This window comes from Osmia lignaria, unplaced genomic scaffold, assembly GCF_051020975.1.
Source record: "Osmia lignaria lignaria isolate PbOS001 unplaced genomic scaffold, iyOsmLign1 scaffold0002, whole genome shotgun sequence".
In the NCBI taxonomy this organism is placed as follows: domain Eukaryota; kingdom Metazoa; phylum Arthropoda; class Insecta; order Hymenoptera; family Megachilidae; genus Osmia; species Osmia lignaria.
Genome location: NW_027478159.1, coordinates 3,909,600 through 3,981,688, shown reverse-complemented (window position 1 = coordinate 3,981,688; position 72,089 = coordinate 3,909,600).

Here is a 72,089-nt window from a genome sequence, read left to right as displayed (position 1 = left end):
TTAACATTTTGCCATAGCTCGCTTCGTTTCCGAGATATTTGCAGATTTATCTCAAGGGAAGGGGCCTGACGGACGTATTTCGAGATATTTCTTCTTCTTGTTGTTCTTCTTCTGCACAGCTAAGCTGGAAGTGGCATTTGCGGCTAGCACTAGTGCAGAGTTATCTCAAAGAAAGGGGCCACGGTGTTTCTGTATCTCTATTATGTTGGTGCGGCTTCGGAACTTTTAAATATCTCGATGTATCTCGAAAACTACGCTTCTGATCAAAAAATATCATAGAACATAAATTGTAGGAAACATAATTCTCTACAAAAAAGGTCTCTGAACATTTTGCCATAGCTCGCTTCGTTTCCGAGATATTTGCAGATATATCTCAAGGGAAGGGGCCTGACGGACATATTTCGAGATATTTCTTCTTCTTGTTGTTCTTCTTCTGCACAGCTAAGCTGGAGGTGGCATTTACAGCTCGCAATAGTGCAGAGTTATCTCAAAGAAAGGGGCCACGGTGTTTCTGTATCTCTATTATGTTGGTGCGGCTTCGGAACTTTTAAATATCTTGATATATCTCGAGAACTACGCATCTGATCAAAAAATATCATGGAAGATAAAAAGTAGGAAACTTAATTCTCTACAAAAAAGTCTCTTAACATTTTGCCATGGCTCGCTTCGTTTCCGAGATATTTGCAGATTTATCTCAAGGGAAGGGGCCTGACGGACATATTTCGAGATATTTCTTCTTCTTGTTGTTCTTCTTCTGCACAGCTAAGCTGGAAGTGGCATTTACAGCTCGCAATAGTGCAGAGTTATCTCAAAGAAAGGGGCCACGGTGTTTCTGTATCTCTATTATGTTGGTGCGGCTTCGGAACTTTTAAATATCTTGATATATCTCGAGAACTACGCATCTGATCAAAAAATATCATAGAAGATAAAAAGTAGGAAACTTAATTCTCTACAAAAAAGGTCTCTTAACATTTTGCCATAGCTCGCTTCGTTTCCGAGATATTTGCAGATTTATCTCAAGGGAAGGGGCCTGACGGACATATTTCGAGATATTTCTTCTTCTTGTTGTTCTTCTTCTGCACAGCTAAGCTGGAAGTGGCATTTGCGGCTAGCACTAGTGCAGAGTTATCTCAAAGAAAGGGGCCACGGTGTTTCTGTATCTCTATTATGTTGGTGCGGCTTCGGAACTTTTAAATATCTCGATGTATCTCGAAAACTACGCTTCTGATCAAAAAATATCATAGAACATAAATTGTAGGAAACATAATTCTCTACAAAAAAGGTCTCTGAACATTTTGCCATAGCTCGCTTCGTTTCCGAGATATTTGCAGATATATCTCAAGGGAAGGGGCCTGACGGACATATTTCGAGATATTTCTTCTTCTTGTTGTTCTTCTTCTGCACAGCTAAGCTGGAGGTGGCATTTACAGCTCGCAATAGTGCAGAGTTATCTCAAAGAAAGGGGCCACGGTGTTTCTGTATCTCTATTATGTTGGTGCGGCTTCGGAACTTTTAAATATCTTGATATATCTCGAGAACTACGCATCTGATCAAAAAATATCATGCAAGATAAAAAGTAGGAAACTTAATTCTCTACAAAAAAGTCTGTTAACATTTTGCCATAGCTCGCTTCGTTTCCGAGATATTTGCAGATTTATCTCAAGGGAAGGGGCCTGACGGACATATTTCGAGATATTTCTTCTTCTTGTTGTTCTTCTTCTGCACAGCTAAGCTGGAAGTGGCATTTGCGGCTCGCACTAGTGCAGAGTTATCTCAAAGAAAGGGGCCACGGTGTTTCTGTATCTCTATTATGTTGGTGCGGCTTCGGAACTTTTAAATATCTCGATGTATCTCGAAAACTACGCTTCTGATCAAAAAATATCATAGAACATAAATTGTAGGAAACATAATTCTCTACAAAAAGGGTCTCTTAACATTTTGCCATAGCTCGCTTCGTTTCCGAGATATTTGCAGATATATCTCAAGGGAAGGGGCCTGACGGACATATTTCGAGATATTTCTTCTTCTTGTTGTTCTTCTTCTGCACAGCTAAGCTGGAAGTGGCATTTACAGCTCGCAATAGTGCAGAGTTATCTCAAAGAAAGGGGCCACGGTGTTTCTGTATCTCTATTATGTTGGTGCGGCTTCGGAACTTTTAAATATCTTGATATATCTCGAGAACTACGCATCTGATCAAAAAATATCATAGAAGATAAAAAGTAGGAAACTTAATTCTCTACAAAAAAGGTCTCTTAACATTTTGCCATAGCTCGCTTCGTTTCCGAGATATTTGCAGATTTATCTCAAGGGAAGGGGCCTGACGGACATATTTCGAGATATTTCTTCTTCTTGTTGTTCTTCTTCTGCACAGCTAAGCTGGAAGTGGCATTTGCGGCTAGCACTAGTGCAGAGTTATCTCAAAGAAAGGGGCCACGGTGTTTCTGTATCTCTATTATGTTGGTGCGGCTTCGGAACTTTTAAATATCTCGAGTATCTCGAAAACTACGTTTCTGATCAAAAAATATCATACAACATAAATTGTAGGAAACATAATTCTCTACAAAAAAGGTCTCTTAACATTTTGCCATAGCTCGCTTCGTTTCCGAGATATTTGCAGATATATCTCAAGGGAAGGGGCCTGACGGACATATTTCGAGATATTTCTTCTTCTTGTTGTTCTTCTTCTGCACAGCTAAGCTGGAAGTGGCATTTGCGGCTCGCACTAGTGCAGAGTTATCTCAAAGAAAGGGGCCACGGTGTTTCTGTATCTCTATTATGTTGGTGCGGCTTCGGAACTTTTAAATATCTCGATGTATCTCGAAAACTACGCTTCTGATCAAAAAATATCATAGAAGATAAAAAGTAGGAAACTTAATTCTCTACAAAAAAGGTCTCTTAACATTTTGCCATAGCTCGCTTCGTTTCCGAGATATTTGCAGATTTATCTCAAGGGAAGGGGCCTGACGGACATATTTCGAGATATTTCTTCTTCTTGTTGTTCTTCTTCTGCACAGCTAAGCTGGAAGTGGCATTTGCGGCTAGCACTAGTGCAGAGTTATCTCAAAGAAAGGGGCCACGGTGTTTCTGTATCTCTATTATGTTGGTGCGGCTTCGGAACTTTTAAATATCTCGATGTATCTCGAAAACTACGCTTCTGATCAAAAAATATCATAGAACATAAATTGTAGGAAACATAATTCTCTACAAAAAAGGTCTCTGAACATTTTGCCATAGCTCGCTTCGTTTCCGAGATATTTGCAGATATATCTCAAGGGAAGGGGCCTGACGGACATATTTCGAGATATTTCTTCTTCTTGTTGTTCTTCTTCTGCACAGCTAAGCTGGAAGTGGCATTTGCGGCTCGCACTAGTGCAGAGTTATCTCAAAGAAAGGGGCCACGGTGTTTCTGTATCTCTATTATGTTGGTGCGGCTTCGGAACTTTTAAATATCTCGATGTATCGCGAAAACTACGCTTCTGATCAAAAAATATCATAGAACATAAATTGTAGGAAACATAATTCTCTACAAAAAAGGTCTCTCAACATTTTGCCATAGCTCGCTTCGTTTCCGAGATATTTGCAGATATATCTCAAGGGAAGGGGCCTGACGGACATATTTCGAGATATTTCTTCTTCTTGTTGTTCTTCTTCTGCACAGCTAAGCTGGAAGTGGCATTTACAGCTCGCAATAGTGCAGAGTTATCTCAAAGAAAGGGGCCACGGTGTTTCTGTATCTCTATTATGTTGGTGCGGCTTCGAAACTTTTAAATATCTTGATATATCTCGAGAACTACGCATCTGATCAAAAAATATCATAGAAGATAAAAAGTAGCAAACTTAATTCTCTACAAAAAAGGTCTCTTAACATTTTGCCATACCTCACTTCGTTTCCGAGATATTTGCAGATATATCTCAAGGGAAGGGGCCTGACGGACATATTTCGAGATATTTCTTCTTCTTGTTGTTCTTCTTCTGCACAGCTAAGCTGGAAGTGGCATTTACAGCTCGCAATAGTGCAGAGTTATCTCAAAGAAAGGGGCCACGGTGTTTCTGTATCTCTATTATGTTGGTGCGGCTTCGGAACTTTTAAATATCTTGATATATCTCGAGAACTACGCATCTGATCAAAAAATATCATAGAAGATAAAAAGTAGGAAACTTAATTCTCTACAAAAAAGGTCTCTTAACATTTTGCCATACCTCGCTTCGTTTCCGAGATATTTGCAGATTTATCTCAAGGGAAGGGGCCTGACGGACATATTTCGAGATATTTCTTCTTCTTGTTGTTCTTCTTCTGCACAGCTAAGCTGGAAGTGGCATTTGCGGCTAGCACTAGTGCAGAGTTATCTCAAAGAAAGGGGCCACGGTGTTTCTGTATCTCTATTATGTTGGTGCGGCTTCGGAACTTTTAAATATCTCGATGTATCTCGAAAACTACGCTTCTGATCAAAAAATATCATAGAAGATAAAAAGTAGGAAACTTAATTCTCTACAAAAAAGGTCTCTTAACATTTTGCCATAGCTCGCTTCGTTTCCGAGATATTTGCAGATTTATCTCAAGGGAAGGGGCCTGACGGACATATTTCGAGATATTTCTTCTTCTTGTTGTTCTTCTTCTGCACAGCTAAGCTGGAAGTGGCATTTGCGGCTAGCACTAGTGCAGAGTTATCTCAAAGAAAGGGGCCACGGTGTTTCTGTATCTCTATTATGTTGGTGCGGCTTCGGAACTTTTAAATATCTCGATGTATCTCGAAAACTACGCTTCTGATCAAAAAATATCATAGAATATAAATTGTAGGAAACATAATTCTCTACAAAAAAGGTCTCTCAACATTTTGCCATAGCTCGCTTCGTTTCCGAGATATGTGCAGATATATCTCAAGGGAAGGGGCCTGACGGACATATTTCGAGATATTTCTTCTTCTTGTTGTTCTTCTTCTGCACAGCTAAGCTGGAAGTGGCATTTACAGCTCGCAATAGTGCAGAGTTATCTCAAAGAAAGGGGCCACGGTGTTTCTGTATCTCTATTATGTTGGTGCGGCTTCGGAACTTTTAAATATCTTGATATATCTCGAGAACTACGCATCTGATCAAAAAATATCATAGAAGATAAAAAGTAGGAAACTTAATTCTCTACAAAAAAGGTCTCTTAACATTTTGCCATAGCTCGCTTCGTTTCCGAGATATTTGCAGATATATCTCAAGGGAAGGGGCCTGACGGACATATTTCGAGATATTTCTTCTTCTTGTTGTTCTTCTTCTGCACAGCTAAGCTGGAAGTGGCATTTGCGGCTCGCACTAGTGCAGAGTTATCTCAAAGAAAGGGGCCACGGTGTTTCTGTATCCCTATTATGTTGGTGCGGCTTCTGAACTTTTAAATATCTCGATATATCTCGAAAACTACGCTTCTGACCAAAAAATATCATGGAACATAAATTGTAGGAAACATAATTCTCTACAAAAAACGTCTCTTAACATTTTGCCATAGCTCGCTTCGTTTCCGAGATATTTGCAGATTCAGCTCAAAGGAACTGGCCTGACGGACATATTTCGAGATATTTCTTCTTCTTGTTGTTCTTCTTCTGCACAGCTAAGCTGGAAGTGGCATTTGCGGCTCGCACTAGTGCAGAGTTATCTCAAAGAAAGGGGCCACGGTGTTTCTGTATCTCTATTATGTTGGTGCGGCTTCGGAACTTTTAAATATCTTGATATATCTCGAGAACTACGCATCTGATCAAAAAATATCATAGAACATAAAAAGTAGGAAACTTAATTCTCTACAAAAAAGGTCTCTTCACATTTTGCCATAGCTCGCTTCGTTTCCGAGATATTTGCAGATTTATCTCAAGGGAAGGGGCCTGACGGACATATTTCGAGATATTTCTTCTTCTTGTTGTTCTTCTTCTGCACAGCTAAGCTGGAAGTGGCATTTGCGGCTCGCACTAGTGCAGAGTTATCTCAAAGAAAGGGGCCACGGTGTTTCTGTATCTCTATTATGTTGGTGCGGCTTCGGAACTTTTAAATATCTCGATATATCTCGAAAACTACGCTTCTGATCAAAAAATATCATAGAACATAAATTGTAGGAAACAGAATTCTCTACAAAAAAGGTCTCTTAACATTTTGCCATAGCTCGCTTCGTTTCCGAGATATTTGCAGATATATCTCAAGGGAAGGGGCCTGACGGACATATTTCGAGATATTTCTTCTTCTTGTTGTTCTTCTTCTGCACAGCTAAGCTGGAAGTGGCATTTGCGGCTCGCAATAGTGCAGAGTTATCTCAAAGAAAGGGGCCACGGTGTTTCTGTATCTCTATTATGTTGGTGCGGCTTCGGAACTTTTAAATATCTTGATATATCTCGAGAACTACGCATCTGATCAAAAAATATCATGCAAGATAAAAAGTAGGAAACTTAATTCTCTACAAAAAAGTCTCTTAACATTTTGCCATAGCTCGCTTCGTTTCCGAGATATTTGCAGATTTATCTCAAGGGAAGGGGCCTGACGGACATATTTCGAGATATTTCTTCTTCTTGTTGTTCTTCTTCTGCACAGCTAAGCTGGAAGTGGCATTTGCGGCTCGCACTAGTGCAGAGTTATCTCAAAGAAAGGGGCCACGGTGTTTCTGTATCTCTATTATGTTGGTGCGGCTTCGGAACTTTTAAATATCTCGATGTATCTCGAAAACTACGCTTCTGATCAAAAAATATCATAGAACATAAATTGTAGGAAACATAATTCTCTACAAAAAAGGTCTCTTAACATTTTGCCATAGCTCGCTTCGTTTCCGAGATATTTGCAGATATATCTCAAGGGAAGGGGCCTGACGGACATATTTCGAGATATTTCTTCTTCTTGTTGTTCTTCTTCTGCACAGCTAAGCTGGAAGTGGCATTTACAGCTCGCAATAGTGCAGAGTTATCTCAAAGAAAGGGGCCACGGTGTTTCTGTATCTCTATTATGTTGGTGCGGCTTCGGAACTTTTAAATATCTTGATATATCTCGAGAACTACGCATCTGATCAAAAAATATCATAGAAGATAAAAAGTAGGAAACTTAATTCTCTACAAAAAAGGTCTCTTAACATTTTGCCATAGCTCGCTTCGTTTCCGAGATATTTGCAGATTTATCTCAAGGGAAGGGGCCTGACGGACATATTTCGAGATATTTCTTCTTCTTGTTGTTCTTCTTCTGCACAGCTAACTGGAAGTGGCATTTGCGGCTAGCACTAGTGCAGAGTTATCTCAAAGAAAGGGGCCACGGTGTTTCTGTATCTCTATTATGTTGGTGCGGCTTCGGAACTTTTAAATATCTCGAGTATCTCGAAAACTACGTTTCTGATCAAAAAATATCATACAACATAAATTGTAGGAAACATAATTCTCTACAAAAAAGGTCTCTTAACATTTTGCCATAGCTCGCTTCGTTTCCGAGATATTTGCAGATATATCTCAAGGGAAGGGGCCTGACGGACATATTTCGAGATATTTCTTCTTCTTGTTGTTCTTCTTCTGCACAGCTAAGCTGGAAGTGGCATTTGCGGCTCGCACTAGTGCAGAGTTATCTCAAAGAAAGGGGCCACGGTGTTTCTGTATCTCTATTATGTTGGTGCGGCTTCGGAACTTTTAAATATCTCGATGTATCTCGAAAACTACGCTTCTGATCAAAAAATATCATAGAACATAAATTGTAGGAAACATAATTCTCTACAAAAAAGGTCTCTTAACATTTTGCCATAGCTCGCTTCGTTTCCGAGATATTTGCAGATATATCTCAAGGGAAGGGGCCTGACGGACATATTTCGAGATATTTCTTCTTCTTGTTGTTCTTCTTCTGCACAGCTAAGCTGGAAGTGGCATTTACAGCTCGCAATAGTGCAGAGTTATCTCAAAGAAAGGGGCCACGGTGTTTCTGTATCTCTATTATGTTGGTGCGGCTTCGGAACTTTTAAATATCTTGATATATCTCGAGAACTACGCATCTGATCAAAAAATATCATAGAAGATAAAAAGTAGCAAACTTAATTCTCTACAAAAAAGGTCTCTTAACATTTTGCCATAGCTCACTTGGTTTCCGAGATATTTGCAGATTTATCTCAAGGGAAGGGGCCTGACGGACATATTTCGAGATATTTCTTCTTCTTGTTGTTCTTCTTCTGCACAGCTAAGCTGGAAGTGGCATTTGCGGCTAGCACTAGTGCAGAGTTATCTCAAAGAAAGGGGCCACGGTGTTTCTGTATCTCTATTATGTTGGTGCGGCTTCGGAACTTTTAAATATCTCGAGTATCTCGAAAACTACGTTTCTGATCAAAAAATATCATAGAACATAAATTGTAGGAAACATAATTCTCTACAAAAAAGGTCTCTTAACATTTTGCCATAGCTCGCTTCGTTTCCGAGATATTTGCAGATATATCTCAAGGGAAGGGGCCTGACGGACATATTTCGAGATATTTCTTCTTCTTGTTGTTCTTCTTCTGCACAGCTAAGCTGGAAGTGGCATTTACAGCTCGCAATAGTGCAGAGTTATCTCAAAGAAAGGGGCCACGGTGTTTCTGTATCTCTATTATGTTGGTGCGGCTTCGGAACTTTTAAATATCTTGATATATCTCGAGAACTACGCATCTGATCAAAAAATATCATAGAAGATAAAAAGTAGGAAACTTAATTCTCTACAAAAAAGGTCTCTTAACATTTTGCCATACCTCGCTTCGTTTCCGAGATATTTGCAGATTTATCTCAAGGGAAGGGGCCTGACGGACATATTTCGAGATATTTCTTCTTCTTGTTGTTCTTCTTCTGCACAGCTAAGCTGGAAGTGGCATTTGCGGCTCGCACTAGTGCAGAGTTATCTCAAAGAAAGGGGCCACGGTGTTTCTGTATCCCTATTATGTTGTTGCGGCTTCTGAACTTTTAAATATCTCGATATATCTCGAAAACTACGCTTCTGACCAAAAAATATCATGGAACATAAATTGTAGGAAACATAATTCTCTACAAAAAACGTCTCTTAACATTTTGCCATAGCTCGCTTCGTTTCCGAGATATTTGCAGATTCAGCTCAAAGGAACTGGCCTGACGGGCATATTTCGAGATATTTCTTCTTCTTGTTGTTCTTCTTCTGCACAGCTAAGCTGGAAGTGGCATTTGCGGCTCGCACTAGTGCAGAGTTATCTCAAAGAAAGGGGCCACGGTGTTTCTGTATCTCTATTATGTTGGTGCGGCTTCGGAACTTTTAAATATCTCGATGTATCTCGAAAACTACGCTTCTGATCAAAAAATATCATAGAACATAAATTGTAGGAAACATAATTCTCTACAAAAAAGGTCTCTGAACATTTTGCCATAGCTCGCTTCGTTTCCGAGATATTTGCAGATATATCTCAAGGGAAGGGGCCTGACGGACATATTTCGAGATATTTCTTCTTCTTGTTGTTCTTCTTCTGCACAGCTAAGCTGGAGGTGGCATTTACAGCTCGCAATAGTGCAGAGTTATCTCAAAGAAAGGGGCCACGGTGTTTCTGTATCTCTATTATGTTGGTGCGGCTTCGGAACTTTTAAATATCTTGATATATCTCGAGAACTACGCATCTGATCAAAAAATATCATGGAAGATAAAAAGTAGGAAACTTAATTCTCTACAAAAAAGTCTGTTAACATTTTGCCATAGCTCGCTTCGTTTCCGAGATATTTGCAGATTTATCTCAAGGGAAGGGGCCTGACGGACATATTTCGAGATATTTCTTCTTCTTGTTGTTCTTCTTCTGCACAGCTAAGCTGGAAGTGGCATTTACAGCTCGCAATAGTGCAGAGTTATCTCAAAGAAAGGGGCCACGGTGTTTCTGTATCTCTATTATGTTGGTGCGGCTTCGGAACTTTTAAATATCTTGATATATCTCGAGAACTACGCATCTGATCAAAAAATATCATAGAAGATAAAAAGTAGGAAACTTAATTCTCTACAAAAAAGGTCTCTTAACATTTTGCCATAGCTCGCTTCGTTTCCGAGATATTTGCAGATTTATCTCAAGGGAAGGGGCCTGACGGACATATTTCGAGATATTTCTTCTTCTTGTTGTTCTTCTTCTGCACAGCTAAGCTGGAAGTGGCATTTGCGGCTCGCACTAGTGCAGAGTTATCTCAAAGAAAGGGGCCACGGTGTTTCTGTATCTCTATTATGTTGGTGCGGCTTCGGAACTTTTAAATATCTTGATATATCTCGAGAACTACGCATCTGATCAAAAAATATCATAGAAGATAAAAAGTAGGAAACTTAATTCTCTACAAAAAAGGTCTCTCAACATTTTGCCATAGCTCGCTTCGTTTCCGAGATATTTGCAGATTTATCTCAAGGGAAGGGGCCTGACGGACATATTTCGAGATATTTCTTCTTCTTGTTGTTCTTCTTCTGCACAGCTAAGCTGGAAGTGGCATTTGCGGCTAGCACTAGTGCAGAGTTATCTCAAAGAAAGGGGCCTCGGTGTTTCTGTATCTCTATTATGTTGGTGCGGCTTCGGAACTTTTAAATATCTCGATGTATCTCGAGAACTACGCTTCTGATCAAGAAATATCATAGAGCATAAATTGTAGGAAACATAATTCTCTACAAAAAAGGTCTCTTAACATTTTGCCATAGCTCGCTTCGTTTCCGAGATATTTGCAGATATATCTCAAGGGAAGGGGCCTGACGGACATATTTCGAGATATTTCTTCTTCTTGTTGTTCTTCTTCTGCACAGCTAAGCTGGAAGTGGCATTTGCGGCTCGCACTAGTGCAGAGTTATCTCAAAGAAAGGGGCCACGGTGTTTCTGTATCTCTATTATGTTGGTGCGGCTTCGGAACTTTTAAATATCTCGATGTATCTCGAAAACTACGCTTCTGATCAAAAAATATCATAGAACATAAATTGTAGGAAACATAATTCTCTACAAAAAAGGTCTCTTAACATTTTGCCATAGCTCGCTTCGTTTCCGAGATATTTGCAGATATATCTCAAGGGAAGGGGCCTGACGGACATATTTCGAGATATTTCTTCTTCTTGTTGTTCTTCTTCTGCACAGCTAAGCTGGAAGTGGCATTTACAGCTCGCAATAGTGCAGAGTTATCTCAAAGAAAGGGGCCACGGTGTTTCTGTATCTCTATTATGTTGGTGCGGCTTCGGAACTTTTAAATATCTTGATATATCTCGAGAATTACGCATCTGATCAAAAAATATCATAGAAGATAAAAAGTAGGAAACTTAATTCTCTACAAAAAAGGTCTCTTAACATTTTGCCATAGCTCGCTTCGTTTCCGAGATATTTGCAGATATATCTCAAGGGAAGGGGCCTGACGGACATATTTCGAGATATTTCTTCTTCTTGTTGTTCTTCTTCTGCACAGCTAAGCTGGAAGTGGCATTTACAGCTCGCAATAGTGCAGAGTTATCTCAAAGAAAGGGGCCACGGTGTTTCTGTATCTCTATTATGTTGGTGCGGCTTCGGAACTTTTAAATATCTTGATATATCTCGAGAACTACGCATCTGATCAAAAAATATCATAGAAGATAAAAAGTAGCAAACTTAATTCTCTACAAAAAAGGTCTCTTAACATTTTGCCATAGCTCACTTGGTTTCCGAGATATTTGCAGATTTATCTCAAGGGAAGGGGCCTGACGGACATATTTCGAGATATTTCTTCTTCTTGTTGTTCTTCTTCTGCACAGCTAAGCTGGAAGTGGCATTTGCGGCTAGCACTAGTGCAGAGTTATCTCAAAGAAAGGGGCCACGGTGTTTCTGTATCTCTATTATGTTGGTGCGGCTTCGGAACTTTTAAATATCTCGAGTATCTCGAAAACTACGTTTCTGATCAAAAAATATCATAGAACATAAATTGTAGGAAACATAATTCTCTACAAAAAAGGTCTCTTAACATTTTGCCATAGCTCGCTTCGTTTCCGAGATATTTGCAGATATATCTCAAGGGAAGGGGCCTGACGGACATATTTCGAGATATTTCTTCTTCTTGTTGTTCTTCTTCTGCACAGCTAAGCTGGAAGTGGCATTTACAGCTCGCAATAGTGCAGAGTTATCTCAAAGAAAGGGGCCACGGTGTTTCTGTATCTCTATTATGTTGGTGCGGCTTCGGAACTTTTAAATATCTTGATATATCTCGAGAACTACGCATCTGATCAAAAAATATCATAGAAGATAAAAAGTAGGAAACTTAATTCTCTACAAAAAAGGTCTCTTAACATTTTGCCATACCTCGCTTCGTTTCCGAGATATTTGCAGATTTATCTCAAGGGAAGGGGCCTGACGGACATATTTCGAGATATTTCTTCTTCTTGTTGTTCTTCTTCTGCACAGCTAAGCTGGAAGTGGCATTTGCGGCTAGCACTAGTGCAGAGTTATCTCAAAGAAAGGGGCCACGGTGTTTCTGTATCTCTATTATGTTGGTGCGGCTTCGGAACTTTTAAATATCTCGATGTATCTCGAAAACTACGCTTCTGATCAAAAAATATCATAGAAGATAAAAAGTAGGAAACTTAATTCTCTACAAAAAAGGTCTCTTAACATTTTGCCATAGCTCGCTTCGTTTCCGAGATATTTGCAGATTTATCTCAAGGGAAGGGGCCTGACGGACATATTTCGAGATATTTCTTCTTCTTGTTGTTCTTCTTCTGCACAGCTAAGCTGGAAGTGGCATTTGCGGCTAGCACTAGTGCAGAGTTATCTCAAAGAAAGGGGCCACGGTGTTTCTGTATCTCTATTATGTTGGTGCGGCTTCGGAACTTTTAAATATCTCGATGTATCTCGAAAACTACGCTTCTGATCAAAAAATATCATAGAATATAAATTGTAGGAAACATAATTCTCTACAAAAAAGGTCTCTCAACATTTTGCCATAGCTCGCTTCGTTTCCGAGATATTTGCAGATATATCTCAAGGGAAGGGGCCTGACGGACATATTTCGAGATATTTCTTCTTCTTGTTGTTCTTCTTCTGCACAGCTAAGCTGGAAGTGGCATTTACAGCTCGCAATAGTGCAGAGTTATCTCAAAGAAAGGGGCCACGGTGTTTCTGTATCTCTATTATGTTGGTGCGGCTTCGGAACTTTTAAATATCTTGATATATCTCGAGAACTACGCATCTGATCAAAAAATATCATAGAAGATAAAAAGTAGGAAACTTAATTCTCTACAAAAAAGGTCTCTTAACATTTTGCCATAGCTCGCTTCGTTTCCGAGATATTTGCAGATATATCTCAAGGGAAGGGGCCTGACGGACATATTTCGAGATATTTCTTCTTCTTGTTGTTCTTCTTCTGCACAGCTAAGCTGGAAGTGGCATTTGCGGCTCGCACTAGTGCAGAGTTATCTCAAAGAAAGGGGCCACGGTGTTTCTGTATCCCTATTATGTTGGTGCGGCTTCTGAACTTTTAAATATCTCGATATATCTCGAAAACTACGCTTCTGACCAAAAAATATCATGGAACATAAATTGTAGGAAACATAATTCTCTACAAAAAACGTCTCTTAACATTTTGCCATAGCTCGCTTCGTTTCCGAGATATTTGCAGATTCAGCTCAAAGGAACTGGCCTGACGGGCATATTTCGAGATATTTCTTCTTCTTGTTGTTCTTCTTCTGCACAGCTAAGCTGGAAGTGGCATTTGCGGCTCGCACTAGTGCAGAGTTATCTCAAAGAAAGGGGCCACGGTGTTTCTGTATCTCTATTATGTTGGTGCGGCTTCGGAACTTTTAAATATCTCGATGTATCTCGAAAACTACGCTTCTGATCAAAAAATATCATAGAACATAAATTGTAGGAAACATAATTCTCTACAAAAAAGGTCTCTGAACATTTTGCCATAGCTCGCTTCGTTTCCGAGATATTTGCAGATATATCTCAAGGGAAGGGGCCTGACGGACATATTTCGAGATATTTCTTCTTCTTGTTGTTCTTCTTCTGCACAGCTAAGCTGGAGGTGGCATTTACAGCTCGCAATAGTGCAGAGTTATCTCAAAGAAAGGGGCCACGGTGTTTCTGTATCTCTATTATGTTGGTGCGGCTTCGGAACTTTTAAATATCTTGATATATCTCGAGAACTACGCATCTGATCAAAAAATATCATGGAAGATAAAAAGTAGGAAACTTAATTCTCTACAAAAAAGTCTGTTAACATTTTGCCATAGCTCGCTTCGTTTCCGAGATATTTGCAGATTTATCTCAAGGGAAGGGGCCTGACGGACATATTTCGAGATATTTCTTCTTCTTGTTGTTCTTCTTCTGCACAGCTAAGCTGGAAGTGGCATTTACAGCTCGCAATAGTGCAGAGTTATCTCAAAGAAAGGGGCCACGGTGTTTCTGTATCTCTATTATGTTGGTGCGGCTTCGGAACTTTTAAATATCTTGATATATCTCGAGAACTACGCATCTGATCAAAAAATATCATAGAAGATAAAAAGTAGGAAACTTAATTCTCTACAAAAAAGGTCTCTTAACATTTTGCCATAGCTCGCTTCGTTTCCGAGATATTTGCAGATTTATCTCAAGGGAAGGGGCCTGACGGACATATTTCGAGATATTTCTTCTTCTTGTTGTTCTTCTTCTGCACAGCTAAGCTGGAAGTGGCATTTGCGGCTCGCACTAGTGCAGAGTTATCTCAAAGAAAGGGGCCACGGTGTTTCTGTATCTCTATTATGTTGGTGCGGCTTCGGAACTTTTAAATATCTTGATATATCTCGAGAACTACGCATCTGATCAAAAAATATCATAGAAGATAAAAAGTAGGAAACTTAATTCTCTACAAAAAAGGTCTCTCAACATTTTGCCATAGCTCGCTTCGTTTCCGAGATATTTGCAGATTTATCTCAAGGGAAGGGGCCTGACGGACATATTTCGAGATATTTCTTCTTCTTGTTGTTCTTCTTCTGCACAGCTAAGCTGGAAGTGGCATTTGCGGCTAGCACTAGTGCAGAGTTATCTCAAAGAAAGGGGCCTCGGTGTTTCTGTATCTCTATTATGTTGGTGCGGCTTCGGAACTTTTAAATATCTCGATGTATCTCGAGAACTACGCTTCTGATCAAGAAATATCATAGAGCATAAATTGTAGGAAACATAATTCTCTACAAAAAAGGTCTCTTAACATTTTGCCATAGCTCGCTTCGTTTCCGAGATATTTGCAGATATATCTCAAGGGAAGGGGCCTGACGGACATATTTCGAGATATTTCTTCTTCTTGTTGTTCTTCTTCTGCACAGCTAAGCTGGAAGTGGCATTTGCGGCTCGCACTAGTGCAGAGTTATCTCAAAGAAAGGGGCCACGGTGTTTCTGTATCTCTATTATGTTGGTGCGGCTTCGGAACTTTTAAATATCTCGATGTATCTCGAAAACTACGCTTCTGATCAAAAAATATCATAGAACATAAATTGTAGGAAACATAATTCTCTACAAAAAAGGTCTCTTAACATTTTGCCATAGCTCGCTTCGTTTCCGAGATATTTGCAGATATATCTCAAGGGAAGGGGCCTGACGGACATATTTCGAGATATTTCTTCTTCTTGTTGTTCTTCTTCTGCACAGCTAAGCTGGAAGTGGCATTTACAGCTCGCAATAGTGCAGAGTTATCTCAAAGAAAGGGGCCACGGTGTTTCTGTATCTCTATTATGTTGGTGCGGCTTCGGAACTTTTAAATATCTTGATATATCTCGAGAATTACGCATCTGATCAAAAAATATCATAGAAGATAAAAAGTAGGAAACTTAATTCTCTACAAAAAAGGTCTCTTAACATTTTGCCATAGCTCGCTTCGTTTCCGAGATATTTGCAGATTTATCTCAAGGGAAGGGGCCTGACGGACATATTTCGAGATATTTCTTCTTCTTGTTGTTCTTCTTCTGCACAGCTAAGCTGGAAGTGGCATTTGCGGCTAGCACTAGTGCAGAGTTATCTCAAAGAAAGGGGCCACGGTGTTTCTGTATCTCTATTATGTTGGTGCGGCTTCGGAACTTTTAAATATCTCGATGTATCTCGAAAACTACGTTTCTGATCAAAAAATATTATAGAACATAAATTGTAGGAAACATGATTCTCTACAAAAAAGGTCTCTTAACATTTTGCCATAGCTCGCTTCGTTTCCGAGATATTTGCAGATATATCTCAAGGGAAGGGGCCTGACGGACATATTTCGAGATATTTCTTCTTCTTGTTGTTCTTCTTCTGCACAGCTAAGCTGGAAGTGGCATTTGCTGCTCGCACTAGTGCAGAGTTATCTCAAAGAAAGGGGCCACGGTGTTTCTGTATCTCTATTATGTTGGTGCGGCTTCGGAACTTTTAAATATCTCGATGTATCTCGAAAACTACGCTTCTGATCAAAAAATATCATAGAACATAAATTGTAGGAAACATAATTCTCTACAAAAAAGGTCTCTTAACATTTTGCCATAGCTCGCTTCGTTTCCGAGATATTTGCAGATATATCTCAAGGGAAGGGGCCTGAAGGACATATTTCGAGATATTTCTTCTTCTTGTTGTTCTTCTTCTGCACAGCTAAGCTGGAAGTGGCATTTGCGGCTCGCACTAGTGCAGAGTTATCTCAAAGAAAGGGGCCACGGTGTTTCTGTATCTCTATTATGTTGGTGCGGCTTCGGAACTTTCAAATATCTCGATGTATCTCGAAAACTACGCTTCTGATCAAAAAATATCATAGAACATAAATTGTAGGAAACATAATTCTCTACAAAAAAGGTCTCTTAACATTTTGCCATAGCTCGCTTCGTTTCCGAGATATTTGCAGATATATCTCAAGGGAAGGGGCCTGACGGACGTATTTCGAGATATTTCTTCTTCTTGTTGTTCTTCTTCTGCACAGCTAAGCTGGAAGTGGCATTTACAGCTCGCAATAGTGCAGAGTTATCTCAAAGAAAGGGGCCACGGTGTTTCTGTATCTCTATTATGTTGGTGCGGCTTCGGAACTTTTAAATATCTTGATATATCTCGAGAACTACGCATCTGATCAAAAAATATCATAGAAGATAAAAAGTAGGAAACTTAATTCTCTACAAAAAAGGTCTCTTAACATTTTGCCATAGCTCGCTTCGTTTCCGACATATTTGCAGATATATCTCAAGGGAAGGGGCCTGACGGACATATTTCGTGATATTTCTTCTTCTTGTTGTTCTTCCTCTGCACAGCTGAGCTGGAAGTGGCATTTGCGGCTCGCACTAGTGCAGAGTTATCTCAAAGAAAGGGGCCACGGTGTTTCTGTATCCCTATTATGTTGGTGCGGCTTCGGAATTTTTAAATATCTCGATATATCTCGAAAACTACGCTTCTGATCAAAAAATATCATAGAACATAAATTGTAGGAAACATAATTCTCTACAAAAAACGTCTCTTAACATTTTGCCATAGCTCGCTTGGTTTCCGAGATATTTGCAGATATATCTCAAGGGAAGGGGCCTAACGGACATATTTCGAGATATTTCTTCTTCTTGTTGTTCTTCTTCTGCACAGCTAAGCTGGAAGTGGCATTTACAGCTCGCAATAGTGCAGAGTTATCTCAAAGAAAGGGGCCACGGTGTTTCTGTATCTCTATTATGTTGGTGCGGCTTGGGAACTTTTAAATATCTTGATATATCTCGAGAACTACGCATCTGATCAAAAAATATCATAGAACATAAAAAGTAGGAAACTTAATTCTCTACGAAAAAGGTCTCTTAACATTTTGCCATAGCTCTCTTCGTTTCCGAGATATTTGCAGATTTATCTCAAGGGAAGGGGCCTGACGGACATATTTCGAGATATTTCTTCTTCTTGTTGTTCTTCTTCTGCACAGCTAAGCTGGAAGTGGCATTTACAGCTCGCAATAGTGCAGAGTTATCTCAAAGAAAGGGGCCACGGTGTTTCTGTATCTCTATTATGTTGGTGCGGCTTCGGAGCTTTTAAATATCTTGATATATCTCGAGAACTACGCATCTCATCAAAAAATATCATAGAACATAAATTGTAGGAAACATAATTCTCTACAAAAAAGGTCTCTTAACATTTTGTCATAGCTCGCTTCGTTTCCGAGATATTTGCAGATATATCTCAAGGGAAGGGGCCTGACGGACATATTTCGAGATATTTCTTCTTCTTGTTGTTCTTCTTCTGCACAGCTAAGCTGGAAGTGGCATTTACAGCTCGCAATAGTGCAGAGTTATCTCAAAGAAAGGGGCCACGGTGTTTCTGTATCTCTATTATGTTGGTGCGGCTTCGGAACTTTTAAATATCTCGATATATCTCGAAAACTACGCTTCTGATCAAAAAATGTCATAGAACATAAATTGTAGGAAACATAATTCTCTACAAAAAAGGTCTCTTAACATTTTGCAATAGCTCGCTTCGTTTCCGAGATATTTGCAGATATATCTCAAGGGAAGGGGCCTGACGGACATATTTCGAGATATTTCTTCTTCTTGTTGTTCTTCTTCTGCACAGCTAAGCTGGAAGTGGCATTTGCGGCTCGCACTAGTGCAGAGTTATCTCAAAGAAAGGGGCCACGGTGTTTCTGTATCCCTAGTATGTTGGTGCGGCTTCGGAACTTTTAAATATCTCGATATATCTCGAAAACTACGCTTCTGATCAAAAAATATCATAGAACTTAAATTATAGGAAACATAATTCTCTACAAAAAACGTCTCTTAACATTTTGCCATAGCTCGCTTCGTTTCCGAGATATTTGCCGATTCAGCTCAAAGGAACTGGCCTGACGGACATATTTCGAGATATTTCTTCTTCTTGTTGTTCTTCCTCTGCACAGCTAAGCTGGAAGTGGCATTTGCAGCTCGCAATAGTGCAGAGTTATCTCAAAGAAAGGGGCCACGGTGTTTCTGTATCTCTATTATGTTGGTGCGGCTTCGGAACTTTTAAATATCTTGATATATCTCGAGAACTACGCATCTGATCAAAAAATATCATAGAACATAAAAAGTAGGAAACTTAATTCTCTACAAAAAAGGTCTCTTAACATTTTGCCATAGCTCGCTTCGTTTCCGAGATATTTGCAGATTTATCTCAAGGGAAGGGGCCTGACGGACATATTTCGAGATATTTCTTCTTCTTGTTGTTCTTCTTCTGCACAGCTAAGCTGGAAGTGGCATTTGCGGCTGGCACTAGCGCAGAGTTATCTCAAAGAAAGGGGCCACGGTGTTTCTGTATCTCTATTATGTTGGTGCGGCTTCGGAACTTTTAAATATCTCGATATATCTCGAAAACTACGCTTCTGATCAAAAAATATCATACAACATAAATAGTAGGAAACGTAATTCTCTACAAAAAAGGTCTCTTAACATTTTGCCATAGCTAGCTTCGTTTCCGAGATATTTGCAGATATATCTCAAGGGAAGGGGCCTGACGGACATATTTCGAGATATTTCTTCTTCTTGTTGTTCTTCTTCTGCACAGCTAAGCTGGAAGTGGCATTTACAGCTCGCAATAGTGCAAAGTTATCTCAAAGAAAGGGGCCACGGTGTTTCTGTATCTCTATTATGTTGGTGCGGCTTCGGAACTTTTAAATATCTTGATATATCTCGAGAACTACGCATCAGATAAAAAAATATCATAGAACATGAAAAGTAGGAAACTTAATTCTCTACAAAAAAGGTCTCTTAACATTTTGCCATAGCCCTCTTCGTTTCCGAGATATTTGCAGATTTATATCAAGGGAAGGGGCCTGACGGACATTAATCGAGATATTTCTTCTTCTTGATGTTCTTCTTCTGCACAGCTAAGCTGGAAGTGGCATTTGCAGCTCGCAATAGTGCAGAGTTATCTCAAAGAAAGGGGCCACGGTGTTTCTGTATCTCTATTATGTTGGTGCGGCTTCGGAACTTTTAAATATCTTGATATATCTCGAGAACTACGCATCTGATCAAAGAATATCATAGAACATAAATTGTAGGAAACATAATTCTCTACAAAAAAGGTCTCTTAACATTTTGCCATAGCTCGCTTCGTTTCCGAGATATTTGCAGATATATCTCAAGGGAAGGGGCCTGACGGACATATTTCGAGATATTTCTTCTTCTTGTTGTTCTTCTTCTGCACAGCTAAGCTGGAAGTGGCATTTACAGCTCGCAATAGTGCAGAGTTATCTCAAAGAGAGGGGCCACGGTGTTTCTGTATCTCTATTATGTTGGTGCGGCTTCGGAACTTTTAAATATCTTGATATATCTCGAGAACTACGCATCTGATGAAAAAATATCATGGAAGATAAAAAGTAGGAAACTTAATTCTCTACAAAAAAGGTCTCTTAACATTTTGCCATAGCTCGCTTCGTTTCCGAGATATTTGCAGATTTATCTCAAGGGAAGGGGCCTGACGGACATATTTCGAGATATTTCTTCTTCTTGTTGTTCTTCTTCTGCACAGCTAAGCTGGAAGTGGCATTTGCGGCTCGCACTAGTGCAGAGTTATCTCAAAGAAAGGGGCCACGGTGTTTCTGTATCTCTATTATGTTGGTGCGGTTTCGGAACTTTTAAATATCTTGATATATCTCGAGAACTACGCATCTGATCAAAAAATATCATAGAACATAAAAAGTAGGAAACTTAATTCTCTACAAATAAGGTCTCTTAACATTTTGCCATAGCTCGCTTCGTTTCCGAGATATTTGCAGATTCATCTCAAGGGAAGGGGCCTGACGGACATATTTCGAGATATTATTTCTTCTTGTTGTTCTTCTTCTGCGCAGCTAAGCTGGAAGTGGCATTTGCAGCTCGCAATAGTGCAGAGATATCTCAAAGAAAGGGGCCACGCTGTTTCTGTATCTCTATTATGTTGGTGCGGCTTCGGAACTTTTAAATATCTTGATATATCTCGAGAGCTACGCGTCTGATCAAAAAATATCATAGAACATAAAAAGTAGGAAACATAATTCTCTACAAAAAAGGTCTCTTAACATTTTGCCATAGCTCGCTTCGTTTCCGAGATATTTGCAGATTTATCTCAAGGGAAGGGGCCTGACGGACATATTTCGAGATATTTCTTCTTCTTGTTGTTCTTCTTCTGCACAGCTAAGCTGGAAGTGGCATTTGCGGCTCGCACTAGTGCAGAGTTATCTCAAAGAAAGGGGCCACGGTGTTTCTGTATCTCTATTATGTTGGTGCGGCTTCGGAACTTTTAAATATCTTGATATATCTCGAGAACTACGCATCTGATCAAAAAATATCATAGAAGATAAAAAGTAGGAAACTTAATTCTCTACAAAAAAGGTCTCTTAACATTTTGCCATAGCTCGCTTCGATTCCGAGATATTTGCAGATTTATCTCAAGGGAAGGGGCCTGACGGACATATTTCGAGATATTTCTTCTTCTTGTTGTTCTTCTTCTGCACAGCTAAGCTGGAAGTGGCATTTGCGGCTCGCACTAGTGCAGAGTTATCTCAAAGAAAGGGGCTACGGTGTTTCTGTATCCCTATTATATTGGTGCGGCTTCGGAACTTTTAAATATCTCGATATATCTCGAAAACTACGCTTCTGATCAAAAAATATCATAGAACATAAATTGTAGGAAACATAATTCTCTACAAAAAACGTCTCTTAACATTTTGCCATAGCTCGCTTCGTTTCCGAGATATTTGCCGATTCAGCTCAAAGGAACTGGCCTGACGGACATATTTCGAGATATTTCTTCTTCTTGTTGTTCTTCCTCTGCACAGCTAAGCTGGAAGTGGCATTTGCAGCTCGCAATAGTGCAGAGTTATCTCAAAGAAAGGGGCCACGGTGTTTCTGTATCTCTATTATGTTGGTGCGGCTTCGGAACTTTTAAATATCTCGATATATCTCGAGAACTACGCATCTGATCAAAAAATATCATAGAACATAAAAAGTAGGAAACTTAATTCTCTACAAAAAAGGTCTCTTAACATTTTGCCATACCTCGCTTCGTTTCCGAGATATTTGCAGATTTATCTCAAGGGAAGGGGCGTGACGGACATATTTCGAGATATTTCTTCTTCTTGTTGTTCTTCTTCTGCACAGCTAAGCTGGAAGTGGCATTTGCGGCTCGCACTAGTGCACAGTTATCTCAAAGAAAGGGGCCACGGTGTTTCTGTATCTGTATTATGTTGGTGCGGCTTCGGAACTTTTAAATATCTCGATATATCTCGAAAACTACGCTTCTGATCAAAAAATATCATAGAACATAAATTGTAGGAAACATAATTCTCTACAAAAAAGGTCTCTCAACATTTTGCCATAGCTCGCTTCGTTTCCGAGATATTTGCAGATATATCTCAAGGGCAGGGGCCTGACGGACATATTTGGAGATATTTCTTCTTCTTGTTGTTCTTCTTCTGCACAGCTAAGCTGGAAGTGGCATTTACAGCTCGCAATAGTGCAGAGTTATCTCAAAGAAAGGGGCCACGGTGTTTCTGTATCTCTATTATGTTGGTGCGGCTTCGGAACTTTTAAATATCTTGATATATCTCGAGAGCTACGCATCTGATCAAAAAATATCATAGAACATAAAAAGTAGGAAACTTAATTCTCTACAAAAAAGGTCTCTTAACATTTTGCCATAGCTCGCTTCGTTTCCGAGATATTTGCAGATTTATCTCAAGGGAAGGGGCCTGACGGACATATTTCGAGTTATTTCTTCTTCTTGTTGTTCTTCTTCTGCACAGCTAAGCTGGAAGTGGCATTTGCGGCTCGCACTAGTGCAGAGTTATCTCAAAGAAAGGGGCCACGGTGTTTCTGTATCTCTATTATGTTGGTGCGGTTTCGGAACTTTTAAATATCTTGATATATCTCGAGAACTACGCATCTGATCAAAAAATATCATAGAACATAAAAAGTAGGAAACTTAATTCTCTACAAATAAGGTCTCTTAACATTTTGCCATAGCTCGCTTCGTTTCCGAGATATTTGCAGATTCATCTCAAGGGAAGGGGCCTGACGGACATATTTCGAGATATTATTTCTTCTTGTTGTTCTTCTTCTGCGCAGCTAAGCTGGAAGTGGCATTTGCAGCTCGCAATAGTGCAGAGATATCTCAAAGAAAGGGGCCACGCTGTTTCTGTATCTCTATTATGTTGGTGCGGCTTCGGAACTTTTAAATATCTTGATATATCTCGAGAGCTACGCGTCTGATCAAAAAATATCATAGAACATAAAAAGTAGGAAACATAATTCTCTACAAAAAAGGTCTCTTAACATTTTGCCATAGCTCGCTTCGTTTCCGAGATATTTGCAGATTTATCTCAAGGGAAGGGGCCTGACGGACATATTTCGAGATATTTCTTCTTCTTGTTGTTCTTCTTCTGCACAGCTAAGCTGGAAGTGGCATTTGCGGCTCGCACTAGTGCAGAGTTATCTCAAAGAAAGGGGCCACGGTGTTTCTGTATCTCTATTATGTTGGTGCGGCTTCGGAACTTTTAAATATCTTGATATATCTCGAGAACTACGCATCTGATCAAAAAATATCATAGAAGATAAAAAGTAGGAAACTTAATTCTCTACAAAAAAGGTCTCTTAACATTTTGCCATAGCTCGCTTCGATTCCGAGATATTTGCAGATTTATCTCAAGGGAAGGGGCCTGACGGACATATTTCGAGATATTTCTTCTTCTTGTTGTTCTTCTTCTGCACAGCTAAGCTGGAAGTGGCATTTGCGGCTCGCACTAGTGCAGAGTTATCTCAAAGAAAGGGGCTACGGTGTTTCTGTATCCCTATTATATTGGTGCGGCTTCGGAACTTTTAAATATCTCGATATATCTCGAAAACTACGCTTCTGATCAAAAAATATCATAGAACATAAATTGTAGGAAACATAATTCTCTACAAAAAACGTCTCTTAACATTTTGCCATAGCTCGCTTCGTTTCCGAGATATTTGCCGATTCAGCTCAAAGGAACTGGCCTGACGGACATATTTCGAGATATTTCTTCTTCTTGTTGTTCTTCCTCTGCACAGCTAAGCTGGAAGTGGCATTTGCAGCTCGCAATAGTGCAGAGTTATCTCAAAGAAAGGGGCCACGGTGTTTCTGTATCTCTATTATGTTGGTGCGGCTTCGGAACTTTTAAATATCTCGATATATCTCGAGAACTACGCATCTGATCAAAAAATATCATAGAACATAAAAAGTAGGAAACTTAATTCTCTACAAAAAAGGTCTCTTAACATTTTGCCATACCTCGCTTCGTTTCCGAGATATTTGCAGATTTATCTCAAGGGAAGGGGCCTGACGGACATATTTCGAGATATTTCTTCTTCTTGTTGTTCTTCTTCTGCACAGCTAAGCTGGAAGTGGCATTTGCGGCTCGCACTAGTGCACAGTTATCTCAAAGAAAGGGGCCACGGTGTTTCTGTATCTGTATTATGTTGGTGCGGCTTCGGAACTTTTAAATATCTCGATATATCTCGAAAACTACGCTTCTGATCAAAAAATATCATAGAACATAAATTGTAGGAAACATAATTCTCTACAAAAAAGGTCTCTCAACATTTTGCCATAGCTCGCTTCGTTTCCGAGATATTTGCAGATATATCTCAAGGGCAGGGGCCTGACGGACATATTTGGAGATATTTCTTCTTCTTGTTGTTCTTCTTCTGCACAGCTAAGCTGGAAGTGGCATTTACAGCTCGCAATAGTGCAGAGTTATCTCAAAGAAAGGGGCCACGGTGTTTCTGTATCTCTATTATGTTGGTGCGGCTTCGGAACTTTTAAATATCTTGATATATCTCGAGAGCTACGCATCTGATCAAAAAATATCATAGAACATAAAAAGTAGGAAACTTAATTCTCTACAAAAAAGGTCTCTTAACATTTAGCGATAGCTCGCTTCGTTTCCGAGATATTTGCAGATATATCTCAAGGGCAGGGGCCTGACGGACATATTTGGAGATATTTCTTCTTCTTGTTGTTCTTCTTCTGCACAGCTAAGCTGGAAGTGGCATTTACAGCTCGCAATAGTGCAGAGTTATCTCAAAGAAAGGGGCCACGGTGTTTCTGTATCTCTATTATGTTGGTGCGGCTTCGGAACTTTTAAATATCTCGATATATCTCGAAAACTACGCTTCTGATCAAAAAATATCATAGAACATAAATTGTAGGAAACATAATTCTCTACAAAAAACGTCTCTTAACATTTTGCCATAGCTCGCTTCGTTTCCGCGATATTTGCCGATTCAGCTCAAAGGAACTGGCCTGACGGACATATTTCGAGATATTTCTTCTTCTTGATGTTCTTCTTCTGCACAGCTAAGCTGGAAGTGGCATTTGCAGCTCGCAATAGTGCAGAGTTATCTCAAAGAAAGGGGCCACGGTGTTTCTGTATCTGTATTATGTTGGTGCGGCTTCGGAACTTTTAAATATCTTGATATATCTCGAGAACTACGCATCTGATCAAAAAATATCATAGAACATAAAAAGTAGGAAACTTAATTCTCTACAAAAAAGGTCTCTTAACATTTTGCCATAGCTCGCTTCGTTTCCGAGATATTTGCAGATATATCTCAAGGGCAGGTGCCTGACGTACATATTTCGAGATATTTCTTCTTCTTGTTGTTCTTCTTCTGCACAGCTAAGCTGGAAGTGGCATTTACAGCTCGCAATAGTGCAGAGTTATCTCAAAGAAAGGGGCCACGGTGTTTCTGTATCTCTATTATGTTGGTGCGGCTTCGGAACTTTTAAATATCTTGATATATCTCGAGAGCTACGCATCTGATCAAAAAATATCATAGAACATAAAAAGTAGGAAACTTAATTCTCTACAAAAAAGGTCTCTTAACATTTTGCCATAGCTCGCTTCGTTTCCGAGATATTTGCAGTTTTATCTCAAGGGAAGGGGCCTAACGGACATATTTCGAGATATTTCTTCTTCTTGTTGTTCTTCTTCTGCACAGCTAAGCTGGAAGTGGCATTTGCGGCTCGCACTATTGCAGAGTTATCTCAAAGAAAGGGGCCACGGTGTTTCTGTATCTCTATTATGTTGGTGCGGCTTCGGAACTTTTAAATATCTTGATATATCTCGAGAACTACGCGTCTGATCAAAAAATATCATAGAACATAAAAAGTAGGAAACATAATTCTCTACAAAAAAGGTCTCTTAACATTTTGCCATAGCTCGCTTCGTTTCCGAGATATTTGCAGATTTATCTCAAGGGAAGGGGCCTGACGGACATATTTCGAGATATTTCTTCTTCTTGTTGTTCTTCTTCTGCACAGCTAAGCTGGAAGTGGCATTTGCGGCTCGCACTAGTGCAGAGTTATCTCAAAGAAAGGGGCCACGGTGTTTCTGTATCTCTATTATGTTGGTGCGGCTTCGGAACTTTTAAATATCTCGATATATCTCGAAAACTACGCTTCTGATCAAAAAATATCATAGAACATAAAAAGTAGGAAACTTAATTCTCTACAAAAAATGTCTCTTAACATTTTGCCATAGCTCGCTTCGTTTCCGAGATATTTGCAGATTTATCTCAAGGGAAGGGGCCTGACGGACATATTTCGAGATATTTCTTCTTCTTGTTGTTCTTCTTCTGCACAGCTAAGCTGGAAGTGGCATTTGCGGCTCGCACTAGTGCAGAGTTGTCTCAAAGAAAGGGGCCACGGTGTTTCTGTATCTCTATTATGTTGGTGCGGCTTCGGAACTTTTAAATATCTCGATATATCTCGAAAACTACGCTTCTGATCAAAAAATATCATAGAACATAAATTGTAGGAAAGATAATTCTCTACAAAAAACGTCTCTTAACATTTTGCCATAGCTCGCTTCGTTTCCGAGATATTTGCAGATTCAGCTCAAAGGAACGGGCCTGACGGACATATTTCGAGATACTTCTTTTTCTTGTTGTTCTTCCTCTGCACAGCTAAGCTGGAAGTGGCATTTGCAGCTCGCAATAGTGCAGAGTTATCTCAAAGAAAGGGGCCACGGTGTTTCTGTATCTCTATTATGTTGGTGCGGCTTCGGAACTTTTAAATATCTTGATATATCTCGAGAACTACGCATCTGATCAAAAAATATCATAGAACATAAAAAGTAGGAAACTTAATTCTCTACAAAAAAGGTCTCTTAACATTTTGCCATAGCTCGCTTCGTTTCCGAGATATTTGCAGATTTATCTCAAGGGAAGGGGCCTGACGGACATATTTCGAGATATTTCTTCTTCTTGTTGTTCTTCTTCTGCACAGCTAAGCTGGAAGTGGCATTTGCGGCTCGCACTATTGCAGAGTTATCTCAAAGAAAGGGGCCACGGTGTTTCTGTATCTCTATTATGATGGTGCGGCTTCGGAACTTTTAAATATCTCGATATATCTCGAAAACTACGCTTCTGATCAAAAAATATCATAGAACATAAATTGTAGGAAACATAATTCTCTACAAAAAAGGTCTCTTAACATTTTGCCATAGCTCGCTTCGTTTCCGAGATATTTGCAGATATATCTCAAGGGCAGGGGCCTGACGGACATATTTGGAGATATTTCTTCTTCTTGTTGTTCTTCCTCTGCACAGCTAAGCTGGAAGTGGCATTTGCAGCTCGCAATAGTGCAGAGTTATCTCAAAGAAAGGGGCCACGGTGTTTCTGTATCTCTATTATGTTGGTGCGGCTTCGGAACTTTTAAATATCTCGATATATCTCGAAAACTACGCTTCTGATCAAAAAATATCATAGAACATAAATTGTAGGAAACATAATTCTCTACAAAAAACGTCTCTTAACATTTTGCCATAGCTCGCTTCGTTTCCGCGATATTTGCCGATTCAGCTCAAAGGAACTGGCCTGACGGACATATTTCGAGATATTTCTTCTTCTTGATGTTCTTCTTCTGCACAGCTAAGCTGGAAGTGGCATTTGCAGCTCGCAATAGTGCAGAGTTATCTCAAAGAAAGGGGCCACGGTGTTTCTGTATCTCTATTATGTTGGTGCGGCTTCGGAACTTTTAAATATCTTGATATATCTCGAGAACTACGCATCTGATCAAAAAATATCATAGAACATAAAAAGTAGGAAACTTAATTCTCTACAAAAAAGGTCTCTTAACATTTTGCCATAGCTCGCTTCGTTTCCGAGATATTTGCAGATATATCTCAAGGGAAGGGGCCTGACGGACATATTTCGAGATATTTCTTCTTCTTGTTGTTCTTCTTCTGCACAGCTAAGCTGGAAGTGGCATTTACAGCTCGCAATAGTGCAGAGTTATCTCAAAGAAAGGGGCCACGGTGTTTCTGTATCTCTATTATGTTGGTGCGGCTTCGGAACTTTTAAATATCTTGATATATCTCGAGAACTACGCATCTGATCAAAAAATATCATAGAACATAAAAAGTAGGAAACTTAATTCTCTACAAAAAAGGTCTCTTAACATTTTGCCATACCTCGCTTCGTTTCCGAGATATTTGCAGATTTATCTCAAGGGAAGGGGCCTGACGGACATATTTCGAGATATTTCTTCTTCTTGTTGTTCTTCTTCTGCACAGCTAAGCTGGAAGTGGCATTTGCGGCTCGCACTAGTGCACAGTTATCTCAAAGAAAGGGGCCACGGTGTTTCTGTATCTGTATTATGTTGGTGCGTCTTCGGAACTTTTAAATATCTTGATATATCTCGAGAACTACGCATCTGATCAAAAAATATCATAGAACATAAAAAGTAGGAAACTTAATTCTCTACAAAAAAGGTCTCTTAACATTTTGCCATAGCTCGCTTCGTTTCCGAGATATTTGCAGATTTATCTCAAGGGAAGGGGCCTGACGGACATATTTCGAGATATTTCTTCTTCTTGTTGTTCTTCTTCTGCACAGCTAAGCTGGAAGTGGCATTTACGGCTCGCACTAGTGCAGAGTTATCTCAAAGAAAGGGGCCACGGTGTTTCTGTATCTCTATTATGTTGGTGCGGCTTCGGAACTTTTAAATATCTTGATATATCTCGAGAACTACGCATCTGATCAAAAAATATCATAGAACATGAAAAGTAGGAAACTTAATTCTCTACAAAAAAGGTCTCTTAACATTTTGCCATAGCTCGCTTTGTTTCCGAGATATTTGCAGATTTATCTCAAGGGAAGGGGCCTGACGGACATATTTCGAGATATTTCTTCTTCTTGTTGTTCTTCTTCTGCACAGCTAAGCTGGAAGTGGCATTTGCGGTTCGCACTATTGCAGAGTTATCTCAAAGAAAGGGGCCACGGTGTTTCTGTATCTCTATTATGATGGTGCGGCTTCGGAACTTTTAAATATCTCGATATATCTCGAAAACTACGCTTCTGATCAAAAAATATCATAGAACATAAATTGTAGGAAACATAATTCTCTACAAAAAAGGTCTCTCAACATTTTGCCATAGCTCGCTTCGTTTCCGAGATATTTGCAGATATATCTCAAGGGCAGGGGCCTGACGGACATATTTCGAGATATTTCTTCTTCTTGTTGTTCTTCTTCTGCACAGCTAAGCTGGAAGTGGCATTTACAGCTCGCAATAGTGCAGAGTTATCTCAAAGAAAGGGGCCACGGTGTTTCTGTATCTCTATTATGTTGGTGCGGCTTCGGAACTTTTAAATATCTTGATATATCTCGAGAGCTACGCATCTGATCAAAAAATATCATAGAACATAAAAAGTAGGAAACTTAATTCTCTACAAAAAAGGTCTCTTAACATTTTGCCATAGCTCGCTTCGTTTCCGAGATATTTGCAGATTTATCTCAAGGAAAGGGGCCTGACGGACATATTTCGAGATATTTCTTCTTCTTGTTGTTCTTCTTCTGCACAGCTAAGCTGGAAGTGGCATTTGCGGCTCGCACTAGTGCAGAGTTGTCTCAAAGAAAGGGGCCACGGTGTTTCTGTATCTCTATTATGTTGGTGCGGCTTCGGAACTTTTAAATATCTCGATATATCTCGAAAACTACGCTTCTGATCAAAAAATATCATAGAACATAAATTGTAGGAAAGATAATTCTCTACAAAAAACGTCTCTTAACATTTTGCCATAGCTCGCTTCGTTTCCGAGATATTTGCAGATTCAGCTCAAAGGAACGGGCCTGACGGACATATTTCGAGATACTTCTTTTTCTTGTTGTTCTTCCTCTGCACAGCTAAGCTGGAAGTGGCATTTGCAGCTCGCAATAGTGCAGAGTTATCTCAAAGAAAGGGGCCACGGTGTTTCTGTATCTCTATTATGTTGGTGCGGCTTCGGAACTTTTAAATATCTTGATATATCTCGAGAACTACGCATCTGATCAAAAAATATCATAGAACATAAAAAGTAGGAAACATAATTCTCTACAAAAAAGGTCTCTTAACATTTTGCCATAGCTCGCTTCGTTTCCGAGATATTTGCAGATTTATCTCAAGGGAAGGGGCCTGACGGACATATTTCGAGATATTTCTTCTTCTTGTTGTTCTTCTTCTGCACAGCTAAGCTGGAAGTGGCATTTGCGGCTCGCACTAGTGCAGAGTTATCTCAAAGAAAGGGGCCACGGTGTTTCTGTATCTCTATTATGTTGGTGCGGCTTCGGAACTTTTAAATATCTTGATATATCTCGAGAACTACGCATCTGATCAAAAAATATCATAGAACATAAAAAGTAGGAAACTTAATTCTCTACAAAAAAGGTCTCTTAACATTTTGCCATACCTCGCTTCGTTTCCGAGATATTTGCAGATTTATCTCAAGGGAAGGGGCCTGACGGACATATTTCGAGATATTTCTTCTTCTTGTTGTTCTTCTTCTGCACAGCTAAGCTGGAAGTGGCATTTACAGCTCGCAATAGTGCAGAGTTATCTCAAAGAAAGGGGCCACGGTGTTTCTGTATCTCTATTATGTTGGTGCGGCTTCGGAACCTTTAAATATCTTGATATATCTCGAGAACTACGCATCTGATCAAAAAATATCATAGAACATAAAAAGTAGGAAACTTAATTCTCTACAAAAAAGGTCTCTTAACATTTTGCCATAGCTCGCTTCGTTTCCGAGATATTTGCAGTTTTATCTCAAGGGAAGGGGCCTAACGGACATATTTCGAGATATTTCTTCTTCTTGTTGTTCTTCTTCTGCACAGCTAAGCTGGAAGTGGCATTTGCGGCTCGCACTATTGCAGAGTTATCTCAAAGAAAGGGGCCACGGTGTTTCTGTATCTCTATTATGTTGGTGCGGCTTCGGAACTTTTAAATATCTTGATATATCTCGAGAACTACGCGTCTGATCAAAAAATATCATAGAACATAAAAAGTAGGAAACATAATTCTCTACAAAAAAGGTCTCTTAACATTTTGCCATAGCTCGCTTCGTTTCCGAGATATTTGCAGATTTATCTCAAGGGAAGGGGCCTGACGGACATATTTCGAGATATTTCTTCTTCTTGTTGTTCTTCTTCTGCACAGCTAAGCTGGAAGTGGCATTTGCGGCTCGCACTAGTGCAGAGTTATCTCAAAGAAAGGGGCCACGGTGTTTCTGTATCTCTATTATGTTGGTGCGGCTTCGGAACTTTTAAATATCTCGATATATCTCGAAAACTACGCTTCTGATCCAAAAATATCATAGAACATAAAAAGTAGGAAACTTAATTCTCTACAAAAAAGGTCTCTTAACATTTTGCCATAGCTCGCTTCGTTTCCGAGATATTTGCAGATTTATCTCAAGGGAAGGGGCCTGACGGAGATATTTCGAGATATTTCTTCTTCTTGTTGTTCTTCTTCTGCACAGCTAAGCTGGAAGTGGCATTTGCGGCTCGCACTAGTGCAGAGTTGTCTCAAAGGAAGGGGCCACGGTGTTTCTGTATCTCTATTATGTTGGTGCGGCTTCGGAACTTTTAAATATCTCGATATATCTCGAAAACTACGCTTCTGATCAAAAAATATCATAGAACATAAATTGTAGGAAAGATAATTCTCTACAAAAAACGTCTCTTAACATTTTGCCATAGCTCGCTTCGTTTCCGAGATATTTGCAGATTCAGCTCAAAGGAACGGGCCTGACGGCCATATTTCGAGATACTTCTTTTTCTTGTTGTTCTTCCTCTGCACAGCTAAGCTGGAAGTGGCATTTGCAGCTCGCAATAGTGCAGAGTTATCTCAAAGAAAGGGGCCACGGTGTTTCTGTATCTCTATTATGTTGGTGCGGCTTCGGAACTTTTAAATATCTTGATATATCTCGAGAACTACGCATCTGATCAAAAAATATCATAGAACATAAAAAGTAGGAAACTTAATTCTCTACAAAAAAGGTCTCTTAACATTTTGCCATAGCTCGCTTCGTTTCCGAGATATTTGCAGATTTATCTCAAGGGAAGGGGCCTGACGGACATATTTCGAGATATTTCTTCTTCTTGTTGTTCTTCTTCTGCACAGCTAAGCTGGAAGTGGCATTTGCGGCTCGCACTAGTGCAGAGTTATCTCAAAGAAAGGGGCCACGGTGTTTCTGTATCTCTATTATGTTGGTGCGGCTTCGGAACTTTTAAATATCTTGATATATCTCGAGAACTACGCATCTGATCAAAAAATATCATAGAACATAAAAAGTAGGAAACTTAATTCTCTACAAAAAAGGTCTCTTAACATTTTGCCATACCTCGCTTCGTTTCCGAGATATTTGCAGATTTATCTCAAGGGAAGGGGCCTGACGGACATATTTCGAGATATTTCTTCTTCTTGTTGTTCTTCTTCTGCACAGCTAAGCTGGAAGTGGCATTTACAGCTCGCAATAGTGCAGAGTTATCTCAAAGAAAGGGGCCACGGTGTTTCTGTATCTCTATTATGTTGGTGCGGCTTCGGAACCTTTAAATATCTTGATATATCTCGAGAACTACGCATCTGATCAAAAAATATCATAGAACATAAAAAGTAGGAAACTTAATTCTCTACAAAAAAGGTCTCTTAACATTTTGCCATAGCTCGCTTCGTTTCCGAGATATTTGCAGTTTTATCTCAAGGGAAGGGGCCTAACGGACATATTTCGAGATATTTCTTCTTCTTGTTGTTCTTCTTCTGCACAGCTAAGCTGGAAGTGGCATTTGCGGCTCGCACTATTGCAGAGTTATCTCAAAGAAAGGGGCCACGGTGTTTCTGTATCTCTATTATGTTGGTGCGGCTTCGGAACTTTTAAATATCTTGATATATCTCGAGAACTACGCGTCTGATCAAAAAATATCATAGAACATAAAAAGTAGGAAACATAATTCTCTACAAAAAAGGTCTCTTAACATTTTGCCATAGCTCGCTTCGTTTCCGAGATATTTGCAGATTTATCTCAAGGGAAGGGGCCTGACGGACATATTTCGAGATATTTCTTCTTCTTGTTGTTCTTCTTCTGCACAGCTAAGCTGGAAGTGGCATTTGCGGCTCGCACTAGTGCAGAGTTATCTCAAAGAAAGGGGCCACGGTGTTTCTGTATCTCTATTATGTTGGTGCGGCTTCGGAACTTTTAAATATCTCGATATATCTCGAAAACTACGCTTCTGATCAAAAAATATCATAGAACATAAAAAGTAGGAAACTTAATTCTCTACAAAAAAGGTCTCTTAACATTTTGCCATAGCTCGCTTCGTTTCCGAGATATTTGCAGATTTATCTCAAGGGAAGGGGCCTGACGGAGATATTTCGAGATATTTCTTCTTCTTGTTGTTCTTCTTCTGCACAGCTAAGCTGGAAGTCGCATTTGCGGCTCGCACTAGTGCAGAGTTGTCTCAAAGGAAGGGGCCACGGTGTTTCTGTATCTCTATTATGTTGGTGCGGCTTCGGAACTTTTAAATATCTCGATATATCTCGAAAACTACGCTTCTGATCAAAAAATATCATAGAACATAAATTGTAGGAAAGATAATTCTCTACAAAAAACGTCTCTTAACATTTTGCCATAGCTCGCTTCGTTTCCGAGATATTTGCAGATTCAGCTCAAAGGAACGGGCCTGACGGACATATTTCGAGATACTTCTTTTTCTTGTTGTTCTTCCTCTGCACAGCTAAGCTGGAAGTGGCATTTGCAGCTCGCAATAGTGCAGAGTTATCTCAAAGAAAGGGGCCACGGTGTTTCTGTATCTCTATTATGTTGGTGCGGCTTCGGAACTTTTAAATATCTTGATATATCTCGAGAACTGCGCATCTGATCAAAAAATATCATAGAACATGAAAAGCAGGAAACTTAATTCTCTACAAAAAAGGTCTCTTAACATTTTGCGATAGTTCGCTTCGTTTCCGAGATATTTGGAGATTTATCTCAAGGGAAGGGGCCTAACGGACATATTTCGAGATATTTCTTCTTCTTGTTGTTCTTCTTCTGCACAGCTAAACTGGAAGTGGCATTTCCAGCTCGCAATAGTGCAGAGTTATCTCAAAGAAAGGGGCCACGGTGTTTCTGTATCTCTATTATGTTGGTGCGGCTTCGGAACTTTTAAATATCTTGATATATCTCGAGAACTACGCATCTGATCAAAAAATATCATAGAACATAAAAAGTAGGAAACTTAATTCTCTACAAAAAAGGTCTCTTAACATTTTGCCATAGCTCGCTTCGTTTCCGAGATATTTGCAGATTTATCTCAAGGGAAGGGGCCTAACGGACATATTTCGAGAAGTTTCTTCTTCTTGTTGTTCTTCTTCTGCACAGCTAAGCTGGAAGTGGCATTTGCGGCTCGCACTAGTGCACAGTTATCTCAAAGAAAGGGGCCACGGTGTTTCTGTATCTCTAATATGTTGGTGCGGCTTCGGAACTTTTAAGTATCTCGATATATCTCGAAAACTACGCTTCTGATCAAAAAATATCATAGAACATAAATTGTAGGAAACATAATTCTCTACAAAAAACGTCTCTTAACATTTTGCCATAGCTCGCTTCGTTTCCGAGATATTTGCAGATTCAGCTCAAAGGAACTGGCCTGACGGACATATTTCGAGATATTTCTTCTTCTTGTTGTTCTTCCTCTGCACAGCTAAGCTGGAAGTGGCATTTGCAGCTCGCAATAGTGCAGAGTTATCTCAAAGAAAGGGGCCACGGTGTTTCTGTATCTCTATTATGTTGGTGCGGCTTCGGAACTTTTAAATATCTTGATATATCTCGAGAACTACGCATCTGATCAAAAAATATCATAGAACATAAAAAGTAGGAAACTTAATTCCCTACAAAAAAGGTCTCTTAACATTTTGCCATAGCTCGCTTCGTTTCCGAGATATTTGCAGATTTATCTCAAGGGAAGGGGCCTAACGGACATATTTCGAGAAGTTTCTTCTTCTTGTTGTTCTTCTTCTGCACAGCTAAGCTGGAAGTGGCATTTGCGGCTCGCACTAGTGCACAGTTATCTCAAAGAAAGGGGCCACGGTGTTTCTGTATCTCTAATATGTTGGTGCGGCTTCGGAACTTTTAAGTATCTCGATATATCTCGAAAACTACGCTTCTGATCAAAAAATATCATAGAACATAAATTGTAGGAAACATAATTCTCTACAAAAAACGTCTCTTAACATTTTGCCATAGCTCGCTTCGTTTCCGAGATATTTGCAGATTCAGCTCAAAGGAACTGGCCTGACGGACATATTTCGAGATATTTCTTCTTCTTGTTGTTCTTCTTCTGCACAGCTAAGCTGGAAGTGGCATTTGCGGCTCGCACTAGTGCAGAGTTATCTCAAAGAAAGGGGCCACGGTGTTTCTGTATCTCTATTATGTTGGTGCGGCTTCGGAACTTTTAAATATCTCGATATATCTCGAAAACTACGCTTCTGATCGAAAAATATCATAAAACATAAATTGTAGGAAACATAATTCTCTACAAAAAACGTCTCTTAACATTTTGCCATAGCTCGCTTCGTTTCCGAGATATTTGCAGATTCAGCTCAAAGGAACGGGCCTGACGGACATATTTCGAGATACTTCTTTTTCTTGTTGTTCTTCCTCTGCACAGCTAAGCTGGAAGTGGCATTTGCAGCTCGCAATAGTGCAGAGTTATCTCAAAGAAAGGGGCCACGGTGTTTCTGTGTCTCTATTATGTTGGTGCGGCTTCGGAACTTTTAAATATCTTGATATATCTCGAGAACTACGCATCTGATCAAAAAATATCATAGAACATAAAAAGTAGGAAACTTAATTCTCTACAAAAAAGGTCTCTTAACATTTTGCCATAGCTCGCTTCGTTTCCGAGATATTTGCAGATTTATCTCAAGGGAAGGGGCCTAACGGACATATTTCGAGATATTTCTTCTTCTTGTTGTTCTTCTTCTGCACAGCTAAACTGGAAGTGGCATTTCCAGCTCGCAATAGTGCAGAGTTATCTCAAAGAAAGGAGCCACGGTGTTTCTGTATCTCTATTATGTTGGTGCGGCTTCGGAACTTTTAAATATCTTGATATATCTCGAGAACTACGCATCTGATCAAAAAATATCATAGAACATAAAAAGTAGGAAACTTAATTCTCTACAAAAAAGGTCTCTTAACATTTTGCCATAGCTCGCTTCGTTTCCGAGATATTTGCAGATATATCTCAAAGGAAGGGGCCTGACGGACATATTTCGAGATATTTCTTCTTCTTGTTGTTCTTCTTCTGCACAGCTAAGCTGGAAGTGGCATTTGCGGCTCGCACTAGTGCAGAGTTATCTCAAAGAAAGGGGCCACGGTGTTTCTGTATCTCTATTATGTTGGTGCGGCTTCGGAACTTTTAAATATCTTGATATATCTCGAGAACTACGCATCTGATCAAAAAATATCATAGAACATAAAAAGTAGGAAACTTAATTCTCTACAAAAAAGGTCTCTTAACATTTTGCCATAGCTCGCTTCGTTTCCGAGATATTTGCAGATTTATCTCAAGGGAAGGGGCCTAACGGACATATTTCGAGAAGTTTCTTCTTCTTGTTGTTCTTCTTCTGCACAGCTAAGCTGGAAGTGGCATTTGCGGCTCGCACTAGTGCACAGTTATCTCAAAGAAAGGGGCCACGGTGTTTCTGTACCTCTAATATGTTGGTGCGGCTTCGGAACTTTTAAGTATCTCGATATATCTCGAAAACTACGCTTCTGATCAAAAAATATCATAGAACATAAATTGTAGGAAACATAATTCTCTACAAAAAACGTCTCTTAACATTTTGCCATAGCTCGCTTCGTTTCCGAGATATTTGCAGATTCAGCTCAAAGGAACTGGCCTGACGGACATATTTCAAGATATTTCTTCTTCTTGTTGTTCTTCTTCTGCACAGCTAAGCTGGAAGTGGCATTTGCGGCTCGCACTAGTGCAGAGTTATCTCAAAGAAAGGGGCCACGGTGTTTCTGTATCTCTATTATGTTGGTGCGGCTTCGGAACTTTTAAATATCTTGATATATCTCGAGAACTACGCATCTGATCAAAAAATATCATAGAACATAAAAAGTAGGAAACTTAATTCTCTACAAAAAACGTCTCTTAACATTTTGCCAGAGCTCTCTTCGTTTCCGAGATATTTGCAGATTTATCTCAAGGGAAGGGGCCTGACGGACATATTTCGAGATATTTCTTCTTCTTGTTGTTCTTCTTCTGCACAGCTGAGCTGGAAGTGGCATTTGCAGGTCGCAATAGTGCAGAGTTATCTCAAAGAAAGGGGCCACGGTGTTTCTGTATCTCTATTATGTTGGTGCGGCTTCGGAACTTTTAAATATTTCGATATATCTCGAAAACTACGCTTCTGATCAAAAAATATCATAGAGCGTAAATTGTAGGAAACATTATTCTCTACAAAAAAGGTCTGTTAACATTTTGCCATAGCTCGCTTCGTTTCCGAGATATTTGCAGATTCATCTCAAGGGAAGGGGTCTGACGGACATATTTCGAGATATTTTTTCTTCTTGTTGTTCTTCTTCTGCACAGCTAAGCTGGAAGTGGCATTTGCGGCTCGCACTAGTGCAGAGTTATCTCAAAGAAAGGGGCCACGGTGTTTCTGTATCTGTATTACGTTGGTGCGGCTTCGGAACTTTTAAATATCTTGATATATCTCGAGAACTACGCATCTGATCAAAAAATATCATAGAACATAAAAAGTAGGAAACTTAATTCTCTACAAAAAAGGTCTCTTAAAATTTTGCCATAGCTCGCTTGGTTTCCGAGATATTTGCAGATATATCTCAAGGGCAGGGGCCTGACGGACATATTTCGAGATATTTCTTCTTCTTGTTGTTCTTCTTCTGCACAGCTAAGCTGGAAGTGGCATTTACAGCTCGCAATAGTGCAGAGTTATCTCAAAGAAAGGGGCCACGGTGTTTCTGTATCTCTATTATGTTGGTGCGGTTTCGGAACTTTTAAATATCTTGATATATCTCGAGAACTACGCATCTGATCAAAAAATATCATAGAACATAAAAAGTAGGAAACTTAATTCTCTACAAAAAAGGTCTCTTAACATTTTGCCATAGCTCGCTTTGTTTCCGAGATATTTGCAGATTTATCTCAAGGGAAGGGGCCTGACGGACATATTTCGAGATATTTCTTCTTCTTGTTGTTCTTCTTCTGCACAGCTAAGCTGGAAGTGGCATTTGCGGTTCGCACTATTGCAGAGTTATCTCAAAGAAAGGGGCCACGGTGTTTCTGTATCTCTATTATGATGGTGCGGCTTCGGAACTTTTAAATATCTCGATATATCTCGAAAACTACGCTTCTGATCAAAAAATATCATAGAACATAAATTGTAGGAAACATAATTCTCTACAAAAAAGGTCTCTCAACATTTTGCCATAGCTCGCTTCGTTTCCGAGATATTTGCAGATTTATCTCAAGGGAAGGGGCCTGACGGACATATTTCGAGAAGTTTCTTCTTCTTGTTGTTCTTCTTCTGCACAGCTAAGCTGGAAGTGGCACTTGCGGCTCGCACTAGTGCACAGTTATCTCAAAGAAAGGGGCCACGGTGTTTCTGTATCTCTAATATGTTGGTGCGGCTTCGGAACTTTTAAGTATCTCGATATATCTCGAAAACTACGCTTCTGATCAAAAAATATCATAGAACATAAATTGTAGGAAACATAATTCTCTACAAAAAACGTCTCTTAACATTTTGCCATAGCTCGCTTCGTTTCCGAGATATTTGCAGATTCAGCTCAAAGGAACTGGCCTGACGGACATATTTCGAGATATTTCTTCTTCTTGTTGTTCTTCTTCTGCACAGCTAAGCTGGAAGTGGCATTTGCAGCTCGCAATAGTGCAGAGTTATCTCAAAGAGAGGGGCCACGGTGTTTCTGTATCTCTATTATGTTGGTGCGGCTTCGGAACTTTTAAATATCTTGATATATCTCGAGAACTACGCATCTGATCAAAAAATATCATAGAAGATAAAAAGTAGGAAACTTAATTCTCTACAAAAAAGGTCTCTTAACATTTTGCCATAGCTCGCTTCGTTTCCGAGATATTTGCATATTTATCTCAAGGGAAGGGGCCTGACGGACATATTTCGAGATATTTCTTCTTCTTGTTGTTCTTCTTCTGCACAGCTGAGCTGGAAGTGGCATTTGCGGCTCGCAATAGTGCAGAGTTATCTCAAAGAAAGGGGCCACGGTGTTTCTGTATCTCTATTATGTTGGCGCGGCTTCGGAACTTTTAAATATTTCGATATATCTCGAAAACTACGCTTCTGATCAAAAAATATCATAGAGCGTAAATTGTAGGAAACATTATTCTCTACAAAAAAGGTCTCTTAACATTTTGCCATAGCTCGCTTCGTTTCCGAGATATTTGCAGATTCATCTCAAGGGAAGGGGTCTGACGGACATATTTCGAGATATTTCTTCTTCTTGTTGTTCTTCTTCTGCACAGCTAAGCTGGAAGTGGCATTTGCAGCTCGCAATAGTGCAGAGTTATCTCAAAGAGAGGGGCCACGGTGTTTCTGTATCTCTATTATGTTGGTGCGGCTTCGGAACTTTTAAATATCTTGATATATCTCGAGAACTACGCATCTGATCAAAAAATATCATAGAACATGAAAAGTAGGAAACTTAATTCTCTACAAAAAAGGTCTCTTAACATTTTGCCAGAGCTCTCTTCGTTTCCGAGATATTTGCAGATTTATCTCAAGGGAAGGGGCCTGACGGACATATTTCGAGAAGTTTCTTCTTCTTGTTGTTCTTCTTCTGCACAGCTAAGCTGGAAGTGGCATTTGCGGCTCGCACTAGTGCACAGTTATCTCAAAGAAAGGGGCCACGGTGTTTCTGTATCTCTAATATGTTGGTGCGGCTTCGGAACTTTTAAGTATCTCGATATATCTCGAAAACTACGCTTCTGATCAAAAAATATCATAGAACATAAATTGTAGGAAACATAATTCTCTACAAAAAACGTCTCTTAACATTTTGCCATAGCTCGCTTCGTTTCCGAGATATTTGCAGATTCAGCTCAAAGGAACTGGCCTAACGGACATATTTCGAGATATTTCTTCTTCTTGTTGTTCTTCTTCTGCACAGCTAAGCTGGAAGTGGCATTTGCAGCTCGCAATAGTGCAGAGTTATCTCAAAGAGAGGGGCCACGGTGTTTCTGTATCTCTATTATGTTGGTGCGGCTTCGGAACTTTTAAATATCTTGATATATCTCGAGACCTACGCATCTGATCAAAAAATATCATAGAAGATAAAAAGTAGGAAACTTAATTCTCTACAAAAAAGGTCTCTTAACATTTTGCCATAGCTCGCTTCGTTTCCGAGATATTTGCATATTTATCTCAAGGGAAGGGGCCTGACGGACATATTTCGAGAAGTTTCTTCTTCTTGTTGTTCTTCTTCTGCACAGCTAAGCTGGAAGTGGCATTTGCGGCTCGCACTAGTGCACAGTTATCTCAAAGAGAGGGGCCACGGTGTTTCTGTATCTCTATTATGTTGGTGCGGCTTCGGAACTTTTAAATATCTTGATATATCTCGAGAACTACGCATCTGATCAAAAAATATCATAGAACATGAAAAGTAGGAAACTTAATTCTCTACAAAAAAGGTCTCTTAACATTTTGCCAGAGCTCTCTTCGTTTCCGAGATATTTGCAGATTTATCTCAAGGGAAGGGGCCTGACGGACATATTTCGAGAAGTTTCTTCTTCTTGTTGTTCTTCTTCTGCACAGCTAAGCTGGAAGTGGCATTTGCGGCTCGCACTAGTGCACAGTTATCTCAAAGAAAGGGGCCACGGTGTTTCTGTATCTCTAATATGTTGGTGCGGCTTCGGAACTTTTAAGTATCTCGATATATCTCGAAAACTACGCTTCTGATCAAAAAATATCATAGAACATAAATTGTAGGAAACATAATTCTCTACAAAAAACGTCTCTTAACATTTTGCCATAGCTCGCTTCGTTTCCGAGATATTTGCAGATTCAGCTCAAAGGAACTGGCCTAACGGACATATTTCGAGATATTTCTTCTTCTTGTTGTTCTTCTTCTGCACAGCTAAGCTGGAAGTGGCATTTGCAGCTCGCAATAGTGCAGAGTTATCTCAAAGAGAGGGGCCACGGTGTTTCTGTATCTCTATTATGTTGGTGCGGCTTCGGAACTTTTAAATATCTTGATATATCTCGAGACCTACGCATCTGATCAAAAAATATCATAGAAGATAAAAAGTAGGAAACTTAATTCTCTACAAAAAAGGTCTCTTAACATTTTGCCATAGCTCGCTTCGTTTCCGAGATATTTGCATATTTATCTCAAGGGAAGGGGCCTGACGGACATATTTCGAGATATTTCTTCTTCTTGTTGTTCTTCTTCTGCACAGCTGAGCTGGAAGTGGCATTTGCGGCTCGCGCTAGTGCAGAGTTATCTCAAAGAAAGGGGCCACCGTGTTTCTGTATCTCTATTATGTTGGTGCGGCTTCGGAACTTTTAAATATCTCGATATATCTCGAAAACTACGCATCTGATCAAAAAATATCATAGAACACAAAAAGTAGGAAACTTAATTCTCTACAAAAAAGGTCTCTTAACATTTTGCCATAGCTCGCTTCGTTTCCGAGATATTTGCATATTTATCTCAAGGGAAGGGGCCTGACGGACATATTTCGAGATATTTCTTCTTCTTGTTGTTCTTCTTCTGCACAGCTAAGCTGAAAGTGGCATTTGCGGCTCGCACTAGTGCAGAGTTATCTCAAAGAAAGGGGCCACCGTGTTTCTGTATCTCTATTATGTTGGTGCGGCTTCGGAACTTTTAAATATCTCGATATATCTCGAAAACTACGCTTCTGATCAAAAAATATCATAGAACATAAATTGGAGGAAACATAATTCTCTACAAAAAAGGTCTCTTAACATTTTGCCATAGCTCGCTTCGTTTCCGAGATATTTGCAGATTCAGCTCAAAGGAACTGGCCTGACGGACATATTTCGAGATATTTCTTCTTCTTGTTGTTCTTCCTCTGCACAGCTAAGCTGGAAGTGGCATTTGCAGCTCGCAATAGTGCAGAGTTATCTTAAAGAAAGGGGCCACGGTGTTTCTGTATCTCTATTATGTTGGTGCGGCTTCGGAACTTTTAAATATCTTGATATATCTCGAGAACTACGCATCTGATCAAAAAATGTCATAGAACATAAAAAGTAGGAAACTTAATTCTCTACAAAAAAGGTCTCTTAACATTTTGCCATAGCTCGCTTCGTTTCCGAGATATTTGCATATTTATCTCAAGGGAAGGGGCCTGACGGACATATTTCGAGATATTTCTTCTTCTTGTTGTTCTTCTTCTGCACAGCTAAGCTGGAAGTGGCATTTGCGGCTCGCACTAGTGCAGAGTTATCTCAAAGAAAGGGGCCACCGTGTTTCTGTATCTCTATTATGTTGGTGCGGCTTCGGAACTTTTAAATATCTCGATATATCTCGAAAACTACGCTTCTGATCAAAAAATATCATAGAACATAAATTGTAGGAAACATAATTCTCTACAAAAAAGGTCTCTTAACATTTTGCCATAGCTCGCTTCGTTTCCGAGATATTTGCAGATTTATCTCAAGGGAAGGGGCCTAACGGACATATTTCGAGATATTTCTTCTTCTTGTTGTTCTTCTTCTGCACAGCTAAACTGGAAGTGGCATTTCCAGCTCGCAATAGTGCAGAGTTATCTCAAAGAAAGGGGCCACGGTGTTTCTGTATCTCTATTATGTTGGTGCGGCTTCGGAACTTTTAAATATCTTGATATATCTCGAGAACTACGCATCTGATCAAAAAATATCATAGAACACAAAAAGTAGGAAACTTAATTCTCTACAAAAAAGGTCTCTTAACATTTTGCCATAGCTCGCTTCGTTTCCGAGATATTTGCATATTTATCTCAAGGGAAGGGGCCTGACGGACATATTTCGAGATATTTCTTCTTCTTGTTGTTCTTCTTCTGCACAGCTAAGCTGGAAGTGGCATTTGCGGCTCGCACTAGTGCAGAGTTATCTCAAAGAAAGGGGCCACCGTGTTTCTGTATCTCTATTATGTTGGTGCGGCTTCGGAACTTTTAAATATCTCGATATATCTCGAAAACTACGCTTCTGATCAAAAAATATCATAGAACATAAATTAGAGGGAACATAATTCTCTACAAAAAAGGTCTCTTAACATTTTGCCATAGCTCGCTTCGTTTCCGAGATATTTGCAGATTCAGCTCAAAGGAACTGGCCTGACGGACATATTTCGAGATATTTCTTCTTCTTGTTGTTCTTCTTCTGCACAGCTAAGCTGGAAGTGGCATTTGCAGCTCGCAATAGTGCAGAGTTATCTCAAAGAGAGGGGCCATGGTGTTTCTGTATCTCTATTATGTTGGTGCGGCTTCGGAACTTTTAAATATCTTGATATATCTCGAGACCTACGCATCTGATCAAAAAATATCATAGAAGATAAAAAGTAGGAAACTTAATTCTCTACAAAAAAGGTCTCTTAACATTTTGCCATAGCTCGCTTCGTTTCCGAGATATTTGCATATTTATCTCAAGGGAAGGGGCCTGACGGACATATTTCGAGATATTTCTTCTTCTTGTTGTTCTTCCTCTGCACAGCTAAGCTGGAAGTGGCATTTGCAGCTCGCAATAGTGCAGAGTTATCTTAAAGAAAGGGGCCACGGTGTTTCTGTATCTCTATTATGTTGGTGCGGCTTCGGAACTTTTAAATATCTTGATATATCTCGAGAACTACGCATCTGATCAAAAAATGTCATAGAACATAAAAAGTAGGAAACTTAATTCTCTACAAAAAAGGTCTCTTAACATTTTGCCATAGCTCGCTTCGTTTCCGAGATATTTGCATATTTATCTCAAGGGAAGGGGCCTGACGGACATATTTCGAGATATTTCTTCTTCTTGTTGTTCTTCTTCTGCACAGCTAAGCTGGAAGTGGCATTTGCGGCTCGCACTTGTGCAGAGTTATCTCAAAGAAAGGGGCCACGGTGTTTGTGTATCTCTATTATGTTGGTGCGGCTTCGGAACTTTTAAATATCTTGATATATCTCGAGAACTACGCATCTGATCAAAAAATATCATCGAACATAAAAAGTAGGAAACTTAATTCTCTACAAAAAAGGTCTCTTAACATTTTGCCATAGCTCTCTTCGTTTCCGAGATATTTGCAGATTCAACTCAAAGGAACTGGCCTGACGGACATATTTCGAGATATTTCTTCTTCTTGTTGTTCTTCCTCTGCACAGCTAAGCTGGAAGTGGCATTTGCAGCTCGCAATAGTGCAGAGTTATCTTAAAGAAAGGGGCCACGGTGTTTCTGTATCTCTATTATGTTGGTGCGGCTTCGGAACTTTTAAATATCTTGATATATCTCGAGAACTACGCATCTGATCAAAAAATGTCATAGAACATAAAAAGTAGGAAACTTAATTCTCTACAAAAAAGGTCTCTTAACATTTTGCCATAGCTCGCTTCGTTTCCGAGATATTTGCATATTTATCTCAAGGGAAGGGGCCTGACGGACATATTTCGAGATATTTCTTCTTCTTGTTGTTCTTCTTCTGCACAGCTAAGCTGGAAGTGGTATTTGCGGCTCGCACTAGTGCAGAGTTATCTCAAAGAAAGGGGCCACCGTGTTTCTGTATCTCTATTATGTTGGTGCGGCTTCGGAACTTTTAAATATCTCGATATATCTCGAAAACTACGCTTCTGATCAAAAAATATCATAGAACATAAATTGTAGGAAACATAATTCTCTACAAAAAAGGTCTCTTAACATTTTGCCATAGCTCGCTTCGTTTCCGAGATATTTGCAGATTTATCTCAAGGGAAGGGGCCTAACGGACATATTTCGAGATATTTCTTCTTCTTGTTGTTCTTCTTCTGCACAGCTAAACTGGAAGTGGCATTTCCAGCTCGCAATAGTGCAGAGTTATCTCAAAGAAAGGGGCCACGGTGTTTCTGTATCTCTATTATGTTGGTGCGGCTTCGGAACTTTTAAATATCTTGATATATCTCGAGAACTACGCATCTGATCAAAAAATATCATAGAAGACAAAAAGTAGGAAACTTAATTCTCTACAAAAAAGGTCTCTTAACATTTTGCCATAGCTCGCTTCGTTTCCGAGATATTTGCATATTTATCTCAAGGGAAGGGGCCTGACGGACATATTTCGAGATATTTCTTCTTCTTGTTGTTCTTCTTCTGCACAGCTAAGTTGGAAGTGGCATTTGCGGCTCGCACTAGTGCAGAGTTATCTCAAAGAAAGGGGCCACCGTGTTTCTGTATCTCTATTATGTTGGTGCGGCTTCGGAACTTTTAAATATCTCGATATATCTCGAAAACTACGCTTCTGATCAAAAAATATCATAGAACATGAAAAGTAGGAAACTTAATTCTCTACAAAAAAGGTCTCTTAACATTTTGCCAGAGCTCTCTTCGTTTCCGAGATATTTGCAGATTTATCTCAAGGGAAGGGGCCTGACGGACATATTTCGAGAAGTTTCTTCTTCTTGTTGTTCTTCTTCTGCACAGCTAAGCTGGAAGTGGCATTTGCGGCTCGCACTAGTGCACAGTTATCTCAAAGAAAGGGGCCACGGTGTTTCTGTATCTCTAATATGTTGGTGCGGCTTCGGAACTTTTAAGTATCTCGATATATCTCGAAAACTACGCTTCTGATCAAAAAATATCATAGAACATAAATTGTAGGAAACATAATTCTCTACAAAAAACGTCTCTTAACATTTTGCCATAGCTCGCTTCGTTTCCGAGATATTTGCAGATTCAGCTCAAAGGAACTGGCCTGACGGACATATTTCGAGATATTTCTTCTTCTTGTTGTTCTTCTTCTGCACAGCTAAGCTGGAAGTGGCATTTGCAGCTCGCAATAGTGCAGAGTTATCTCAAAGAGAGGGGCCACGGTGTTTCTGTATCTCTATTATGTTGGTGCGGCTTCGGAACTTTTAAATATCTTGATATATCTCGAGACCTACGCATCTGATCAAAAAATATCATAGAAGATAAAAAGTAGGAAACTTAATTCTCTACAAAAAAGGTCTCTTAACATTTTGCCATAGCTCGCTTCGTTTCCGAGATATTTGCATATTTATCTCAAGGGAAGGGGCCTGACGGACATATTTCGAGATATTTCTTCTTCTTGTTGTTCTTCTTCTGCACAGCTGAGCTGGAAGTGGCATTTGCGGCTCGCGCTAGTGCAGAGTTATCTCAAAGAAAGGGGCCACCGTGTTTCTGTATCTCTATTATGTTGGTGCGGCTTCGGAACTTTTAAATATCTCGATATATCTCGAAAACTACGCTTCTGATCAAAAAATATCATAGAACATAAATTGTAGGAAACATAATTCTCTACAAAAAAGGTCTCTTAACATTTTGCCATAGCTCGCTTCGTTTCCGAGATATTTGCAGATTTATCTCAAGGGAAGGGGCCTAACGGACATATTTCGAGATATTTCTTCTTCTTGTTGTTCTTCTTCTGCACAGCTAAACTGGAAGTGGCATTTCCAGCTCGCAATAGTGCAGAGTTATCTCAAAGAAAGGGGCCACGGTGTTTCTGTATCTCTATTATGTTGGTGCGGCTTCGGAACTTTTAAATATCTTGATATATCTCGAGAACTACGCATCTGATCAAAAAATATCACAGAACACAAAAAGTAGGAAACTTAATTCTCCACAAAAAAGGTCTCTTAACATTTTGCCATAGCTCGCTTCGTTTCCGAGATATTTGCATATATATCTCAAGGGAAGGGGCCTGACGGACATATTTCGAGATATTTCTTCTTCTTGTTGTTCTTCTTCTGCACAGCTAAGCTGAAAGTGGCATTTGCGGCTCGCACTAGTGCAGAGTTATCTCAAAGAAAGGGGCCACCGTGTTTCTGTATCTCTATTATGTTGGTGCGGCTTCGGAACTTTTAAATATCTCGATATATCTCGAAAACTACGCTTCTGATCAAAAAATATCATAGAACATAAATTGGAGGAAACATAATTCTCTACAAAAAAGGTCTCTTAACATTTTGCCATAGCTCGCTTCGTTTCCGAGATATTTGCAGATTCAGCTCAAAGGAACTGGCCTGACGGACATATTTCGAGATATTTCTTCTTCTTGTTGTTCTTCCTCTGCACAGCTAAGCTGGAAGTGGCATTTGCAGCTCGCAATAGTGCAGAGTTATCTTAAAGAAAGGGGCCACGGTGTTTCTGTATCTCTATTATGTTGGTGCGGCTTCGGAACTTTTAAATATCTTGATATATCTCGAGAACTACGCATCTGATTAAAAAATGTCATAGAACATAAAAAGTAGGAAACTTAATTCTCTACAAAAAAGGTCTCTTAACATTTTGCCATAGCTCGCTTCGTTTCCGAGATATTTGCATATTTATCTCAAGGGAAGGGGCCTGACGGACATATTTCGAGATATTTCTTCTTCTTGTTGTTCTTCTTCTGCACAGCTAAGCTGGAAGTGGCATTTGCGGCTCGCACTAGTGCAGAGTTATCTCAAAGAAAGGGGCCACCGTGTTTCTGTATCTCTATTATGTTGGTGCGGCTTCGGAACTTTTAAATATCTCGATATATCTCGAAAACTACGCTTCTGATCAAAAAATATCATAGAACATAAATTGTAGGAAACATAATTCTCTACAAAAAAGGTCTCTTAACATTTTGCCATAGCTCGCTTCGTTTCCGAGATATTTGCAGATTTATCTCAAGGGAAGGGGCCTGACGGACATATTTCGAGATATTTCTTCTTCTTGTTGTTCTTCCTCTGCACAGCTAAGCTGGAAGTGGCATTTGCAGCTCGCAATAGTGCAGAGTTATCTTAAAGAAAGGGGCCACGGTGTTTCTGTATCTCTATTATGTTGGTGCGGCTTCGGAACTTTTAAATATCTTGATATATCTCGAGAACTACGCATCTGATCAAAAAATGTCATAGAACATAAAAAGTAGGAAACTTAATTCTCTACAAAAAAGGTCTCTTAACATTTTGCCATAGCTCGCTTCGTTTCCGAGATATTTGCATATTTATCTCAAGGGAAGGGGCCTGACGGACATATTTCGAGATATTTCTTCTTCTTGTTGTTCTTCTTCTGCACAGCTAAGCTGGAAGTGGCATTTGCGGCTCGCACTTGTGCAGAGTTATCTCAAAGAAAGGGGCCACGGTGTTTGTGTATCTCTATTATGTTGGTGCGGCTTCGGAACTTTTAAATATCTTGATATATCTCGAGAACTACGCATCTGATCAAAAAATATCATCGAACATAAAAAGTAGGAAACTTAATTCTCTACAAAAAAGGTCTCTTAACATTTTGCCATAGCTCTCTTCGTTTCCGAGATATTTGCAGATTCAACTCAAAGGAACTGGCCTGACGGACATATTTCGAGATATTTCTTCTTCTTGTTGTTCTTCCTCTGCACAGCTAAGCTGGAAGTGGCATTTGCAGCTCGCAATAGTGCAGAGTTATCTTAAAGAAAGGGGCCACGGTGTTTCTGTATCTCTATTATGTTGGTGCGGCTTCGGAACTTTTAAATATCTTGATATATCTCGAGAACTACGCATCTGATCAAAAAATGTCATAGAACATAAAAAGTAGGAAACTTAATTCTCTACAAAAAAGGTCTCTTAACATTTTGCCATAGCTCGCTTCGTTTCCGAGATATTTGCATATTTATCTCAAGGGAAGGGGCCTGACGGACATATTTCGAGATATTTCTTCTTGTTGTTGTTCTTCTTCTGCACAGCTAAGCTGGAAGTGGCATTTGCGGCTCGCACTAGTGCAGAGTTATCTCAAAGAAAGGGGCCACCGTGTTTCTGTATCTCTATTATGTTGGTGCGGCTTCGGAACTTTTAAATATCTCGATATATCTCGAAAACTACGCTTCTGATCAAAAAATATCATAGAACATGAAAAGTAGGAAACTTAATTCTCTACAAAAAAGGTCTCTTAACATTTTGCCAGAGCTCTCTTCGTTTCCGAGATATTTGCAGATTTATCTCAAGGGAAGGGGCCTGACGGACATATTTCGAGAAGTTTCTTCTTCTTGTTGTTCTTCTTCTGCACAGCTAAGCTGGAAGTGGCATTTGCGGCTCGCACTAGTGCACAGTTATCTCAAAGAAAGGGGCCACGGTGTTTCTGTATCTCTAATATGTTGGTGCGGCTTCGGAACTTTTAAGTATCTCGATATATCTCGAAAACTACGCTTCTGATCAAAAAATATCATAGAACATAAATTGTAGGAAACATAATTCTCTACAAAAAAGGTCTCTTAACATTTTGCCATAGCTCGCTTCGTTTCCGAGATATTTGCAGATTTATCTCAAGGGAAGGGGCCTAACGGACATATTTCGAGATATTTCTTCTTCTTGTTGTTCTTCTTCTGCACAGCTAAACTGGAAGTGGCATTTCCAGTTCGCAATAGTGCAGAGTTATCTCAAAGAAAGGGGCCACGGTGTTTCTGTATCTCTATTATGTTGGTGCGGCTTCGGAACTTTTAAATATCTTGATATATCTCGAGAACTACGCATCTGATCAAAAAATATCATAGAACACAAAAAGTAGGAAACTTAATTCTCTACAAAAAAGGTCTCTTAACATTTTGCCATAGCTCGCTTCGTTTCCGAGATATTTGCAGATTTATCTCAAGGGAAGGGGCCTGACGGACATATTTCGAGATATTTCTTCTTCTTGTTGTTCTTCTTCTGCACAGCTGAGCTGGAAGTGGCATTTGCAGGTCGCAATAGTGCAGAGTTATCTCAAAGAAAGGGGCCACGGTGTTTCTGTATCTCTATTATGTTGGTGCTGCTTCGGAACTTTTAAATATCTCGATATATCTCGAAAACTACGCTTCTGATCAAAAAATATCATAGAGCGTAAATTGTAGGAAACATTATTCTCTACAAAAAAGGTCTCTTAACATTTTGCCATAGCTCGCTTCGTTTCCGAGATATTTGCAGATTCATCTCAAGGGAAGGGGTCTGACGGACATATTTCGAGATATTTCTTCTTCTTGTTGTTCTTCTTCTGCACTGCTAAGCTGGAAGCGGCATTTGCAGCTCGCAATAGTGCAGAGTTATCTCAAAGAAAGAGGCCACGGTGTTTCTGTACCGCTATTATGTTGGTGCAGCTTCGGAACTTTTAAATATCTTGATATATCTCGAGACCTACGCATCTGATCAAAAAATATCATAGAAGATAAAAAGTAGGAAACTTAATTCTCTACAAGAAAGGTCTCTAAACATTTTGCCATAGCTCGCTTCGTTTCCGAGATATTTGCAGATTTATCTCAAGGGAAGGGGCCTAACGGACATATTTCGAGATATTTCTTCTTCTTGTTGTTCTTCTTCTGCACAGCTAAACTGGAAGTGGCATTTCCAGCTCGCAATAGTGCAGAGTTATCTCAAAGAAAGGAGCCACGGTGTTTCTGTATCTCTATTATGTTGGTGCGGCTTCGGAACTTTTAAATATCTTGATATATCTCGAGAACTACGCTTCTGATCAAAAAATATCATAGAACATAAAAAGTAGGAAACATAATTCTCTACAAAAAAGGTCTCTTAACATTTTGCCATAGCTCGCTTCGTTTCCGAGATATTTGCAGATTTATCTCAAGGGAAGGGGCCTAACGGACATATTTCGAGATATTTCTTCTTCTTGTTGTTCTTCTTCTGCACAGCTAAACTGGAAGTGGCATTTCCAGCTCGCAATAGTGCAGAGTTATCTCAAAGAAAGGGGCCACGGTGTTTCTGTATCTCTATTATGTTGGTGCGGCTTCGGAACTTTTAAATATCTTGATATATCTCGAGAACTACGCATGTGATCAAAAAATATCATAGAACACAAAAAGTAGGAAACTTAATTCTCTACAAAAAAGGTCTCTTAACATTTTGCCATAGCTCGCTTCGTTTCCGAGATATTTGCAGATTTATCTCAAGGGAAGGGGCCTGACGGTCATATTTCGAGATATTTCTTCTTCTTGTTGTTCTTCTTCTGCACAGCTGAGCTGGAAGTGGCATTTGCAGGTCGCAATAGTGCAGAGTTATCTCAAAGAAAGGGGCCACGGTGTTTCTGTATCTCTATTATGTTGGTGCGGCTTCGGAACTTTCAAATATTTCGATATATCTCGAAAACTACGCTTCTGATCAAAAAATATCATAGAGCGTAAATTGTAGGAAACATTATTCTCTACAAAAAAGGTCTCTTAACATTTTGCCATAGCTCGCTTCGTTTCCGAGATATTTGCAGATTCATCTCAAGGGAAGGGGTCTGACGGACATATTTCGAGATATTTCTTCTTCTTGTTGTTCTTCTTCTGCACAGCTAAACTGGAAGTGGCATTTCCAGCTCGCAATAGTGCAGAGTTATCTCAAAGAAAGGGGCCACGGTGTTTCTGTATCTCTATTATGTTGGTGCGGCTTCGGAACTTTTAAATATCTTGATATATCTCGAGAACTACGCATCTGACCAAAAAATATCATAGAAGACAAAAAGTAGGAAACTTAATTCTCTACAAAAAAGGTCTCTTAACATTTTGCCATAGCTCGCTTCGTTTCCGAGATATTTGCATATTTATCTCAAGGGAAGGGGCCTGACGGACATATTTCGAGATATTTCTTCTTCTTGTTGTTCTTCTTCTGCACAGCTAAGCTGGAAGTGGCATTTGCGGCTCGCACTAGTGCAGAGTTATCTCAAAGAAAGGGGCCACGGTGTTTCTGTATCTGTATTATGCTGGTGCGGCTTCGGAACTTTTCAATATCTTGATATATCTCGAGAACTACGCATCTGATCAAAAAATATCATAGAACATAAAAAGTAGGAAACTTAATTCTCTACAAAAAAGGTCTCTTAACATTTTGCCATAGCTCGCTTCGTTTCCGAGATATTTGCAGATTTATCTCAAGGGAAGGGGCCTGACGGACATATTTCGAGATATTTCTTCTTCTTGTTGTTCTTCTTCTGCACAGCTAACCTGGAAGTGGCATTTGCGGCTCGCACTAGTGCAGAGTTATCTCAAAGAAAGGGGCCACGGTGTTTCTGTATCTCTATTATGTTGGTGCGGCTTCGGAACTTTTAAATATCTCGATATATCTCGAAAACTACGCTTCTTATCGAAAAATATCATAGAACATAAATTGTAGGAAACATAATTGTCTACAAAAAACGTCTCTTAACATTTTGCCATAGCTCGCTTCGTTTCCGAGATATTTGCAGATTCAGCTCAAAGGAAGGGGCCTGACGGACATATTTCGAGATACTTCTTTTTCTTGTTGTTCTTCCTCTGCACAGCTAAGCTGGAAGTGGCATTTGCAGCTCGCAATAGTGCAGAGTTATCTCAAAGAAAGGGGCCACGGTGTTTCTGTATCTCTATTATGTTGGTGCGGCTTCGGAACTTTTAAATATCTTGATATATCTCGAGAACTACGCATCTGATCAAAAAATATCATAGAACACAAAAAGTAGGAAACTTAATTCTCTACAAAAAAGGTCTCTTAACATTTTGCCATAGCTCGCTTCGTTTCCGAGATATTTGCATATTTATCTCAAGGGAAGGGGCCTGACGGACATATTTCGAGATATTTCTTCTTCTTGTTGTTCTTCTTCTGCACAGCTAAGCTGAAAGTGGCATTTGCGGCTCGCACTAGTGCAGAGTTATCTCAAAGAAAGGGGCCACCGTGTTTCTGTATCTCTATTATGTTGGTGCGGCTTCGGAACTTTTAAATATCTTGATATATCTCGAGAACTACGCATCTGATCAAAAAATATCATAGAACACAAAAAGTAGGAAACTTAATTCTCTACAAAAAAGGTCTCTTAACATTTTGCCATAGCTCGCTTCGTTTCCGAGATATTTGCATATTTATCTCAAGGGAAGGGGCCTGACGGACATATTTCGAGATATTTCTTCTTCTTGTTGTTCTTCTTCTGCACAGCTAAGCTGGAAGTGGCATTTGCGGCTCGCACTAGTGCAGAGTTATCTCAAAGAAAGGGGCCACCGTGTTTCTGTATCTCTATTATGTTGGTGCGGCTTCGGAACTTTTAAATATCTCGATATATCTCGAAAACTACGCTTCTGATCAAAAAATATCATAGAACATAAATTGTAGGAAACATAATTCTCTACAAAAAAGGTCTCTTAACATTTTGCCATAGCTCGCTTCGTTTCCGAGATATTTGCAGATTTATCTCAAGGGAAGGGGCCTAACGGACATATTTCGAGATATTTCTTCTTCTTGTTGTTCTTCTTCTGCACAGCTAAACTGGAAGTGGCATTTCCAGCTCGCAATAGTGCAGAGTTATCTCAAAGAAAGGGGCCACGGTGTTTCTGTATCTCTATTATGTTGGTGCGGCTTCGGAACTTTTAAATATCTTGATATATCTCGAGAACTACGCATCTGATCAAAAAATATCATAGAACACAAAAAGTAGGAAACTTAATTCTCTACAAAAAAGGTCTCTTAACATTTTGCCATAGCTCGCTTCGTTTCCGAGATATTTGCATATTTATCTCAAGGGAAGGGGCCTGACGGACATATTTCGAGATATTTCTTCTTCTTGTTGTTCTTCTTCTGCACAGCTAAGCTGGAAGTGGCATTTGCGGCTCGCACTAGTGCAGAGTTATCTCAAAGAAAGGGGCCACCGTGTTTCTGTATCTCTATTATGTTGGTGCGGCTTCGGAACTTTTAAATATCTCGATATATCTCGAAAACTACGCTTCTGATCAAAAAATATCATAGAACATAAATTGGAGGAAACATAATTCTCTACAAAAAAGGTCTCTTAACATTTTGCCATAGCTCGCTTCGTTTCCGAGATATTTGCAGATTCAGCTCAAAGGAACTGGCCTGACGGACATATTTCGAGATATTTCTTCTTCTTGTTGTTCTTCTTCTGCACAGCTAAGCTGGAAGTGGCATTTGCAGCTCGCAATAGTGCAGAGTTATCTCAAAGAGAGGGGCCACGGTGTTTCTGTATCTCTATTATGTTGGTGCGGCTTCGGAACTTTTAAATATCTTGATATATCTCGAGACCTACGCATCTGATCAAAAAATATCATAGAAGATAAAAAGTAGGAAACTTAATTCTCTACAAAAAAGGTCTCTTAACATTTTGCCATAGCTCGCTTCGTTTCCGAGATATTTGCATATTTATCTCAAGGGAAGGGGCCTGACGGACATATTTCGAGATATTTCTTCTTCTTGTTGTTCTTCCTCTGCACAGCTAAGCTGGAAGTGGCATTTGCAGCTCGCAATAGTGCAGAGTTATCTTAAAGAAAGGGGCCACGGTGTTTCTGTATCTCTATTATGTTGGTGCGGCTTCGGAACTTTTAAATATCTTGATATATCTCGAGAACTACGCATCTGATCAAAAAATATCATAGAACACAAAAAGTAGGAAACTTAATTCTCTACAAAAAAGGTCTCTTAACATTTTGCCATAGCTCGCTTCGTTTCCGAGATATTTGCATATTTATCTCAAGGGAAGGGGCCTGACGGACATATTTCGAGATATTTCTTCTTCTTGTTGTTCTTCTTCTGCACAGCTAAGCTGAAAGTGGCATTTGCGGCTCGCACTAGTGCAGAGTTATCTCAAAGAAAGGGGCCACCGTGTTTCTGTATCTCTATTATGTTGGTGCGGCTTCGGAACTTTTAAATATCTCGATATATCTCGAAAACTACGCTTCTGATCAAAAAATATCATAGAACATAAATTGGAGGAAACATAATTCTCTACAAAAAAGGTCTCTTAACATTTTGCCATAGCTCGCTTCGTTTCCGAGATATTTGCATATTTATCTCAAGGGAAGGGGCCTGACGGACATATTTCGAGATATTTCTTCTTCTTGTTGTTCTTCTTCTGCACAGCTAAGCTGGAAGTGGCATTTGCGGCTCGCACTAGTGCAGAGTTATCTCAAAGAAAGGGGCCACCGTGTTTCTGTATCTCTATTATGTTGGTGCGGCTTCGGAACTTTTAAATATCTCGATATATCTCGAAAACTACGCTTCTGATCAAAAAATATCATAGAACATAAATTGTAGGAAACATAATTCTCTACAAAAAAGGTCTCTTAACATTTTGCCATAGCTCGCTTCGTTTCCGAGATATTTGCAGATTTATCTCAAGGGAAGGGGCCTAACGGACATATTTCGAGATATTTCTTCTTCTTGTTGTTCTTCTTCTGCACAGCTAAACTGGAAGTGGCATTTCCAGCTCGCAATAGTGCAGAGTTATCTCAAAGAAAGGGGCCACGGTGTTTCTGTATCTCTATTATGTTGGTGCGGCTTCGGAACTTTTAAATATCTTGATATATCTCGAGAACTACGCATCTGATCAAAAAATATCATAGAACACAAAAAGTAGGAAACTTAATTCTCTACAAAAAAGGTCTCTTAACATTTTGCCATAGCTCGCTTCGTTTCCGAGATATTTGCATATTTATCTCAAGGGAAGGGGCCTGACGGACATATTTCGAGATATTTCTTCTTCTTGTTGTTCTTCTTCTGCACAGCTAAGCTGGAAGTGGCATTTGCGGCTCGCACTAGTGCAGAGTTATCTCAAAGAAAGGGGCCACCGTGTTTCTGTATCTCTATTATGTTGGTGCGGCTTCGGAACTTTTAAATATCTCGATATATCTCGAAAACTACGCTTCTGATCAAAAAATATCATAGAACATAAATTGGAGGAAACATAATTCTCTACAAAAAAGGTCTCTTAACATTTTGCCATAGCTCGCTTCGTTTCCGAGATATTTGCAGATTCAGCTCAAAGGAACTGGCCTGACGGACATATTTCGAGATATTTCTTCTTCTTGTTGTTCTTCTTCTGCACAGCTAAGCTGGAAGTGGCATTTGCAGCTCGCAATAGTGCAGAGTTATCTCAAAGAGAGGGGCCACGGTGTTTCTGTATCTCTATTATGTTGGTGCGGCTTCGGAACTTTTAAATATCTTGATATATCTCGAGACCTACGCATCTGATCAAAAAATATCATAGAAGATAAAAAGTAGGAAACTTAATTCTCTACAAAAAAGGTCTCTTAACATTTTGCCATAGCTCGCTTCGTTTCCGAGATATTTGCATATTTATCTCAAGGGAAGGGGCCTGACGGACATATTTCGAGATATTTCTTCTTCTTGTTGTTCTTCCTCTGCACAGCTAAGCTGGAAGTGGCATTTGCAGCTCGCAATAGTGCAGAGTTATCTTAAAGAAAGGGGCCACGGTGTTTCTGTATCTCTATTATGTTGGTGCGGCTTCGGAACTTTTAAATATCTTGATATATCTCGAAAACTACGCTTCTGATCAAAAAATATCATAGAACATAAATTGGAGGAAACATAATTCTCTACAAAAAAGGTCTCTTAACATTTTGCCATAGCTCGCTTCGTTTCCGAGATATTTGCATATTTATCTCAAGGGAAGGGGCCTGACGGACATATTTCGAGATATTTCTTCTTCTTGTTGTTCTTCTTCTGCACAGCTAAACTGGAAGTGGCATTTCCAGCTCGCAATAGTGCAGAGTTATCTCAAAGAAAGGGGCCACGGTGTTTCTGTATCTCTATTATGTTGGTGCGGCTTCGGAACTTTTAAATATCTTGATATATCTCGAGAACTACGCATCTGATCAAAAAATATCATAGAACACAAAAAGTAGGAAACTTAATTCTCTACAAAAAAGGTCTCTTAACATTTTGCCATAGCTCGCTTCGTTTCCGAGATATTTGCATATTTATCTCAAGGGAAGGGGCCTGACGGACATATTTCGAGATATTTCTTCTTCTTGTTGTTCTTCTTCTGCACAGCTAAGCTGGAAGTGGCATTTGCGGCTCGCACTAGTGCAGAGTTATCTCAAAGAAAGGGGCCACCGTGTTTCTGTATCTCTATTATGTTGGTGCGGCTTCGGAACTTTTAAATATCTCGATATATCTCGAAAACTACGCTTCTGATCAAAAAATATCATAGAACATAAATTGGAGGAAACATAATTCTCTACAAAAAAGGTCTCTTAACATTTTGCCATAGCTCGCTTCGTTTCCGAGATATTTGCAGATTCAGCTCAAAGGAACTGGCCTGACGGACATATTTCGAGATATTTCTTCTTCTTGTTGTTCTTCTTCTGCACAGCTAAGCTGGAAGTGGCATTTGCAGCTCGCAATAGTGCAGAGTTATCTCAAAGAGAGGGGCCACGGTGTTTCTGTATCTCTATTATGTTGGTGCGGCTTCGGAACTTTTAAATATCTTGATATATCTCGAGACCTACGCATCTGATCAAAAAATATCATAGAAGATAAAAAGTAGGAAACTTAATTCTCTACAAAAAAGGTCTCTTAACATTTTGCCATAGCTCGCTTCGTTTCCGAGATATTTGCATATTTATCTCAAGGGAAGGGGCCTGACGGACATATTTCGAGATATTTCTTCTTCTTGTTGTTCTTCCTCTGCACAGCTAAGCTGGAAGTGGCATTTGCAGCTCGCAATAGTGCAGAGTTATCTTAAAGAAAGGGGCCACGGTGTTTCTGTATCTCTATTATGTTGGTGCGGCTTCGGAACTTTTAAATATCTTGATATATCTCGAGAACTACGCATCTGATCAAAAAATGTCATAGAACATAAAAAGTAGGAAACTTAATTCTCTACAAAAAAGGTCTCTTAACATTTTGCCATAGCTCGCTTCGTTTCCGAGATATTTGCATATTTATCTCAAGGGAAGGGGCCTGACGGACATATTTCGAGATATTTCTTCTTCTTGTTGTTCTTCTTCTGCACAGCTAAGCTGGAAGTGGCATTTGCGGCTCGCACTTGTGCAGAGTTATCTCAAAGAAAGGGGCCACGGTGTTTGTGTATCTCTATTATGTTGGTGCGGCTTCGGAACTTTTAAATATCTTGATATATCTCGAGAACTACGCATCTGATCAAAAAATATCATCGAACACAAAAAGTAGGAAACTTAATTCTCTACAAAAAAGGTCTCTTAACATTTTGCCATAGCTCTCTTCGTTTCCGAGATATTTGCAGATTCAGCTCAAAGGAACTGGCCTGACGGACATATTTCGAGATATTTCTTCTTCTTGTTGTTCTTCCTCTGCACAGCTAAGCTGGAAGTGGCATTTGCAGCTCGCAATAGTGCAGAGTTATCTTAAAGAAAGGGGCCACGGTGTTTCTGTATCTCTATTATGTTGGTGCGGCTTCGGAACTTTTAAATATCTTGATATATCTCGAGAACTACGCATCTGATCAAAAAATGTCATAGAACATAAAAAGTAGGAAACTTAATTCTCTACAAAAAAGGTCTCTTAACATTTTGCCATAGCTCGCTTCGTTTCCGAGATATTTGCAGATTTATCTCAAGGGAAGGGGCCTAACGGACATATTTCGAGATATTTCTTCTTCTTGTTGTTCTTCTTCTGCACAGCTAAACTGGAAGTGGCATTTCCAGCTCGCAATAGTGCAGAGTTATCTCAAAGAAAGGGGCCACGGTGTTTCTGTATCTCTATTATGTTGGTGCGGCTTCGGAACTTTTAAATATCTTGATATATCTCGAGAACTACGCATCTGATCAAAAAATATCATAGAAGACAAAAAGTAGGAAACTTAATTCTCTACAAAAAAGGTCTCTTAACATTTTGCCATAGCTCGCTTCGTTTCCGAGATATTTGCATATTTATCTCAAGGGAAGGGGCCTGACGGACATATTTCGAGATATTTCTTCTTCTTGTTGTTCTTCTTCTGCACAGCTAAGTTGGAAGTGGCATTTGCGGCTCGCACTAGTGCAGAGTTATCTCAAAGAAAGGGGCCACCGTGTTTCTGTATCTCTATTATGTTGGTGCGGCTTCGGAACTTTTAAATATCTCGATATATCTCGAAAACTACGCTTCTGATCAAAAAATATCGTAGAACATAAATTGTAGGAAACATAATTCTCTACAAAAAAGGTCTCTTAACATTTTGCCATAGCTCGCTTCGTTTCCGAGATATTTGCAGATTTATCTCAAGGGAAGGGGCCTAACGGACATATTTCGAGATATTTCTTCTTCTTGTTGTTCTTCTTCTGCACAGCTAAACTGGAAGTGGCATTTCCAGTTCGCAATAGTGCAGAGTTATCTCAAAGAAAGGGGCCACGGTGTTTCTGTATCTCTATTATGTTGGTGCGGCTTCGGAACTTTTAAATATCTTGATATATCTCCAGAACTACGCATCTGATCAAAAAATATCATAGAACACAAAAAGTAGGAAACTTAATTCTCTACAAAAAAGGTCTCTTAACATTTTGCCATAGCTCGCTTCGTTTCCGAGATATTTGCAGATTTATCTCAAGGGAAGGGGCCTGACGGACATATTTCGAGATATTTCTTCTTCTTGTTGTTCTTCTTCTGCACAGCTGAGCTGGAAGTGGCATTTGCAGGTCGCAATAGTGCAGAGTTATCTCAAAGAAAGGGGCCACGGTGTTTCTGTATCTCTATTATGTTGGTGCTGCTTCGGAACTTTTAAATATCTCGATATATCTCGAAAACTACGCTTCTGATCAAAAAATATCATAGAGCGTAAATTGTAGGAAACATTATTCTCTACAAAAAAGGTCTCTTAACATTTTGCCATAGCTCGCTTCGTTTCCGAGATATTTGCAGATTCATCTCAAGGGAAGGGGTCTGACGGACATATTTCGAGATATTTCTTCTTCTTGTTGTTCTTCTTCTGCACTGCTAAGCTGGAAGCGGCATTTGCAGCTCGCAATAGTGCAGAGTTATCTCAAAGAAAGAGGCCACGGTGTTTCTGTACCGCTATTATGTTGGTGCAGCTTCGGAACTTTTAAATATCTTGATATATCTCGAGAACTACGCATCTGATCAAAAAATATCATACTACATAAAAAGTAGGAAACTTAATTCTCTACAAGAAAGGTCTCTAAACATTTTGCCATAGCTCGCTTCGTTTCCGAGATATTTGCAGATTTATCTCAAGGGAAGGGGCCTGACGGACATATTTCGAGATATTTCTTCTTCTTGTTGTTCTTCTTCTGCACAGCTAAGCTGGAAGTGGCATTTGCGGCTCGCACTATTGCAGAGTTATCTCAAAGAAAGGGGCCACGGTGTTTCTGTATCTGTATTATGCTGGTGCGGCTTCGGAACTTTTCAATATCTTGATATATCTCGAGAACTACGCATCTGATCAAAAAATATCATAGAACATAAAAAGTAGGAAACTTAATTCTCTACAAAAAAGGTCTCTTAACATTTTGCCATAGCTCGCTTCGTTTCCGAGATATTTGCAGATTTATCTCAAGGGAAGGGGCCTGACGGACATATTTCGAGATATTTCTTCTTCTTGTTGTTCTTCTTCTGCACAGCTAACCTGGAAGTGGCATTTGCGGCTCGCACTAGTGCAGAGTTATCTCAAAGAAAGGGGCCACGGTGTTTCTGTATCTCTATTATGTTGGTGCGGCTTCGGAACTTTTAAATATCTCGAAATATCTCGAAAACTACGCTTCTTATCGAAAAATATCATAGAACATAAATTGTAGGAAACATAATTGTCTACAAAAAACGTCTCTTAACATTTTGCCATAGCTCGCTTCGTTTCCGAGATATTTGCAGATTCAGCTCAAAGGAAGGGGCCTGACGGACATATTTCGAGATACTTCTTTTTCTTGTTGTTCTTCCTCTGCACAGCTAAGCTGGAAGTGGCATTTGCAGCTCGCAATAGTGCAGAGTTATCTCAAAGAAAGGGGCCACGGTGTTTCTGTATCTCTATTATGTTGGTGCGGCTTCGGAACTTTTAAATATCTTGATATATCTCGAGAACTACGCATCTGATCAAAAAATGTCATAGAACATAAAAAGTAGGAAACTTAATTCTCTACAAAAAAGGTCTCTTAACATTTTGCCATAGCTCGCTTCGTTTCCGAGATATTTGCATATTTATCTCAAGGGAAGGGGCCTGACGGACATATTTCGAGATATTTCTTCTTCTTGTTGTTCTTCTCCTGCACAGCTAAGCTGGAAGTGGCATTTGCGGCTCGCACTAGTGCAGAGTTATCTCAAAGAAAGGGGCCACGGTGTTTCTGTATCTCTATTATGTTGGTGCGGCTTCGGAACTTTTAAATATCTCGATATATCTCGACAACTACGCTTCTGATCAAAAAATATCATAGAACATAAAAAGTAGGAAACATAATTCTCTACAAAAAAGGTCTCTTAACATTTTGCCATAGCTCGCTTCGTTTCCGAGATATTTGCAGATTTATCTCAAGGGAAGGGGCCTAACGGACATATTTCGAGATATTTCTTCTTCTTGTTGTTCTTCTTCTGCACAGCTAAACTGGAAGTGGCATTTCCAGCTCGCAATAGTACAGAGTTATCTCAAAGAAAGGGGCCACGGTGTTTCTGTATCTCTATTATGTTGGTGCGGCTTCGGAACTTTTAAATATCTTGATATATCTCGAGAACTACGCATGTGATCAAAAAATATCATAGAACACAAAAAGTAGGAAACTTAATTCTCTACAAAAAAGGTCTCTTAACATTTTGCCATAGCTCGCTTCGTTTCCGAGATATTTGCAGATTTATCTCAAGGGAAGGGGCCTGACGGACATATTTCGAGATATTTCTTCTTCTTGTTGTTCTTCTTCTGCACAGCTGAGCTGGAAGTGGCATTTGCAGGTCGCAATAGTGCAGAGTTATCTCAAAGAAAGGGGCCACGGTGTTTCTGTATCTCTATTATGTTGGTGCTGCTTCGGAACTTTTAAATATCTCGATATATCTCGAAAACTACGCTTCTGATCAAAAAATATCATAGAGCGTAAATTCTAGGAAACATTATTCTCTACAAAAAAGGTCTCTTAACATTTTGCCATAGCTCGCTTCGTTTCCGAGATATTTGCAGATTCATCTCAAGGGAAGGGGTCTGACGGACATATTTCGAGATATTTCTTCTTCTTGTTGTTCTTCTTCTGCACTGCTAAGCTGGAAGCGGCATTTGCAGCTCGCAATAGTGCAGAGTTATCTCAAAGAAAGAGGCCACGGTGTTTCTGTACCGCTATTATGTTGGTGCAGCTTCGGAACTTTTAAATATCTTGATATATCTCGAGAACTACGCATCTGATCAAAAAATATCATACTACATAAAAAGTAGGAAACTTAATTCTCTACAAGAAAGGTCTCTAAACATTTTGCCATAGCTCGCTTCGTTTCCGAGATATTTGCAGATTTATCTCAAGGGAAGGGGCCTGACGGACATATTTCGAGATATTTCTTCTTCTTGTTGTTCTTCTTCTGCACAGCTAAGCTGGAAGTGGCATTTGCGGCTCGCACTATTGCAGAGTTATCTCAAAGAAAGGGGCCACGGTGTTTCTGTATCTGTATTATGCTGGTGCGGCTTCGGAACTTTTCAATATCTTGATATATCTCGAGAACTACGCATCTGATCAAAAAATATCATAGAACATAAAAAGTAGGAAACTTAATTCTCTACAAAAAAGGTCTCTTAACATTTTGCCATAGCTCGCTTCGTTTCCGAGATATTTGCAGATTTATCTCAAGGGAAGGGGCCTGACGGACATATTTCGAGATATTTCTTCTTCTTGTTGTTCTTCTTCTGCACAGCTAACCTGGAAGTGGCATTTGCGGCTCGCACTAGTGCAGAGTTATCTCAAAGAAAGGGGCCACGGTGTTTCTGTATCTCTATTATGTTGGTGCGGCTTCGGAACTTTTAAATATCTCGATATATCTCGAAAACTACGCTTCTTATCGAAAAATATCATAGAACATAAATTGTAGGAAACATAATTGTCTACAAAAAACGTCTCTTAACATTTTGCCATAGCTCGCTTCGTTTCCGAGATATTTGCAGATTCAGCTCAAAGGAAGGGGCCTGACGGACATATTTCGAGATACTTCTTTTTCTTGTTGTTCTTCCTCTGCACAGCTAAGCTGGAAGTGGCATTTGCAGCTCGCAATAGTGCAGAGTTATCTCAAAGAAAGGGGCCACGGTGTTTCTGTATCTCTATTATGTTGGTGCGGCTTCGGAACTTTTAAATATCTTGATATATCTCGAGAACTACGCATCTGATCAAAAAATGTCATAGAACATAAAAAGTAGGAAACTTAATTCTCTACAAAAAAGGTCTCTTAACATTTTGCCATAGCTCGCTTCGTTTCCGAGATATTTGCATATTTATCTCAAGGGAAGGGGCCTGACGGACATATTTCGAGATATTTCTTCTTCTTGTTGTTCTTCTCCTGCACAGCTAAGCTGGAAGTGGCATTTGCGGCTCGCACTAGTGCAGAGTTATCTCAAAGAAAGGGGCCACGGTGTTTCTGTATCTCTATTATGTTGGTGCGGCTTCGGAACTTTTAAATATCTCGATATATCTCGACAACTACGCTTCTGATCAAAAAATATCATAGAACATAAAAAGTAGGAAACATAATTCTCTACAAAAAAGGTCTCTTAACATTTTGCCATAGCTCGCTTCGTTTCCGAGATATTTGCAGATTTATCTCAAGGGAAGGGGCCTAACGGACATATTTCGAGATATTTCTTCTTCTTGTTGTTCATCTTCTGCACAGCTAAACTGGAAGTGGCATTTCCAGCTCGCAATAGTACAGAGTTATCTCAAAGAAAGGGGCCACGGTGTTTCTGTATCTCTATTATGTTGGTGCGGCTTCGGAACTTTTAAATATCTTGATATATCTCGAGAACTACGCATGTGATCAAAAAATATCATAGAACACAAAAAGTAGGAAACTTAATTCTCTACAAAAAAGGTCTCTTAACATTTTGCCATAGCTCGCTTCGTTTCCGAGATATTTGCAGATTTATCTCAAGGGAAGGGGCCTGACGGACATATTTCGAGATATTTCTTCTTCTTGTTGTTCTTCTTCTGCACAGCTGAGCTGGAAGTGGCATTTGCAGGTCGCAATAGTGCTGAGTTATCTCAAAGAAAGGGGCCACGGTGTTTCTGTATCTCTATTATGTTGGTGCGGCTTCGGAACTTTCAAATATTTCGATATATCTCGAAAACTACGCTTCTGATCAAAAAATATCATAGAGCGTAAATTGTAGGAAACATTATTCTCTACAAAAAAGGTCTCTTAACATTTTGCCATAGCTCGCTTCGTTTCCGAGATATTTGCAGATTCATCTCAAGGGAAGGGGTCTGACGGACATATTTCGAGATATTTCTTCTTCTTGTTGTTCTTCTTCTGCACAGCTAAACTGGAAGTGGCATTTCCAGCTCGCAATAGTGCAGAGTTATCTCAAAGAAAGGGGCCACGGTGTTTCTGTATCTCTATTATGTTGGTGCGGCTTCGGAACTTTTAAATATCTTGATATATCTCGAGAACTACGCATCTGATCAAAAAATATCATAGAAGACAAAAAGTAGGAAACTTAATTCTCTACAAAAAAGGTCTCTTAACATTTTGCCATAGCTCGCTTCGTTTCCGAGATATTTGCATATTTATCTCAAGGGAAGGGGCCTGACGGACATATTTCGAGATATTTCTTCTTCTTGTTGTTCTTCTTCTGCACAGCTAAGCTGGAAGTGGCATTTGCGGCTCGCACTAGTGCAGAGTTATCTCAAAGAAAGGGGCCACGGTGTTTCTGTATCTGTATTATGCTGGTGCGGCTTCGGAACTTTTCAATATCTTGATATATCTCGAGAACTACGCATCTGATCAAAAAATATCATAGAACATAAAAAGTAGGAAACTTAATTCTCTACAAAAAAGGTCTCTTAACATTTTGCCATAGCTCGCTTCGTTTCCGAGATATTTGCAGATTTATCTCAAGGGAAGGGGCCTGACGGACATATTTCGAGATATTTCTTCTTCTTGTTGTTCTTCTTCTGCACAGCTAACCTGGAAGTGGCATTTGCGGCTCGCACTAGTGCAGAGTTATCTCAAAGAAAGGGGCCACGGTGTTTCTGTATCTCTATTATGTTGGTGCGGCTTCGGAACTTTTAAATATCTCGATATATCTCGAAAACTACGCTTCTTATCGAAAAATATCATAGAAGATAAAGTGTAGGAAACATAATTGTCTACAAAAAACGTCTCTTAACATTTTGCCATAGCTCGCTTCGTTTCCGAGATATTTGCAGATTCAGCTCAAAGGAAGGGGCCTGACGGACATATTTCGAGATACTTCTTTTTCTTGTTGTTCTTCCTCTGCACAGCTAAGCTGGAAGTGGCATTTGCAGCTCGCAATAGTGCAGAGTTATCTCAAAGAAAGGGGCCACCGTGTTTCTGTATCTCTATTATGTTGGTGCGGCTTCGGAACTTTTAAATATCTCGATATATCTCGAAAACTACGCTTCTGATCAAAAAATATCATAGAACATAAATTGGAGGAAACATAATTCTCTACAAAAAAGGTCTCTTAACATTTTGCCATAGCTCGCTTCGTTTCCGAGATATTTGCAGATTCAGCTCAAAGGAACTGGCCTGACGGACATATTTCGAGATATTTCTTCTTCTTGTTGTTCTTCCTCTGCACAGCTAAGCTGGAAGTGGCATTTGCAGCTCGCAATAGTGCAGAGTTATCTTAAAGAAAGGGGCCACGGTGTTTCTGTATCTCTATTATGTTGGTGCGGCTTCGGAACTTTTAAATATCTTGATATATCTCGAGAACTACGCATCTGATTAAAAAATGTCATAGAACATAAAAAGTAGGAAACTTAATTCTCTACAAAAAAGGTCTCTTAACATTTTGCCATAGCTCGCTTCGTTTCCGAGATATTTGCATATTTATCTCAAGGGAAGGGGCCTGACGGACATATTTCGAGATATTTCTTCTTCTTGTTGTTCTTCTTCTGCACAGCTAAGCTGGAAGTGGCATTTGCGGCTCGCACTAGTGCAGAGTTATCTCAAAGAAAGGGGCCACCGTGTTTCTGTATCTCTATTATGTTGGTGCGGCTTCGGAACTTTTAAATATCTCGATATATCTCGAAAACTACGCTTCTGATCAAAAAATATCATAGAACATAAATTGGAGGAAACATAATTCTCTACAAAAAAGGTCTCTTAACATTTTGCCATAGCTCGCTTCGTTTCCGAGATATTTGCAGATTCAGCTCAAAGGAACTGGCCTGACGGACATATTTCGAGATATTTCTTCTTCTTGTTGTTCTTCCTCTGCACAGCTAAGCTGGAAGTGGCATTTGCAGCTCGCAATAGTGCAGAGTTATCTTAAAGAAAGGGGCCACGGTGTTTCTGTATCTCTATTATGTTGGTGCGGCTTCGGAACTTTTAAATATCTTGATATATCTCGAGAACTACGCATCTGATTAAAAAATGTCATAGAACATAAAAAGTAGGAAACTTAATTCTCTACAAAAAAGGTCTCTTAACATTTTGCCATAGCTCGCTTCGTTTCCGAGATATTTGCATATTTATCTCAAGGGAAGGGGCCTGACGGACATATTTCGAGATATTTCTTCTTCTTGTTGTTCTTCTTCTGCACAGCTAAGCTGGAAGTGGCATTTGCGGCTCGCACTAGTGCAGAGTTATCTCAAAGAAAGGGGCCACCGTGTTTCTGTATCTCTATTATGTTGGTGCGGCTTCGGAACTTTTAAATATCTCGATATATCTCGAAAACTACGCTTCTGATCAAAAAATATCATAGAACATAAATTGGAGGAAACATAATTCTCTACAAAAAAGGTCTCTTAACATTTTGCCATAGCTCGCTTCGTTTCCGAGATATTTGCAGATTCAGCTCAAAGGAACTGGCCTGACGGACATATTTCGAGATATTTCTTCTTCTTGTTGTTCTTCCTCTGCACAGCTAAGCTGGAAGTGGCATTTGCAGCTCGCAATAGTGCAGAGTTATCTTAAAGAAAGGGGCCACGGTGTTTCTGTATCTCTATTATGTTGGTGCGGCTTCGGAACTTTTAAATATCTTGATATATCTCGAGAACTACGCATCTGATTAAAAAATGTCATAGAACATAAAAAGTAGGAAACTTAATTCTCTACAAAAAAGGTCTCTTAACATTTTGCCATAGCTCGCTTCGTTTCCGAGATATTTGCATATTTATCTCAAGGGAAGGGGCCTGACGGACATATTTCGAGATATTTCTTCTTCTTGTTGTTCTTCTTCTGCACAGCTAAGCTGGAAGTGGCATTTGCGGCTCGCACTAGTGCAGAGTTATCTCAAAGAAAGGGGCCACCGTGTTTCTGTATCTCTATTATGTTGGTGCGGCTTCGGAACTTTTAAATATCTCGATATATCTCGAAAACTACGCTTCTGATCAAAAAATATCATAGAACATAAATTGTAGGAAACATAATTCTCTACAAAAAAGGTCTCTTAACATTTTGCCATAGCTCGCTTCGTTTCCGAGATATTTGCAGATTTATCTCAAGGGAAGGGGCCTAACGGACATATTTCGAGATATTTCTTCTTCTTGTTGTTCTTCTTCTGCACAGCTAAACTGGAAGTGGCATTTCCAGCTCGCAATAGTGCAGAGTTATCTCAAAGAAAGGGGCCACGGTGTTTCTGTATCTCTATTATGTTGGTGCGGCTTCGGAACTTTTAAATATCTTGATATATCTCGAGAACTACGCATCTGATCAAAAAATATCATAGAACACAAAAAGTAGGAAACTTAATTCTCTACAAAAAAGGTCTCTTAACATTTTGCCATAGCTCGCTTCGTTTCCGAGATATTTGCATATTTATCTCAAGGGAAGGGGCCTGACGGACATATTTCGAGATATTTCTTCTTCTTGTTGTTCTTCTTCTGCACAGCTAAGCTGGAAGTGGCATTTGCGGCTCGCACTAGTGCAGAGTTATCTCAAAGAAAGGGGCCACCGTGTTTCTGTATCTCTATTATGTTGGTGCGGCTTCGGAACTTTTAAATATCTCGATATATCTCGAAAACTACGCTTCTGATCAAAAAATATCATAGAACATAAATTGGAGGAAACATAATTCTCTACAAAAAAGGTCTCTTAACATTTTGCCATAGCTCGCTTCGTTTCCGAGATATTTGCAGATTCAGCTCAAAGGAACTGGCCTGACGGACATATTTCGAGATATTTCTTCTTCTTGTTGTTCTTCTTCTGCACAGCTAAGCTGGAAGTGGCATTTGCAGCTCGCAATAGTGCAGAGTTATCTCAAAGAGAGGGGCCACGGTGTTTCTGTATCTCTATTATGTTGGTGCGGCTTCGGAACTTTTAAATATCTTGATATATCTCGAGACCTACGCATCTGATCAAAAAATATCATAGAAGATAAAAAGTAGGAAACTTAATTCTCTACAAAAAAGGTCTCTTAACATTTTGCCATAGCTCTCTTCGTTTCCGAGATATTTGCAGATTCAGCTCAAAGGAACTGGCCTGACGGACATATTTCGAGATATTTCTTCTTCTTGTTGTTCTTCCTCTGCACAGCTAAGCTGGAAGTGGCATTTGCAGCTCGCAATAGTGCAGAGTTATCTTAAAGAAAGGGGCCACGGTGTTTCTGTATCTCTATTATGTTGGTGCGGCTTCGGAACTTTTAAATATCTTGATATATCTCGAGAACTACGCATCTGATCAAAAAATGTCATAGAACATAAAAAGTAGGAAACTTAATTCTCTACAAAAAAGGTCTCTTAACATTTTGCCATAGCTCGCTTCGTTTCCGAGATATTTGCATATTTATCTCAAGGGAAGGGGCCTGACGGACATATTTCGAGATATTTCTTCTTCTTGTTGTTCTTCTTCTGCACAGCTAAGCTGGAAGTGGCATTTGCGGCTCGCACTAGTGCAGAGTTATCTCAAAGAAAGGGGCCACCGTGTTTCTGTATCTCTATTATGTTGGTGCGGCTTCGGAACTTTTAAATATCTCGATATATCTCGAAAACTACGCTTCTGATCAAAAAATATCATAGAAGATAAATTGGAGGAAACATAATTCTCTACAAAAAAGGTCTCTTAACATTTTGCCATAGCTCGCTTCGTTTCCGAGATATTTGCAGATTCAGCTCAAAGGAACTGGCCTGACGGACATATTTCGAGATATTTCTTCTTCTTGTTGTTCTTCTTCTGCACAGCTAAGCTGGAAGTGGCATTTGCAGCTCGCAATAGTGCAGAGTTATCTCAAAGAGAGGGGCCACGGTGTTTCTGTATCTCTATTATGTTGGTGCGGCTTCGGAACTTTTAAATATCTTGATATATCTCGAGACCTACGCATCTGATCAAAAAATATCATAGAAGATAAAAAGTAGGAAACTTAATTCTCTACAAAAAAGGTCTCTTAACATTTTGCCATAGCTCGCTTCGTTTCCGAGATATTTGCATATTTATCTCAAGGGAAGGGGCCTGACGGACATATTTCGAGATATTTCTTCTTCTTGTTGTTCTTCCTCTGCACAGCTAAGCTGGAAGTGGCATTTGCAGCTCGCAATAGTGCAGAGTTATCTTAAAGAAAGGGGCCACGGTGTTTCTGTATCTCTATTATGTTGGTGCGGCTTCGGAACTTTTAAATATCTTGATATATCTCGAGAACTACGCATCTGATCAAAAAATGTCATAGAACATAAAAAGTAGGAAACTTAATTCTCTACAAAAAAGGTCTCTTAACATTTTGCCATAGCTCGCTTCGTTTCCGAGATATTTGCATATTTATCTCAAGGGAAGGGGCCTGACGGACATATTTCGAGATATTTCTTCTTCTTGTTGTTCTTCTTCTGCACAGCTAAGCTGGAAGTGGCATTTGCGGCTCGCACTTGTGCAGAGTTATCTCAAAGAAAGGGGCCACGGTGTTTGTGTATCTCTATTATGTTGGTGCGGCTTCGGAACTTTTAAATATCTTGATATATCTCGAGAACTACGCATCTGATCAAAAAATATCATCGAACATAAAAAGTAGGAAACTTAATTCTCTACAAAAAAGGTCTCTTAACATTTTGCCATAGCTCTCTTCGTTTCCGAGATATTTGCAGATTCAGCTCAAAGGAACTGGCCTGACGGACATATTTCGAGATATTTCTTCTTCTTGTTGTTCTTCCTCTGCACAGCTAAGCTGGAAGTGGCATTTGCAGCTCGCAATAGTGCAGAGTTATCTTAAAGAAAGGGGCCACGGTGTTTCTGTATCTCTATTATGTTGGTGCGGCTTCGGAACTTTTAAATATCTTGATATATCTCGAGAACTACGCATCTGATCAAAAAATGTCATAGAACATAAAAAGTAGGAAACTTAATTCTCTACAAAAAAGGTCTCTTAACATTTTGCCATAGCTCGCTTCGTTTCCGAGATATTTGCATATTTATCTCAAGGGAAGGGGCCTGACGGACATATTTCGAGATATTTCTTCTTCTTGTTGTTCTTCTTCTGCACAGCTAAGCTGGAAGTGGCATTTGCGGCTCGCACTAGTGCAGAGTTATCTCAAAGAAAGGGGCCACCGTGTTTCTGTATCTCTATTATGTTGGTGCGGCTTCGGAACTTTTAAATATCTCGATATATCTCGAAAACTACGCTTCTGATCAAAAAATATCATAGAACATAAATTGTAGGAAACATAATTCTCTACAAAAAAGGTCTCTTAACATTTTGCCATAGCTCGCTTCGTTTCCGAGATATTTGCAGATTTATCTCAAGCGAAGGGGCCTAACGGACATATTTCGAGATATTTCTTCTTCTTGTTGTTCTTCTTCTGCACAGCTAAACTGGAAGTGGCATTTCCAGCTCGCAATAGTGCAGAGTTATCTCAAAGAAAGGGGCCACGGTGTTTCTGTATCTCTATTATGTTGGTGCGGCTTCGGAACTTTTAAATATCTTGATATATCTCGAGAACTACGCATCTGATCAAAAAATATCATAGAAGACAAAAAGTAGGAAACTTAATTCTCTACAAAAAAGGTCTCTTAACATTTTGCCATAGCTCGCTTCGTTTCCGAGATATTTGCATATTTATCTCAAGGGAAGGGGCCTGACGGACATATTTCGAGATATTTCTTCTTCTTGTTGTTCTTCTTCTGCACAGCTAAGTTGGAAGTGGCATTTGCGGCTCGCACTAGTGCAGAGTTATCTCAAAGAAAGGGGCCACGGTGTTTCTGTATCTCTATTATGTTGGTGCGGCTTCGGAACTTTTAAATATCTCGATATATCTCGACAACTACGCTTCTGATCAAAAAATATCATAGAACATAAAAAGTAGGAAACATAATTCTCTACAAAAAAGGTCTCTTAACATTTTGCCATAGCTCGCTTCGTTTCCGAGATATTTGCAGATTTATCTCAAGGGAAGGGGCCTAACGGACATATTTCGAGATATTTCTTCTTCTTGTTGTTCTTCCTCTGCACAGCTAAACTGGAAGTGGCATTTCCAGCTCGCAATAGTGCAGAGTTATCTCAAAGAAAGGGGCCACGGTGTTTCTGTATCTCTATTATGTTGGTGCGGCTTCGGAACTTTTAAATATCTTGATATATCTCGAGAACTACGCATGTGATCAAAAAATGTCATAGAACATAAAAAGTAGGAAACTTAATTCTCTACAAAAAAGGTCTCTTAACATTTTGCCATAGCTCGCTTCGTTTCCGAGATATTTGCATATTTATCTCAAGGGAAGGGGCCTGACGGACATATTTCGAGATATTTCTTCTTCTTGTTGTTCTTCTCCTGCACAGCTAAGCTGGAAGTGGCATTTGCGGCTCGCACTAGTGCAGAGTTATCTCAAAGAAAGGGGCCACGGTGTTTCTGTATCTCTATTATGTTGGTGCGGCTTCGGAACTTTTAAATATCTCGATATATCTCGACAACTACGCTTCTGATCAAAAAATATCATAGAACATAAAAAGTAG